The sequence below is a fragment of the Oncorhynchus gorbuscha genome, linkage group LG12, assembly GCF_021184085.1.
Source record: "Oncorhynchus gorbuscha isolate QuinsamMale2020 ecotype Even-year linkage group LG12, OgorEven_v1.0, whole genome shotgun sequence".
NCBI lineage: Eukaryota > Metazoa > Chordata > Actinopteri > Salmoniformes > Salmonidae > Oncorhynchus > Oncorhynchus gorbuscha.
The window spans coordinates 84,569,070-84,641,158 of record NC_060184.1 but is presented as its reverse complement, the minus strand read 5'-3'; the positions used below and the strand labels follow the sequence as shown (position 1 = coordinate 84,641,158).

The 72,089-nt window shown below is 43.6% G+C and overlaps 1 protein-coding gene across 1 annotated transcript; it reads left to right on the top strand.

Moving 5' to 3' along the window:
- The first annotated feature begins 23,871 nt into the window (after positions 1-23,871).
- On the top strand, positions 23,872-24,463 carry LOC123990314 (tyrosine-protein kinase RYK). Its single transcript, XM_046290907.1, has one exon. It carries the CDS (start codon positions 23,897-23,899, stop codon positions 24,386-24,388), a length of 492 nt encoding a protein of 163 aa, XP_046146863.1. The 5' UTR covers positions 23,872-23,896; the 3' UTR covers positions 24,389-24,463.
- Positions 24,464-72,089: the final 47,626 nt, after the last annotated feature.

Here is a 72,089-nt window from a genome sequence, read left to right as displayed (position 1 = left end):
GGCCAGTTGAGAACACCTTTATTTAACCAGGTAGGCTAGTTGAGAACACCTTTATTTAACCAGGTAGGCTAGTTGAGAACACCTTTATTTAACCAGGTAGGCTAGTTGAGAACACATTTATTTAACCAGGTAGGCTAGTTGAGAACACCTTTATTTAACCAGGGAGGCTAGTTGAGAACACCTTTATTTAACCAGGTAGGCTAGTTGAGAACACCTTTATTTAACCAGGTAGGCTAGTTGAGAACACCTTTATTTAACCAGGGAGGCTAGTTGAGAACACCTTTATTTAACCAGGTAGGCTAGTTGAGAACACCTTTATTTAACCAGGGAGGCTAGTTGAGAACACCTTTATTTAACCAGGGAGGCTAGTTGAGAACACCTTTATTTAACCAGGTAGGCTAGTTGAGAACACCTTTATTTAACCAGGTAGGCTAGTTGAGAACACCTTTATTTAACCAGGTAGGCTAGTTGAGAACACCTTTATTTAACCAGGTAGGCCAGTTGAGAACACCTTTATTTAACCAGGTAGGCTAGTTGAGAACACCTTTATTTAACCAGGTAGGCTAGTTGAGAACACCTTTATTTAACCAGGTAGGCTAGTTGAGAACACCTTTATTTAACCAGGTAGGCTAGTTGAGAACACCTTTATTTAACCAGGTAGGCTAGTTGAGAACACCTTTATTTAACCAGGTAGGCTAGTTGAGAACACCTTTATTTAACCAGGTAGGCTAGTTGAGAACACCTTTATTTAACCAGGTAGGCTAGTTGAGAACACCTTTATTTAACCAGGTAGGCTAGTTGAGAACACCTTTATTTAACCAGGTAGGCTAGTTGAGAACACCTTTACTTAACCAGGTAGGCTAGTTGAGAACACCTTTATTTAACCAGGTAGGCTAGTTGAGAACACCTTTATTTAACCAGGGAGGCTAGTTGAGAACACCTTTATTTAACCAGGGAGGCTAGTTGAGAACACCTTTATTTAACCAGGTAGGCTAGTTGAGAACACCTTTATTTAACCAGGTAGGCTAGTTGAGAACACCTTTATTTAACCAGGTAGGCTAGTTGAGAACACCTTTATTTAACCAGGTAGGCTAGTTGAGAACACCTTTATTTAACCAGGTAGGCTAGTTGAGAACACCTTTATTTAACCAGGTAGGCTAGTTGAGAACACCTTTACTTAACCAGGGAGGCTAGTTGAGAACACCTTTATTTAACCAGGTAGGCTAGTTGAGAACACCTTTATTTAACCAGGGAGGCTAGTTGAGAACACCTTTATTTAACCAGGGAGGCTAGTTGAGAACACCTTTATTTAACCAGGTAGGCTAGTTGAGAACACCTTTATTTAACCAGGTAGGCTAGTTGAGAACACCTTTATTTAACCAGGTAGGCTAGTGGAGAACACCTTTATTTAACCAGGTAGGCTAGTTGAAAACACCTTTATTTAATCAGGTAGGCTAGTTGAGAACACCTTCATTGAACCAGGTAGGCTAGTTGAGAACAAGTTCTCATTTACAACTGCGACCTGGCCAAGATAAAGCATAGCAGTGTGACACAGACAACAACAGAGAGTTACACATGGAGTAAACAATAATCAAGCCAATAACACAAACAAGTAAATGACACAGTAGAAAAAATAAAGTCTATATACGGTGTGTGCAAAAGGCATGAGGAGGTGGATAATAAATATGCCATAGGAGCGAATAATTACAATTTACCAGATTAACACTGGAGTGATAAATGATCATTTTACATTTACATTTAAGTCATTTAGTAGACGCTCTTATCCAGAGTGACTTGAACATGTGCAGGTAGAGATACTGGTGTGCAAAAGAGCAGAAAAGTTAATAAAATAAAAACAATACAGGGATGAGATGGGATTGGATATTTACAGATGAACTATGTACAGCTGCAGCAATCGGTTAGCTGCTCAGATAGTTGATTTTTGTGACTAGGGGCCAGTATTTACATTTTTGGAAAAATAACTTTCCCGTAGTAAACGGGATATTTAGTCAGGATAAGATGCTAGAATATGCATATAATTGACAACTTAGGATAGAAAACACTCTAAAGTTTCCAAAACTGTAAAGATATTGTCTGTGAGTATAACAGAACTGATATTGCAGGCGAAAGCCTGAGAAAAATCCAATCCGGAAGTGACTCATCTTTTGAAAGCTCTGCGTTCCAATGCTTCCCTATTGAGCAGTGAAAAGGACTATCAACCAGATTACTGGTTTCTCCGTATTCCCCAAGGTGTCTACAGCATTGTGACCTGGTTTTACGCGTTTATGTTGAAGAATAGCCATAGGCGGCTACATTGCGTAAGTGGTCACCCAGGGTGACTCTCGCGTAAAATACAGAGGGAGCCATTACTCCAATCGGTCCTACTGAAAAACAAATTGTTCCGACGGATATATTATCGAATAGATATTTGAAAAACATCTTGAGGATTGATTATAAACAACGTTTGCCATGTTTCTGTCAATATTATGGAGCTAATTAGGAATATTTTTCGATGTTTTCGTGACTGCAATTTCCGGGCGATTTCTCAGCCAAACGTGAAGAACAAACGGAGCTATTTCGCCTACAAAATTTTTTTGGGGGAAAAAAGTAACATTGGCTATCTTGCTGGGAGTCTCGTGAGTGAAAACATCTGAAGCTCATCAAAGGTAGACAATTTAATTTGATTGCTTTTCTGATTCCCGTGACCAAGTTACCTGCTGCTAGCTGGACAAAATGCTATGCTAGGCTATCGATAAACTTACACAAATGTTTGTCTAGCTTTGGCTGTAAAGCATATTTTGAAAATCTGAGATGACAGGGTGATTAACAAAAGGATAAGCTGTGTCTCAATATATTTCTCTTGTGATTTTCATGAATAGGAATATTTTCGAGGAATATTTATGTCCGTTGCGTTATGCTAATTAGTGTCAGTCGATGATTACGCTCCCGGACCCGGGATGGGGAGTCACTAGAGGTTAAAGTTGGTGAGGGAAATAAAAGTCTCCAACTTCAGCGATTTTTGCAATTCGTTCCAGTCACTGGCAGCAGAGAACTGGAAGGAAAGGCAGCCAAATGAGGTGTTGGCTTTGGGGACGATCAGTGAAATATATATATCCTAAACAGTGTTGTTGACTAAAACAACACACCACTAATAAAGAGACTGGTGAAGACAAGATGTCCTCAGCTCTACCTCCCTGGAGGCTGGCCTCACACCATAGCACCAATAACATCACAACTCAACTACCACAGCACCAATAACACCACAACTAAACTCCCACAGCACCAATAACACCACAACTCAACTCCCACAGCACCAATAACACCACAACTCAACTCCCACAGCACCAATAACAACACAACTCACCACAGGACATCGAACCCAGGTCTGTGGGGACTCCGTTGCACCACTTGGGAGGCCAGAAGGACGAATTAAGTTTCTCTGCGTTCTACGTGTTTGGTTCTACAGTATGTTCATTGGATGGTGGTTCAAGCTGGTGGAGAATCCAACTGATTAAATTGATTTGAACCCTACACTCTTAGAAGAATGGGTTCTTTGGCTGTCTCCATAGGATAACCCTTTTCATTCACAGGTAGAACCCCTTTGGGTTCTGTGTAGAACCCTCTATGGAAAGGGTTCTACCTGGAATCAAAAGGGTTCTACATGGAATCAAAAGGGTTCTACATGGAATCAAAAGGGTTCTACCCGGAACCAAAATGGTTCTACCCGGAACCAAAAGGGTTCTTCAAAGGGTTCTGCTATGGGCACACTCGATGAGGCGTGTTACATGTACGATGGATAACCGTGTTTAGTTGAGAGTTTAATCACCATTCTGTCTATGTAACATATATGTAACACGCGTGTTTACCATCATGGAGAGAGAGATTATTCCATGGTGTGCTGGAGCTCGGGGATGTTACCTGGCCTGTCATCGCTCCAGTCTGTCTGAGGCAGGGATTATGCCAAGCAGTTCCACCTCAGCCTGCCCAACTACTGGGAAACATTGCTCATACGTCTGTGAATACATTGGAATGCCCCTCACAGGAAATCACTGATCAAGCACGCTCACGCTCATGTCACTCCTAGCTAGTCAGGAACACACCTGATTGGCTAGTTGACCTAAATGGGCTTACAGCCTCCAAGCGTGCAACATAGTGATGTCAGATTTATAATTGCAGAAAACCCCCTAGGAAAAAAAAGTGTTTCCTACGAAGAAGATACTATCGATCAGCTGTCGTCAAACCCAAGAGTCTTTAAATCAGGAAGAAAAGCGTGTGTAGTGTCGACTACATCCTTTAAAGAACATCCTATATTGATCTATCAGCAACCAGACCATCTTCAAACAGGTTTTTAACTACATACCTTGGAAAATACGTTATATTTTCAAAACCCTTTGTTCAAGACTCTTTGAGTCAGGAAATGGTAGAAGATCCAGGCTTGAGTGTGTAGATGGTTCAGAGAGCTAATGAGGAATTCAGGATGCTGAGAATGTTTCATTGACAACAGATACGCCCCATGATGAACCCCACTATGGTCCCAAGAGGAACACACAGGCCTGCATTGTTTTATTTAGAAGAAGTGTGTGTGTGTGTTTAATCATTTTTTTTTCATTGAAGCTTCGGACAGTTTTATTGAACAGCAACTATTCCTGTAGCATGTTGAGGAAATATTTCCCAGATTCACTTGCTAAAAACAGATTGTGTGTAACAGAATGTTAATGAGTTCAACCATCAACCGTCTCCCCGCTGTCATAGCAACACTTGAATAACATGACTTTTCTTTCATATTCAGTCCCATAGAAACGCCACACTAGATACAGAGTCCCCAATGAAACCCTTTTCCCAATCTAATACTTTGGATCACAGCCTTACGTCTTCTCTACGGAGCCAGTGCACTGTATAGGAAACGGTACTATATAGGGTTGCCGTTTCCGACTAACATTCTGGGACTGTAGTAGAGTTAACATAGGCCTTATTCCCCAGCCAGCTGACAACACAGCTTGGCCAGTAGAGGCCTCCAATGCCTTGTGCAACTTCTTCTACAGAGTCCCTTGATACATGTTGTAGACACGCATGGACAGAGCCTAAACAGACGTTTACATGGGAGCGTTGTATATCACCAACCGCTTCCACATGGGGTTTGCTTTTATGAACACTAATGTCATTTCAGGCTCACAACACGTCTCATATTACCTGACCACCTCTCCATTTCCATCTTATGTAAACCCTACCGCGAGTACGGAGGAAAATGTGTTGTATATTTAGTGGCAACAGATTCTAATAGAGTTGAGAAAGACATCAGGACAGAGGAAAGAAAGAGAGGAAGAGATGAGGACAGAGAGGAGAGAAAGAGATGAGGACAGAGGGGAGAGAAAGAGATGAGGACAGAGGAGAGAGAAAGAGATGAGGACAGAGGGGAGAGAAAGAGATGAGGACAGGAGAGAAAGAGATGAGGACAGGGGGGAGAGAAAGAGATGAGGACAGAGGGGAGAGAAAGAGATGAGGACAGAGGGGAGAGAAAGAGATGAGGACAGAGGGGAGAGAAAGAGATGAGGACAGAGAGGAGAGAAAGAGATGAGGACAGAGGGGAGAGGAGAGAAAGAGATGAGGACAGAGGGGAGAGGAGAGAAAGAGATGAGGAAGAGAGATGAGGAGAGAAGAGATGAGGACAGAGGGAGAGAAAGAGATGAGGAGATGAGGACAGAGGGGAGAGAAAGAGATGAGGACAGAGGGGAGAGACAGAGATGAGGACAGAGGGGAGCGAAAGAGAGGAGGGATAGAAGAGGAAGAGAGGAGGATATGGGGAGGAAAAGGGCTCTACTCTACGAATGGAGGTATATCACTGCTCTTTGACCAAGGCATTTTCTCTTTCGTCTCCCCTCTTTTTTTTCTCTCCCATCTATCCTTCTCTCTTTTGTCCTCTCTGTCCTCCCCTCTTTTTCTCTCTTCTCCCCTCTCTGTCCTCCCCTTTCTCTCTCCTCTCCCCTCTCTGTCCTCCCCTCTTTCTCTCTCTTCTCCCCTCTCTGTCCTCCCCTTTCTCTCTCTTCTCCCCTCTCTGTCCTCCCCTTTCTCTCTCTTCTCCCCTCTCTGTCCTCCCCTCTTTCTCTCTCTTCTCCCCTCTCTGTCCTCCCCTTTCTCTCTCCTCTCCCCTCTCTGTCCTCCCCTCTTTCTCTCTCTTCTCCCCTCTCTGCCCTCCCCTTTCTCTCTCCTCTCCCCTCTCTGCCCTCCCCTTTCTCTCTCCTCTCCCCTCTCTGTCCTCATCTCCCCTCTCTCCTATGTCCTCCCTTCATTCTCTCCCCTCTGTCCTCCCCTCTCTTCTCCCCTCCCCTCTCCTCTTCCCTCCCCTCTCTTCTCCCCTTCCCTCTCCTCTTCCCTCTCCCCTCTCCCCTCTTCCCTCTCCTCTCCTCTTCCCTCCCCTCTGTCCTCCCCTCTCCTCTCCTCTTCCCTCCCCTCTCCCCTCTGTCCTCCCCTCTCCTCTTACCTCCCCTCTCCCCTCTCCCCTCTCCTCTCCTCTTCCCTCCCCTCTTCCCTCTGTCCATCCCCTCTCCTCTCCTCTTCCCTCCCCTCTCCCCTCTGTCCTCCCCTCTCTCCTCTCCTCTTCCCTCCCCTCTTCCCTCTGTCCTCCCCTCTCCCCTCTGTCCTCCCCTCTCCTCTTCCCTCCCCTCTCCTTTTCCCTCCCCTCTCCTCTCTGTCACCCCCTCTCCTCTTCTCTCCCCTCTGTCCTCTCCTCTTCCCTCTCCTCTCCCCTCTGTCACTCCCTCTCCTCTTCTCTTCCCTCCCCTCTCCCCTCTGTCCTCCCCTCTCCTCTCCTCTTCCCTCCCCTCTCCCCTCTGTCCTCCCCTCTCCCCTCTGTCCTCCCCTCTCCTCTCCTCTCCTCTTCCCTCCCCTCTCCCCTCTGTCCTCCCCTCTCCTCTCCTCTTCCCTCCTCTCTCCCCTCTGTCCTCCCCTCTCCTCTTCCCTCCCCTCTCCCCTCTGTCCTCCCCTCTCCTCTCCTCTTCCCTCCCCTCTCCCCTCTGTCCTCCCCTCTCCTCTCTTCTTCCCTCCCCTCTCCCCTCTGTCCTCTCCTCTCCCCTCCCCTCTCCTTTTCCCTCTCCTCTCCCCTCTGTCACTTCCTCTCCTCTTCCCTCCCCTCTCCCCTCTGTCCTCCCCTCTCCTCTTCCCTCCCCTCTCCCCTCTGTCACCCTCTCTCCTCTTCCCTCCCCTCTCCCCTCTGTCCTCCCCTCTCCTCTCCTCTTCCCTCCCCTCTCCCCTCTGTCCTCCCCTCTCCTCTCCTCTTCCCTCCCCTCTCCCCTCTGTCCTCTCCTCTCCCCTCCCCTCTCCTTTTCCCTCTCCTCTCCCCTCTGTCACTTCCTCTCCTCTTCCCTCCCCTCTCCCCTCTGTCCTCCCCTCTCCTCTTCCCTCCCCTCTCCCCTCTGTCCTCCCCTCTCCTCTCTTCTCTCCTTTTCCCTCTCCTCTTCCCTCTGTCACCCCCTCTCCTCTTCCCTCCCCTCTCTCCTCTGTCACCCCCTCTCCTCTTCCCTCCCCTCTGTCCTCCCCTCTCCTCTCTTCTCTCCTTTTCCCTCTCCTCTTCCCTCTGTCACCCCCTCTCCTCTTCCCTCCCCTCTCTCCTCTGTCACCCCCTCTCCTCTTCCCTCCCCTCTGTCCTTCCCTCTCCTCCCCTCTCACTTCTGTCCCCCTGCCCTATTCTTTCCCTTCCGTGTGTTGAATACACCTCCTTGACCGTCTGGGCTCTTTAATGAACCCTGTCGACTTCATGCAACACAAAGTGTCACTGTGTGTCACCAGGTTCTTTCTTCCCAAGAATCACTGTGATTTCTATATATGTTGTCATGGGGACGGGGTGACTCGTGGGGAAAATGGAGGAGCAACCTCTGGCTCTAATTGACTCTCTGCCTCCAAGGCCCGGCAGAGGGTACCTCCCAGGTCCGGCAGAGGGAACCTCCCAGGCCCGGCAGAGGGAACCTCCCAGGCCAGGCAGAGGGAACCTCCCAGGCCAGGCAGAGTGAACCTCCCAGGCCAGACAGAGTGAACCTCCCAGGCCAGACAGAGTGAACCTCCCAGGCCCGGCAGAGTGAACCTCCCAGGCCCGGCAGAGTGAACCTCCCAGGCCAGGCAGAGTGAACCTCCCAGGCCAGACATATAATGTAGTAATTTGTGTCTTTACGTTAGTCTGTTGATTCTAAACTATTCATCTCCAAATGGAGTAACGAGTTCATCATCATATCACCAGTCAAGTACAGTGTTGGGGACATTATTGTAGGGGCTCCATCTAGCTAGACAAAAGCCTTCTGTGAAAACAACTACTATTGATAACGACACACAGATAATGCCCCTATACCACAACAAGGACAGTGCTCCAGTCCAACATTCCTGCATTACAATATATTGGAAGCTGACAAACCTTCATACAGAGATGTTTTACTAACAACCCTTCATACAGAGATGTTTTACTAACAACCCTTCATACAGAGATGTTTTACTGACAACCCTTCATACAGAGATGTTTTACTGACAACCTTTCAGACAGAGATGTTTTACTGACAACCCTTCAGACAGAGAGATGTTTTACTGACAACCCTTCAGACAGAGATGTTTTACTGACAACCCTTCAAACAGAGATGTTTTACTGACAACCCTTCAGACAGAGATGTTTTACTGACAACCCTTCATACAGAGAGATGTTTTACTGACAACCTTTCATACAGAGAGATGTTTTACTGACAACCCTTCAGACAGAGATGTTTTACTGACAACCCTTCAGACAGAGATGTTTTACTGACAACCCTTCAGACAGAGATGTTTTACTGACAACCCTTCATACAGAGAGATGTTTTACTGACAATCCTTCATACAGAGATGTTTTACTGACAACCCTTCATACAGAGAGATGTTTTACTGATGGTCCCTCACTGGTAGAGGAGCTAGATTAACCTGTTACTCCTACCCCCTACTTTTTCGAACATTCTGTTAAAAATCGCGCAACATTTCAGCGCCCTGCTGCTCATGCCAGGAATATAGTATATACATATGATTAGTATGTGTGGATAGAAAACACTCAGACGTTTATAAAACTGGTTAAATCACGGCTGTGACTATAACAGAACGTGCGTTTCATCGAAAAGCGCAGGAAAATCTGATCACTGAAAATCGGAAAATATATCAATGCACCTCTTGCATGTATTGTCTATGGGAAAGCAAATTACCTGGAGCCGAGATTGCAATTCCTACAGCTTCCACACGATGTCAACAGTCTTGTCATTTGCCTAGGCTTTGTTTCTTGGTCAAACAAAGAAGAGACAGCCGATTTCTTCAGGTCTCCGACCGGATATTTTGGTTGAGATTTACCCGGACATTATTTCCAGACGTACCCCTATAGAATACACATAGCCTCGTGATAAATTAGATCGCTTATTAACGTTTACTAATACCTAAAGTTGCATTACAAAAGTATTTCGAAGTGTTTTGTGAAAGTTTATCGGCAACTTTTTTAATAAAAAAAAATGACTTACGTTATAAGACGCTATTTTTTGTTTGTTTATCACACAGTCTTCATAGATCGATATCTAGGCTATATATGGACCGATTTAATCGAAAAAAAGACCCAATAGTGATTATGGGACATCTAGGAGTGCCAACAAAGAAGATGGTCAAAGGTAATGAATGTTTTATATTTTATTTGTGCGGTTTGTGTAGCACCGACTATGCTAATTATTTTGTTTACGTCCCCTGCGGGTCTTTTGGTGTGTTACATGCTATCAGATAATAGCTTCTCATGCTTTCGCCGAAAAGCATTTTAAAAATCTGACTTGTTGCCTGGTTTCACAACGAGTGTAGCTTTAATTCAATACCCTGCATGTGTATTTTAACGTTTGCGTTTTAACTAGTACTATTAGCATTTAGCGTAGCGCATTTGCATTTCCAGATGTCTAGATGGGACGCCTGCGTTTCAGGTAGGAGCAAGAGGTTAACCCCTGAGCTGCCATACGACGGAAGGACGAAGCAGCAAGACGAGGGGTGATTATGATGAACATGTATACAGTAATATCATTATTCAAATCCAGTGCTGTAATTTCTCTTTAAGTTTAGTCAGGTGATTCTCAACTATTCTTCTCCAAATGGAGTAACGATGTCATCGTCTCCTCTCTCCTCCTCACTACTGGTTCATGTAGTTAAGAAAAAGTAGGTTTCTGTCAAATTTGGTCCGACTAACAACAATTGATGAAGAATTTTAATTATCCAGTTCTCTAATTCCTGCAATGGTCACCAACACCAAAAACACATGCAAGGAGGCGCTAAGCTGTTTTGGATAAAAGCTTCTGCTAAATTGCATATGTTATCATTTTTCCTCATTAACCCTGACGTTTTCGTCTTTTGAGCTTCTAGTCATGAAATCTATGCAGCCTACTCAATCACTTTTTATAGCTACTGTTTACAGTCCTCCTGGGCCATATACAGCGTTCCACATTGAGTTCTCTGAATTCCTATCGGACCTTGTAGTCATAGCAGATAATATTCTAATCTATGGTGACTTTAATATTCACGTGGAAAAGTCCACAGACCCACTCCAAAAGGCTTTCAGAGCCATCATCGACTCAGTGGGTTTTGTCCAACATGTCTCTGGACCCACTCACTGTCACAGTCATACTCTGGACCTAGTTTTGTCCCATGGAATAAATGTTGTGGATCTTAATGTTTTTCCTCATAATCCTGGACGATCGGACCACCATTTTATTACGTTTGCAATTGCAACAAATAATCTGCTCAGACCCCAACCAAGGAACATCAAAAGTCGTGCTATAAATTCACAGACAACACAAAGATTCCTTGATGTCCTTCCAGATTCCCTCTGTCTACCCAAGGACGCCAGAGGACAAAAATCAGTTAACCACCTAACTGAGGAACTCAATTTAACCTTGCGCAATACCCTAGATGCAGTTGCACCCCTAAAAACTAAAAACATTTCTCATAAGAAACTAGCTCCCTGGTACACAGAAAATACCCGAGCTCTTGCACTTTAGCAGTGATAAATTCATGAACTTCTTTGAGGAAAAGATAATGATTATTAGAAAGCAAATTACTCCTCTTTAAATCTGTGTATTCCTTCAAAGCTCAGTTGTCCTGAGTCTGCACAACTCTGCCAGGACCTAGGATCAAGAGAGATGCTCAAGTGTTTTAGTACTATATCTCTTGACACAATTGAAAATAATCATGGCCTCTAAACCTTCAAGCTGCATACTGGACCCTATTCCAACTAAACTACTGAAAGAGCTGCTTCCTGTGCTTGGCCCTCCTATGTTGAACATAATAAACGGCTCTCTATCCACAAAACTCACTAAAAGTGGCAGTAATAAAGCCTCTCTTGAAAAAGCCAAACCTTGACACAGAAAATATTTTAAAAACTATCGGCCTATATCGAATCTTCCATTCCTCTCAAAAATGTTAGAAAAGGCTGTTGCGCAGCAACTCACTGCCTTCCTGAAGACAAACAATGTATACGAAATGCTTCAGTCTGGTTTCAGACCCCATCATAGCATTGAGACGGCACTTGTGAAAGTGGTAAATGACCTTTTAATGGCATCAGACCGAGGCTCTGCATCTGTCCTCGTGCTCCTAGACCTTAGTGCTGCTTTTGATACCATCGATCACCACATTCTTTTGGAGAGATTGAAAACCCAAATTAGTCTACACGGACAAGTTCTGGCCTGGTTTAGGTCTTATCTGTCAGAAAGATATCGGTTTGTCTCTGTGAATGGTTTGTCCTCTGACAATTCAACTGTAAATTTCGGTGTTCCTCAAGGTTCGTTTTAGGACCACTATTGTTTTCACTATATATTTTACCTCTTGGGGATATTATTTGAAAACATAATGTTAACTTTCACTGCTATGCGGATGACACACAGCTGTACATTTCAATGAAACATGGTGAAGCCCCAAAATTGCCCTTGCTAGAAGCCTGAGTTTCAGACATAAGGAAGTGGATGGCTGCAAACTTTCTACTTTTAAACTCAGAGATGAAACTTTTAAAAACAGAGATGCTTGTTCTAGGTCCCAAGAAACAAAGAGATCTTTAGGCTGGGTTTCTATACAGCACTTTGAGATATCAGCTGATGTACGAAGGGCTATATAAATACATTTGATTTGATTTGACTTCATCTGTCACAGTGGTTGAATCTTTATTCATTTAACCAATCAGACCGGATATGTGATGTACTCTCTCTGTGTATAAGAAGCCACAATACAGTGGGGAGAACAAGTATTTGATACACTGCCGATATTGCAGGCTTTCCTACTTACAAAGCATGTAGAGGTCTGTAATTGTTATCATCGGGTGTCTGATCACCTACCAACCAGTAAGAATTCCAGCTCTCACAGAACTGTTAGTTTTTCTTTAAGAAGCCCTCCTGTTCTCCACTCATTACCTGTATTAATTGCACCTGTTTGAACTTGTTACCTGTATAAAAGACACCTGTCCACACACTCAATCAAACAGACTCCAACCTCTCCACAATGGCCAAGACCAGAGGGCTGTGTAAGCACATCAGGGATAAAATTATAGACCTGCACAAGGCTGGGATGGGCTACAGGACAATAGGCAAGCAGCTTGGTGAGAAGGCAACAACTGTTGGCGCAATTCTTAGAAAATGGAAGAAGTTCAAGATGACGGTCAATCACCCTCGGTCTGGGGCTCCATGCAAGATCTCATCTTGTGGGGCATCAATGATCATGAGGAAGGTGAGGGATCAGCCCCGAACTACATGGCATTACCTGGTCAATGACCTGAAGAGAGCTGGGACCACAGTCTCAAAGAAAACCATTAGTAAAACAATACGCCGTCATGGATTAAAATCCTGCAGCGCACACAAGGTCCCCCTGCTCAAGCCAGTGCATGTCCAGGCCCGTCCGAAGTTTGCCAATGACCATCTGGATGATCCAGAGGAGGAATGGGAGAAGGTCATATGGTTTGATGAGACAAAAATAGAGCTTTTTGATCTAAACTCCACTCGCCGTGATTGGAGGATGAAAAAAGATGAGTACAACCCCGAGTACAACCCCAAGAACACCATCCCAACCGTGAAGCATGGAGGTGGAAACATCATTCTTTGGGGATGCTTTTCTGCAAAGGGGACAGGACGACTGCACCGTATTGAGGGGTGGATGGATGGGGCCATGTACCGCGAGATCTTGGCCAACAACCTCCTTCCCTCAGTAAGAGCATTGAATATGGGTCATGGCTGGGTCTTCCAGAATGACAACGACCCGAAACACACAGCCAGGGCAACTAAGGAGTGGCTCCGTAAGAAGCATCTCAAGGTCCTGGAGTGGCCTAGCCAGTCTCCAGACCTGAACCCAATAGAAAATCTTTGGAGAGAGCTGAAAGTCCGTATTGCCCAGCGACAGCCCCGAATCCTGAAGGATCTGGAGAAGGTCTGTATGGAGGAGTGGGCCAAAATCCCTGCTGCAATGTGTGCAAACCTGGTCAAGAACTACAGGAAACGTATGATCTCTGTAATTGAAAATAAAGGTTTCTGTACCAAATATTAAGTTCTGCTTTCTGATGTATCAAATACTTGTGTCATGCAATAAAATGCAAATGAATTACTTAAAAATCATACAATGTGATATTCTGGAGTTGTTTTATTTTTAGATTCCGTTCCTCACAGTTGAAGTGTATCTATGATAAAAATTACAGACCTCTACATGCTTTTAAGTAGGAAAACCTGCACAATCGGCAGTGTATCAAATACTTGTTCTCCCCACTGTATCTGTTCTTCTCTCTCAAACAAACCATCATGTGGACGCGATGTATTTCCACTGTCTTCTGTTTGGCTAAGAGAGAACGGTCTTCTGTTTGGCTAGGAGAGAACTGTCTTCTGTTTGGCTAGGAGAGAACTGTCTTCTGTTTGGCTAGGAGAGAACGGTCTTCTGTTTGGCTAGGAGAGAACGGTCTTCTGTTTGGCAATGAGAGAGAACGGTCTTCTGTTTGGCTAGGAGAGAACGGTCTTCTGTTTGGCTAGGAGAGAACTGTCTTCTGTTTGGCTAGGAGAGAACTGTCTTCTGTTTGGCTAGGAGAGAACTGTCTTCTGTTTCGCTAAGAGAGAACGGTCTTCTGTTTGGCTAGGAGAGAACGGTCTTCTGTTTGGCTAGGAGAGAACTGTCTTCTGTTTCGCTAAGAGAGAAGTGTCTTCTGTTTGGCTAGGAGAGAACTGTCTTCTGTTTGGCTAGGAGAGAACTGTCTTCTGTTTGGCTAGGAGAGAACTGTCTTCTGTTTGGCTAGGAGAGAACGGTCTTCTGTTTGGCTAGGAGAGAACGGTCTTCTGTTTGGCTAGGAGAGAACGGTCTTCTGTTTGGCAATGAGAGAGAACTGTCTTCTGTTTGGCTTGGAGAGAACGGTCTTCTGTTTGGCAATGAGAGAGAACTGTCTTCTGTTTGGCTAGGAGATAACGGTCTTCTGTTTGGCTAGGAGAGAACTGTCTTCTGTTTGGCTAGGAGAGAACTGTCTTCTGTTTGGCTAGGAGAGAACTGTCTTCTGTTTGGCTAGGAGAGAACTGTCTTCTGTTTGGCTAGGAGAGAACGGTCTTCTGTTTGGCAATGAGAGAGAACTGTCTTATGTTTGGCTAAGAGAGAACTGTCTTATGTTTGGCTAAGAGAGAACTGCCTTCTTTTTGGCTTGGAGAGAAATGTCTTCTGTTTGGCTTGGAGAGAACTGTCATCTGTTTGGCTAGGAGAGAAGTGTCTTCTGTTTTGCTAAGAGGGAGAACTGTCTTCTGTTTGGATAGGAGAGAGGAATGTCTTCGAAACAGATGTACAGCTTTTCAGTATCACCCTTAAGGCAACATTTTCTTCCCAGCGAGAAGTGGGGATACGTTTCTTTGTGCATCTTCTCATTGCTATTTTTACACAGAGAAAGAGCTTTCCCTGTCTGTTCAGAGATCTCCAGATGTTTAATGTGTTATATTGTCTTTTGGAGATAGACTGTGGATGTTTCTCAAAACGCAAATGGCAGCCGGGAAGAGTTTGAGCATAAGTCCAAATGGCAGCAGGGAAGAGTTTGAGCATAAGTCCAAATGCCAGCAGGGAAGAGTTTGAGCATGAGTCTAAATCATTGGGTTTGAGCATAAGTCCAAATCAAAGGGCTTTTGAGCATGAGTCCACATCAAAGAGTTTGAGTCCAAACCAAAGTATGGAGGGCACTTCTCTAATCTGTACTGCATTTGTACATATTTTGAAGAATCGATGCAACTATGTAAAGAAATATGATGCAACCACATCTCACACTCCAGTCCAAAACCAGAACAAAGCCAGAACCAATCCAGAACAAAGCCAGAACCAATCCAGAACAAAGCCAGAACCAAACCAGAACAAAGCCAGAACCAAACCAGAACCAATCCATAACCAATCCAGAACCAATCCAGAACCAAACCAGAACCAATCCATAACCAAACCAAAACCAATCCAGAACCAATCCAGAACCAAACCAGAACCAAACCATAACCAATCCAGTATCAATCCAGAATCAATCCAGAACCAATCCATAACCAATCCAGAACCAAACCACATAGAGCAGAGGAACAGCAGCAGAACAAGAAAGAAGGATCACAGATTTTTGCTGACTTCACTTGAGGTGACAATTTGTCAGCAACATGTATGGGTGGGGCTGGACATGGGGCAGGATGTGGGGCTGGACATGAGGCTGGACGTGGGGCTGGACGTGGGGCAGGATGTGAGGCTGGATGTGGGGCTGGACGTGGGGCTGGACATGGGGCTGGACATGGGGATGGACATGGGGTAGGATGTGGGGATGGACATGGGGTAGGATGTGGGGCTGGACGTGGGGCAGGATGGACATGGGGCTGGATGTGGGGCAGGATGGGGCTGGACATGGGGCTGGATGTGGGGCAGGATAAGGGCTGTACATGGGGGTTGATGTGGGGCTGGACGTGGGGAGGGCTGGACATGGGGCTGGATGGGGGCAGGATGTGGGTCTGGATGTGGGGTCGTGGATGTGGGGGTTGATGTGGGGCGGACGTGGGGGTTGATGTGGGGCTGGATGTGGGTGTTGATGTGGGTGTTGATGGGGGGTGGATGGGGGTGGGGGGCTGGATGGATGTGGGGCTGGATGTGGGATCTGGACGTGGGGGTTGATGTGGGGCTGGATGTGGGTGTTGATGTGGGGTTGATGATTGATGGGGGTTGATGTGGGTGTTGATGTGGGGCTGGATGTGGGTGTTGATGTGGGGCTGGATGTGGGTGTTGATGTGGGGGTTGATGTGGGGGTTGATGTGGGGCTGGACATGGGGGTTGATGTGGGGCTGGACGTGGGGGTTGATATGGGTGTTGATGTGGGGCTGGACGTGGGGGTTGATGTGGGGGTTGATGGATGTCTCCATTAGAAACCTAAACACACACACACACACACACACACACACACACACACACACACACACACACACACACACACACACACACACACACACACACACACACACACACACACACCAATCCAAGGAGGAGGAAGAGAGGACATAAAGAAAAGATTCAGCCAAGCATCACCTTCTGTAGAGTGCTTGACTACCCCAGTACAACACAGTGCTGATCCTCTCCTCTGTTCTGCCTGGCTGGTGGTTTGGTCCTGGACCACCATGAAACACACAGACTAGCCGCTGAAACACTCACCCCAACCGCTCAACACAATCAGCTCTGGGGGGGGGATACAATTCATATATGCTCTGATTTTGGGAAAGCAACTACTGGTGCAGGAAATGACATTGAATGTTTTAATCTTCAAACGAACGACAAGGTCCTGTATTTAGTCTTCCAGGCTAGATGGAGCTGGGCTCCACAGCCCTGTGTATGGTCCTCCAGGCTAGATGGAGCTGGGCACCACAGCCCTGTGTATGGTCCTCCAGGCTAGATGGAGCTGGGCACCACAGCCCTCTGTATGGTCCTCCAGGCTAGATGGAGCTGGGCACCACAGCCCTGTGTATGGTCCTCCAGGCTAGATGGAGCTGGGCACCACAGACCTGTGTATGGCCCTCCAGGCTAGATGGAGCTGGGCACCACAGCCCTCTGTATGGCCCTCCAGGCTAGATGGAGCTGGGCACCACAGACCTGTGTATGGCCCTCCAGGCTAGATGGAGCTGGGCACCACAGACCTGTGTATGGCCCTCCAGGCTAGATGGAGCTGGGCTCCACAGCCCTGTGTATGGTCCTCCAGGCTAGATGGAGCTGGGCACCACAGACCTGTGTATGGCCCTCCAGGCTGGGCACCACAGATGGAGATGGAGCTGGGCACCACAGCCCTGTGTATGGCCCTCCAGGCTAGATGGAGCTGGGCACCACAGCCCTGTGTATGGCCCTCCAGGCTAGATGGAGCTGGGCACCACAGCCCTGTGTATGGTCCTCCAGGCTAGATGGAGCTGGGCACCACAGCCCTGTGTATGGTCCTCCAGGCTAGATGGAGCTGGGCACCACAGCCCTGTGTATGGTCCTCCAGGCTAGATGGAGCTGGGCACCACAGCCCTGTGTATGGTCCTCCAGACTAGATGGAGCTGGGCACCACAGCCCTGTGTATGGTCCTCCAGGCTAGATGGAGCTGGGCACCACAGCCCTGTGTATGGTCCTCCAGGCTAGATGGAGCTGGGCACCACAGCCCTGTGTATGGCCTTCCAGGCTAGATGGAGCTGGGCACCACAGCCCTGTGTATGGTCCTCCAGGCTAGATGGAGCTGGGCACCACAGCCCTGTGTATGGCCCTCCAGGCTAGATGGAGCTGGGCACCACAGCCCTGTGTATGGTCCTCCAGGCTAGATGGAGCTGGGCACCACAGCCCTGTGTATGGTCTTCCAGGCTAGATGGAGCTGGGCACCACAGCTAGCATTCCACTTCCATCTTCCTGAATCCTCATCTGTCTGAATGGAATGTCTCCTCTGTTCCATCATCAAATGTCTGTTGAGTGTTCCTGTATCCTAACACTACTCTACAACCTCCCTAGGTGTTGAGTGTTCCTGTATCCTAACACTACTCTACAACCTCCCTAGGTGTTGAGTGTTCCTGTATCCTAACACTACTCTACAACCTCCCTAGGTGTTGAGTGTTCTTGTATCCTAACACTACTCTACAACCTCCCTAGGTGTTGAGTGTTCCTGTATCCTAACACTACTCTACAACCTCCCTAGGTGTTGTGGAGGTTTTGTATGTATTGAGGAGAATCTGAGCTGAGATCATATGATGTTGACCTGCGGGGCCTGTTGTCTGGGGTGGAGCAGGGGTTTATGGGTAGAGAGACAGATGGCTGCGGTGAACCTGAAGATCCAGGATGGATTGGAGCTTCCTGATTGCTAGAGAATGTAAACATCTACTCCCCTGGCACCTGTCATCGTGTGCTGTCTGTCTTCTCTAACAGGACTACCTCTCCTCTGTCTGTCTTCTCTAACAGGACTTCCTCTCTCTGTCTGTCTTCTCAAACAGGACTACATCTCTCTGTTGTCTTCTCAAACAGGACTACCTCTCTCTGTCTGTCTTCTCAAACAGGACTTCCTCTCTCTGTCTGTCTTCTCAAACAGGACTTCCTCTCTCTGTCTGTCTTCTCAAACAGGACTACCTCTCTCTGTCTGTCTTCTCAAACAGGACTACATCTCTCTGTCTGTCTTCTCAAACAGGACTACCTCTCTCTGTCTGTCTTCTCAAACAGGACTTCCTCTCTCTGTCTGTCTTCTCAAACAGGACTTCCTCTCTCTGTCTGTCTTCTCAAACAGGACTTCCTCTCTCTGTCTGTCTTCTCAAACAGGACTTCCTCTCTCTGTCTGTCTTCTCAAACAGGACTTCCTCTCTCTGTCTGTCTTCTCAAACAGGACTACATCTCTCTGTCTGTCTTCTCTAACAGGACTTCCTCTCTCTGTCTGTCTTCTCAAACAGGACTTCCTCTCTCTGTCTGTCTTCTCAAACAGGACTTCCTCTCTCTGTCTGTCTTCTCAAACAGGACTTCCTCTCTCTGTCTGTCTTCTCAAACCTCAAACAGGACTTCCTCTCTCTGTCTGTCTTCTCAAACAGGACTTCCTCTCTCTGTCTGTCTTCTCAAACAGGACTTCCTCTCCCTGTCTGTCTTCTCTAACAAGACTTCCTCTCTCTGTCTGTCTTCTCAAACAGGACTACCTCTCTCTGTCTGTCTTCTCAAACAGGACTACCTCTCTCTGTCTGTCTTCTCTAACAAGACTTCCTCTCTCTGTCTGTCTTCTCTAACAGGACTTCCTCTCTCTGTCTGTCTTCTCAACAGGACTTCCTCTCTCTGTCTGTCTTCTCAAACAGGACTTCCTCTCTCTGTCTGTCTTCTCTAACAGGACTTCCTCTCTCTGTCTGTCTTCTCTAACAGGACTACCTCTCCCTGTCTGTCTTCTCTAACAAGACTTCCTATCTCTGTCTGTCTTCTCAAACAGGACTTCCTCTCTCTGTCTGTCTTCTCAAACAGGACTTCCTCTCTCTGTCTGTCTTCTCAAACAGGACTTCCTCTCTCTGTCTGTCTTCTCAAACAAGGACTTCCTCTCTCTGTCTGTCTTCTCAAACCTCAAACAGGACTTCCTCTCTCTGTCTGTCTTCTCAAACAGGACTTCCTCTCTCTGTCTGTCTTCTCAAACAGGACTTCCTCTCTCTGTCTGTCTTCTCAAACAACAGGACTTCCTCTCTCTGTCTGTCTTCTCAAACAGGACTTCCTCTCTCTGTCTGTCTTCTCAAACCTCAAACAGGACTTCCTCTCTCTGTCTGTCTTCTCAAACAGGACTACCTCTCCCTGTCTGTCTTCTCTAACAGGACTACCTCTCTCTCAATTATAAAGGTATTGTGAGATATTATTCATCCTAATCAGACAGGTTTTTTACATGGACGATACATTGAGATTATATAAGACAAGTCCTGTAAAAAATTGCAATTTCAGTTTAATCACTTAAAAAGAGAACAAAGAATACAACAAATATTGTGGTTAAACTCAAATATACAAATTGATTTAAAAAAAATGTATTGTTCTATAAAATGTTTAAAAAAGCTATCATTTTTTAAAATGATATCATAAATAGGACAGACATATGGAAATGTCTGCTCTACCCAAAATGACATCCAACTAATTGCAGCATTACCACAGAAATGGAAGAGGCAAGTAGAAGATGAAAAGTAAGGAACTTGTATGTCGGCCCTGTATTAAAGAACATAAATGGTTGAAGAAAAGTGTGGTAAATAAAAACATATACCAATTTCATTTAAGGACCAAAAAACTGACAGCTGTGCCATTTAAATTGCAAAACAGTTGGAAAGAGATTTCCGATGTACCCATTCCATGGCACATGGTTTATGAATTGATACGCAAAACAACGCCGGATTCAAAACTTCAAATTTTTCAATTTAAATTATTATGCAAAATTCTTGCAACTAATAGAAGGTTATATATATATGGGGGATACAATCTTCCCAGCTCTGTAGATTTCGCTGTGAGGAGGCAGAGTCATTAGATCATTTATTTTGGTATTGTCCACATGAAGCTCGTTTTTGGTCACAGGTCCAGGAATGGCTGAAGAACTGCGATAATTGCCTAGAACTAACGCTGCAGACAGCAATACTGGGTGATTTTAAAAGTCATAGTCAATCAATCAATAATGTAATCATTATTTTAGCAAAATTTTTATTTTTAATTCACAATCTGTAGAAGCTATGCGAATAGAAAGTTCCAGTATTTTTGTGAAGCATCACAGCACAGTAGAAACATTTATGGCAAATAGAAATCCAAAATGGATGGTGTTGAGAGATAGATGGGGGGGGGTTGACTGGAGCTGAAGGGTGGGACTAATAACAACAAGATAACCAATGTAAAACATACGGGGTCTGTAAAATGTATATAGGTTCAGAAATGTTGTGAAATAGCACAGTTACAAATCGAACACATCAGAGAGGACATCAGAAATAGAGGAAGGACTAAAAACAAACAAAATATAACTTTTGTAAAATATATTGTAATAGATTCTGTAAAATGTGTATAATATGTATAAACTGAAGGTAGAAGCCTAAGTGTTTATTAGTTTACTCCAATTGGGGGGGGGTAGGGTTTGTGGGGAATAATAAAGGTATATTCTTTAAAAAAGTATGTATGTGTATTTATATATATGTATATATGTATGTATGTGTATATATATATTTATATATCTATGTGTATATGTGTATGTGTGTATATATATATATATGTATTTAAAAACATGATATTCTATAAAATAATTTCTCCGTAATTAATATCACCTGATTGAGCTAATCATGTAAATGTAATTAACTAGAGTCGGGCACCACAAAATAATATTTACAGAGCTGTTATCTTCTAAATAAACTCTTAAAGAACTAGTAATATTTTACATCCATAGCAGTCAACATTAATCATCATCTTAATTCAGTCTCATCTGAAAGTTGTAAATTCTTGCTTATCTGCAAGAACCCTGGCTAACAATTTGAAACAGCAATACAAAATTGGGTTTAATCATTTATTTACTAAATACCTAACTAATCACACATCCACATAATTAAATCATAACTTGATTACAAATTACGCTATAAAGGAAAACATCCCTAGCGGGCAGAACAGATATGACAGCTTGTTACACAAAGGAAAATGGGCTGGGTTTGAGTGAAAGAGTGGGAAGACTGCGGAAAAAAGGTGACGCTGTGCTATCGTAAATACAGTATCTTATGCATTCTAAATTACCGTCCATTTAGAAAAGGAAAATGCAATAAATATTTACTCTGAGCTGCGCTTCAGTAGGTTGGTGGTAGATGGAATGCCGTATTGCCAAACTGAGTCCTCTGTCCTTTGAAGAATGTCTCTGGTTGTAAATTGTATACATTGAAGTAACGTCGTTGTGTGATAGACGGGATACTCTGTCTGTTCCTTCCTAACCTGTGTTTGCAGCTGAGGTCGCTAACTCAACAGCTAGGAGATATCACTTCTGTAGTGAATAAGAGTTCAAAGTTCATACCATTCGCAACCAAAGCTCATGCTGAAGTTGGCTTCGTTCTGAACCATTCTGACATAGGACTGTCGCCCTCATATCCTCGGAACAGCTAGTTATGTTGTTGTCAAGGGCTTATATAGGAAGGGAGAGGAGGGTGTGTTTGAACAGTTTTATAGCCCTTTTCCCTTCACGTGGGCGGGCCACTGAGTGAGCAGCCCTAACCTTATGAAAACCCTAAATCTCACATTTTAGAAGCTACAATCACATTTCATCCGGTCACAAATAATTTCATATTCAAACACTTAAATTGAACAACAATACTATGTGAATCCGATAACTCTGATGTGTAGACTTTCCACTGTAGAGTTCATGTAATCTTGTCATTGATGAGTATGTCTCAGATGACAACCGAACTGACATCATATTCATGAAGTACCACTGCATATATTAAATTGTTCGGATTACCAGAATATAGTTCATTTCCCCCCACATTCTGACGTTTCCAGAATCTCTATGTTAACCAAGTTTTTTTTAAATGTAACCTCAGTCGGGTAGAGAGAGGAAAAAGGGGGGAAGAGGTATTTATGACTGTCATAAACCTACCCCCAGGCCAACATCATGACAGTATGAATGTATATATACTGTCATGACGTTGGCCTGGGGGATAGGTTTATGACACATACATATATGTGTGTATATATATATATGTGTGTATATATATATATATATGTATGTATGTGTGTATCTGTATGTGTATACATGTATATATGTATGTGTATATATGTATTTACGTATGTATGTATGTAGGTAGGTAGGTATGTGTGTGTGTGTGTGTTTATATATATATATATTACGTGTATGTATAGGTGTGTGCATGTATGTATGTTTATGTATACATATGTATATATACATTTATATTGGTATGTATGTATATGATATATATATTTACCCCCAAAAAGATATGTGGGAGATTGGAAATGATGCAGACAATTACATTGATGGAAACAACAATCTTTCCACAATATTAAGCTGATCCATCCCTTAAAAAACTAAATATATCCAGCACAGCATTGATCCTCTGCATGTCACCCTAAAGACGACACTGCCGGGGCCGGGGGGTAGAAGTTACAGATAATACACTAGCAGGAAGAGAAACGTAATAGGAAGAAGAAGAGGTGGAAGGAGAGAAAAAAAAAGAAACAGGGAGACAACTGGCAAAGAAAATGCCTTGTCTGGGGGACAAATCCTGCCCAAGATGAGATCAGTTAATCAATGTCAATAAGGGCCTCAGAGCTAGTGCAGGGAGACATGCAAATCAATTGAAAATATTCAGATTAAATCACTACAGTTTGACATTTTAAGAGATGGGCACTTTGTCTTGTGGAAGATGGAGACCTTACATAGCTTATGTACATTGGTAGATAGCACTAGTCTGAGGACATATCTAAATTGCATGTTATCACCTTCTGATTGCCTTAGCATTATATTAAATACTATGGTAATTACTACACAGGTTCAGGGATAAATAGCCTGAGGCTAAGACTCCCAGAGGAAAGGAGGGGAGTGAAAGAGAGAGGAGGACAGTGGAGGAGATGTGAGAGGAGAGAGAAGTGGGGATGAGGAGAGAGGAGGAGAGGAGATAGGAGTGCATAGGAGAGAGGAGAGAAGGAGATGAGACAACAGGAGAGGAGAAGGGAGGAGAGAAGAAGAGATGAGAGAGGAGGGGATGAGAGAGGAGGATAATGGAGGAGAGGAGGACAGAGGAGAGGACGGGAGGAGAAGAGAGTAGATGAAATAGGAGGAGAGATGAGGAGAGAGGGGAGGTGGAGAGAGTAAGAGATGAGAGTGGTGGAGAGTGGAGTAGGAGAGAGGAGAAGAGAGGACGGTGGAGGAGAGGCAGTCTCTCAGCAGGACTTGGTCCACATGGCGATCCAGATCGCATGTGGGATGAGCTACCTGGCCAGGAGAGAGGTCATCCACAAAGACCTGGCCGCCAGGAACTGTGTTATTGACGACAGCATGCAGGTGAAGATCTGTGACAACGCCCTGTCCAGAGACCTGTTCCCTATGGACTACCACTGTCTGGGAGACAACGAGAACAGGCCGGTCCGCTGGATGGCCCTGGAGAGCCTGCTCAACCATGACTTCTCTAGTGCTAGTGATGTGTGGGCGTTTGGCGTGACCCTGTGGGAGTTGATGACCTTGGGACAGACGCCCTACGTGGACATCGACCCCTTCGAGATGGCAGCCTATCTGAAGGACGGATATAGAATAGCACAGCCAATCAACTGTCCTGATGAACTGTTTGCAGTGATGGCCTGTTGCTGGGCCCTGGATCCAGAGGAGAGGCCTAAGTTCCAGCAGCTGGTCCAGTGTCTGACTGAGTTTCATGCAGCGTTGGGGGCCTACGTGTAAAATCTAGCCCCAGGCTTCTGTACGGACCAGGCCCGAAGGACCAGCAGGCCCAGGAGTTACTGGACAGCACTAATCACAACGGCAGAAAAGAAAGAAGACTTTCATTATTATGAGAATTTATTTTCAGAGTGAGGTTTCTATAACTTGTGCTTCAAATGGATACTCCGAGGTCGTTGTAAGTCGCTCTGGATAAGAGCGTCTGCTAAATGACTTAAATGTAATGTAAATGTAAATGTAGATAAGATGAGGAGGATAGGAGAGAGGATAAGGAGAAAGGAGGACACTCTAAAGTTTCCAAAACTGTTAAAATAATGTCCGTGAGTATAACAGAACTGATATGGCAGGTGAAAACCTGACTAAAATCCATTCAGGAAGTGTTATTTTTTTTATGTGGGTAGTTATCAATTGAATGCCTATAGAGTACCTAATGGGTTAGGACCCAGATTGCAGTTCCTATGGCTTCCACTAGATGTCAACAGTCTTTAGACATTGTTTCAGGCTTGTTTTCTGAAAAATGAAGAAGAATGAGACCTTTCTGTCTGTAGAATCATGCAGTGCTGGTTTTGTGTGTGACTGACTGCGCACCCTTCGTTGTTTTTCCTTTCTATTGAATATGCTATTGTTGAAATATTATTGATTATTTAGACAATTGACAACCTGAGGATGAATTATAAACATCGTTTGACATGTTTCAATGAACTTTACCGGTACTAGTAGGATGTATTAGTCTGCATGTTTTGACCGCCATTGAGCCAGTGGATTACTGAACAAAACGTGCCAACAAAACAGAGTTTTTGGGACTTTATCGAACAAAACAAAAAACAATTGTGTAGCTTGGACTCTTGTGACCATAGGAAGATCTTCAAAGGTAAGTGAATCATTTTATCGCTACTTTTGTAACTCCTTTACTTGTTTGTTTTTGTAAGCGGGGCACTGTCCTCACATAATGGCAGGGTATGCTTTCGCCGTAAAGCCTTTTTGAAATCTGACAAAGCGATTAACAAGAAGTTCATCTTTAAGCCGATGTATAACACTTGTACTTTTTATGAATGTTTATTATGACTATTTCTCTGTTTTTAAATTTGGCGCTCTGCAATTTCACCAGGTGTTGTTGAGGTGGGTCGCTAGCGGAATGCCTGCACCAGAGAGGTTATCGTCTTGAAGCTAGGGGGCAGTGTTTTTATTTTTGGAAAAATAACGTATAATAATAATGCATATAATTGATCGCTTAGGATAGAAAACACTCTAAAGTTTCCAAAACTGTACAAATATTGTCTGAGTATAACATAACTGATATTGCAGGCGAAAGCCTGAGAAAAATCCAAACAGGAAGTGACTCTTATTTTGAAACCCTTGTCTTTCTATGCATCCCTATTGCCCATTGAAAGGGATATCAACCACATTCCTTTGTCTGTGGCTTCCCTAAGGTGTCTACAGCCTTTAGACGTAGTTTCAGGCCTTTATTTTGAAGAATGAGCGTAAACGTCCACATTGCGTAAGTGGTCAGTTGTTGGCTCTCAGTGTGATTTTTGCGCTAAACAGAGAGGTAGCCATTTTTCTGCCCGGTCCTAGTGAAAAGCCAACTGTCCCAGTTGATATATTATCGAATAGATATTTGAAAAACACCTTGAGGATTGATTATAAAAACGTTTCCATGTTTCTATCGACATTATGGATATAATTTGGAATTTTTGTCTGCGTTGTCGTGACCGCTATTTCCGGTGGATTCCTGGGCATCAAACTAACGGAGGTATTTGGATATAAAAAATAATAAATAAATGATAATAAATGAGCTAGAATTTGTCATTTTTCTGGCTCCCATTTTGGCTGCAATATTTTGGCATGTATGGATGAGGGCGCGCACTTCGTCATTTCTCTTAGGTAATGAACTATTCTCTTCCTTAAATTGTATAGTTTATTTACATATTAAGGTTTATTGGTAACTTTTGGGATTCATTTGCATTTTGAACAAGGGAAACCGGTGGATTACTGAGTCAAGCTGATGGCGGCAACTAAACTGACTTTTTTTGGGATAGGAAGGACTTTAGAAGGACTTTATCGAACAAAAGAACCATTTGTTATGCAGCTGGGACCCTTGGGATTGCAACCAGATGAAGATCTTCAAAGTTAAGTGATTTATTTCATCTCTATTTCTGACTTTCGTGATGCCTCTGCTTGTTTGGAAAATGTTTGTATGCTTTTGTACGCAGGGCGCTGTCCTCAGATAATCGCATGGTATGCTTTCGCCGTAAAGCCTTTTTGAAATTTGACAACGCGGCTGGATTAACAAGACATTAAGCTTTCAAACTATGTAAGACACTTGCATTTTCATAAATGTTTAATATTACAAATGTTGTATTTTGCAATTTCACCGGATGTTGGCGAGGTGGGACGTCCCACAGATCCGCAAGAAGTGAAAGTCTGTCTGTAACCTGTTAGTGTCTTAATTATCAACCATTGCATGTTCATTAATTGTTTATGGTTCATTGAACAAGCATGGGGAAACAGTGTTTAAACCCTTTACAATGAAGATCTGTGAAGTTATTTGCATTTTTACTAAATGTCTTTGAAAGACAGGGTCCTGCTAAAGGGACATGTATTCTTTAGCTGAGGTAAGTACTTTTGGGTGTCAGGGAAAATGTATGGAATAAAAAGTAAATAATTTTCTTTGGGAATGTATTGAAGTAAAATGTAAAAGTTGTCAAAAATATTAATAGTAAAGTACAAATACCACAACAAACTACTTAAATAGTACTTTTTAAAGTGTTTTTACTTAAGTACTTTCCACCACTGGTTGTCTAACATCTGAACATGCTACCGAGGTGACATCGTCTGCTGAAACCCATTTCTGCCTCAAAACTGAATTAATCGAAGATCAATAAATGTAAATAATGTTGATATTTGTAAGTTTTTGACATCTAGTTAAGGATTTCGTGCTTCAATGAGCAGTATTTATGCATTTTGATTATGGGTAATAAATACGTCTAACATTAGTATGCCAGCTAAGCCAGTCACTGAAACAATGCTGCTAACCAGCTAGCTACCTACTTCGTGCTGCACACACAATGTTGAATGCTGTCTAACAAAAGCTAGTAAGGTACTGTAGTAATACTAATGCTAAAATTACCTAATCATTATCTTCAGTTTAATTTGATTAATCATCTGTGTTTGCTAGGGATGGGGGGGGGAGTGTGACAACAATCAGGCAGTCAAGGACTGGAGTGTTCCCACCCCTCTGGTCTAGCTGGAGGTCCTGTTAGCGTAGGCCACCGATCCCTCCGAGAGAAACACTGATCCGAACCCTCAGTGCCTATGTCCATAAGATGCTTCCAATGTTTATACTGATAAATGAAATGAACGAGGCGGCGGGCAGAGGGAGGGAGGAGGGAGGCTCTACTCTCTGTGATCGCTAGGTAATAACTGACTAATAGAGCAATAACACTAGTGCCTCGGGCAAACCGTTCTGTTCTGTACACAGAGAGCAAGATTTCATACCAGAGATTTATGATCAGGGGGAAATGAATGTCTCAGTCTGTTCGCATTGAAGCTGGGAGAATACCAAACTCAGAGAGGATGAGAGAGAGATATCTTCTATATAGCACACAGTATATAGTGCATATTCCACATAGGGCTGTGGTCAGAAGTAGTGCCCCCCCCCCAGATCTTCTACTGCAAGGGGTGAGAAACTAAACGAGTGTCTCCTTTTCATTGTTATACTGTGTTTCTTACTTAGAGTCAACGACGTCTGAGGCTGCAGCAGTCAGAGGATCATTCTGCTTTAAGTCGTTGCCGCGGAATGATTAGAATATGACTTAGTCCCGTCTGTAAGCATCAGATAATAACAATGTCACAGCGCTGAATGGAATCTGTGACCTGTAAAAAGCCCATTCACAATCTCCAGTCTGCCATGGCTGCAGACACAGGACTTGTTCACACTCTCTCTAAATGTCCACATTGTCCTTTTGAGAGGCATTGGAGTAAAAAAACACGTTTTTATAGGACTGTTAACATTCGCAGTTTTTTCTGAAAGGGCCAATTTTAGATACTTCACTTGTGAAGTTTTCTATCAAGAGGTCAGATTAAACATATATGAACCCTGGACTAATTAAGGGGCTTTCTTACATGGAATAGTTTGTGTACGTCGGTAGGAAAGTAATCTAATTTAATCCCTTTTTAGAAGTAATTTTAAGGCATGAAAATGTGAAGAAAGTGCAAGGGGGTGTTTGGACTTTCACTAATGACTGTATTTTAGAGGCTATTTATTCAGACATTTTGTATAATACCCCGTATAAACTGTTTTTATAATTATATTACAATTACTGATATATCAGATGCCTTACTTTTATTTTCCTACCTCAGTAAAAATAGGAAATGCATCACCTCCACTGTCCACTGTCATTCATTCTGAATAGACTGGTTTGGATTTCTCTCTGACCACAATCGCAAATCTACCATTCCAGTGTTTTACTTGCTATATTGTATTTACTTTGCCACCATGGCCTTTTTTTGCCTTTACCTCCCTTATCTCACCTCATTTGCTCACATCGTATATAGACTTGTTTATACTGTATTATTGACTGTATGTTTGTTTTACTCCATGTGTAACTCTGTATCGTTGTATCTGTCGAACTGCTTTGCTTTATCTTGGCCAGGTCGCAATTGTAAATGAGAACTTGTTCTCAACTTGCCTACCTGGTTAAATAAAGGTGTTCTCAACTAGCCTACCTGGTTAAATAAAGGTGTTCTCAACTTGCCTACCTGGTTAAATAAAGGTGTTTTCAACTAGCCTACCTGGTTAAATAAAGGTGTTCTCAACTAGCCTCCCTGGTTAAATAAAGGTGTTCTCAACTAGCCTACCTGGTTAAATAAAGGTGTTTTCAACTAGCCTACCTGGTTCAATGAAGGTGTTCTCAACTTGCCTACCTGGTTAAATAAAGGTGTTCTCAACTTGCCTACCTGGTTAAATAAAGGTGAAATAAAAAAATAAAAAAATAGACAATGGCTATCATGTTCAGATCATTCTGTAACTTTGAGTGTTGATGACATATCCCCTCGATTAGTTTAATAGGATCTCAATGGAGAATAGTTTAGGAGATCTCAATAGAGAATAGTTTAATAGGATCTCAATGGAGAATAGTTTAATAGGATCTCAATGGAGAATAGTTTAATAGGATCTCAATAGAGAATAGTTTAATAGGATCTCAATGGAGAATAGTTTAATAGGATCTCAATGGAGAATATTTTAATAGGATCTCAATGGAGAATAGTTTAATAGGATCTCAATGGAGAATAGTTTAATAGGATCTCAATGGAGAATAGTTTAGGAGATCTCAATGGAGAATAGTTTAATAGGATCTCAATGGAGAATAGTTTAGGAGATCTCAATGGAGAATAGTTTAATAGGATCTCAATGGATAATAGTTTAATAGGATCTCAATGGAGAATAGTTTAATAGGATCTCAATGGAGAATAGTTTAATAGGATCTCAATGGAGAATAGTTTAGGAGATCTCAATGGAGAATAGTTTAGGAGAACTCAATGGAGAATAGTTTAATAGGATCTCAATGGAGAATAGTTTAATAGGATCTCAATGGAGAATAGTTTAATAGGATCTCAATGTAGAATAGTTTAATAGGATCTCGATGGAGAATAGTTTAATAGGATCTCAATGGAGAATAGTTTAATAGGATCTCAATGGAGAATAGTTTAATAGGATCTCAATGGAGAATAGTTTAGGAGATCTCAATGGAGAATAGTTTAGGAGATCTCAATGGAGAATAGTTTAATAGGATCTCAATGGAGAATAGTTTAGGAGATCTCAATGGAGAATAGTTTAATAGGATCTCAATGGAGAATAGTTTAATAGGAGCTCAATGGAGAATAGTTTAAAACCTGTTAAGACTCTAGGGGCAGTATTTCATTTTTGGATAAAAAGACATGCCCGTTTTAAGCGCAATATTTTGTCACGAAAAGATGCTCGACTATGCTTGGAATTGATAGTTTTGGAAAGAAGACACTCTGACGTTTCCAGAACTGTAAAGATTTTCACTGTGAGTGCCATAGAACAAAATCTACAGGCAAAACCAAGATGTTTGAGTGACCAGGAAATCAACAGGATTTCTGGAGGCACGTTTTCCATGATCTCCTTATATGGCTGTGAATGCGACAGGAATGAACGGACACTTCCTATCGTTTCCCCCAGGTGTCTGCAGCATTGTGACGTATTTGTAGGCATATCATTGGAAGATTGACCATAAGAGCCTACAATTACCAAGTGTCCCGCACGGTGTCTGCGTGGAAATTGGTGCGCAAAAGTCAGGTACCAGTATTTTTCCATCCGAATCAGAGAAGAATGCACGCTTCCAGGGAAGGGATTTCAATGAAGAGATATATGACAAAACACCTTGAGGATTGATTCAAACAACGTTTTCCATGTTTCAGTCGATATTATGGAGTTAATTCGGAAAAAAGTTTGACGTTTAGGTGACTGAATTTTCGGTTAGTTTCGGTAGCCAAATGCATAGTAACAAAACGGAACGTTGTGTCCTACACAAGCATCTTTCAGGAAAAACTGGACATCTGCTATGTAACTGAGAGTCTCCTCATTGAAACATCTGAAGTTCTTCAAAGGTAAATTATTTTATTTGATCCCTTTGCTGGTTTTTGTGAATATGTTGCGTGCTAAATGCTAACGCTAAATGCTAAGCTAGCTATCACCACTCTTACACAAATTATTGATTTTCTCTGGTTCTAAAGCATATTTTGAAAATCTGAGACGACAGGATTGTTAAGAAAAGGATAAGCTTGAGGATAGGCATATTTATTTCATTTAATTTGCAATTTTCAGAAATCGCTAATTTGCGTTATGGTAATGAGCTTGAGGCTGTAGTCACGATCCCGGATCCGGGATGGGGCGGACTAAGAATAGGATCTCAATGGAGAATAGTTTAATAGGATCTCAATGGAGAATAGTTTAATAGGATCTCAATGGAGAATAGTTTAATAGGATCTCAATGGAGAATAGTTTAATAGGATCTCAATGGAGAATAGTTTAATAGGATCTCAATGGAGAATAGTTTAATAGGATCTCAATGGAGAATAGTTTAGGAGAGCTCAATGGAGAATAGTTTAATAGGATCTCAATGGAGAATAGTTTAATAGGATCTCAATGGAGAATAGTTTAATAGGATCTCAATGGAGAATAGTTTAATAGGATCTCAATGGAGAATAGTTTAGGAGAGCTCAATGGAGAATAGTTTAATAGGATCTCAATGGAGAATAGTTTAATAGGATCTCAATGGAGAATAGTTTAGGAGATCTCAATGGAGAATAGTTTAATAGGATCTCAATGGAGAATAGTTTAGGAGATCTCAATGGACATCCTATTATTGTGACAGGGTAGGAAACAAAGTGTTTCCCAAGGGAGTGGGACCCTATAATATTTGGCTACATTAAATGTTGTCTCTTACTTCAAGTAGCTATCATATCTATTTACTGTTGGACAAACAACATGCAGATCTAGGCCTACACCATCATTGGTATCAGGCTGTATATAATTATCTACGTTTGCTTTGACTCAGTTCATTTATTAGCTAGCTACCTAGCCAGCTAACTATCAATTAGCATTAGCAGCTAACACTATTTGTTTTAGCCACACCTTGCTAAGAAAAGACAAACTAGCTGTTTGCAGACAGTAAGAAACACAATCCAATAGTGTAATTATAGAACTCTAGTGGATTTATATTGAGACACAAAGTGGAAAGCAGCATCATTGTCAACAACATATCGTTGCATTGACCATGCAAACTGTAGAGTGAATGATTGGCAAGTGATCTTGTGGCAAATAAAGGTGATTCTTATTCTAGACCTTACAGACTTACAGAAACTCAGACACTTAAGAAACACAGTCTGTAAATACATGACAAGGAACATCCTTATACCGAATCAAAAAGGATTTTGAGGGTCAGTTGGCTCATCGTTGTTCAGAGTCTAATCAGGCTGGATTAGCCCTTCGATTAGCCCTTCCCTTGTCCGTGTCTCCTGAATAGAGGGTGAGAGACCAGGGCCTTGCCCTGCTACCCTGTCTCAGTGTCTCTGAAAAGAGAAGGAGACATCTTGTTGTTCCACAGACAATAGTCCACTTCTGCTAAATCTGTTTGTCAATAATGTACTTTTTTTAAAATAATGTTGTACAGTACTCAACATACCGTTAAGTATTTTCTTAAACAAGGGAGATTGTTGGAGGGCCCCAAACATGCATCAGTTAGAGTGGAAACCGTGTTTGAGTAGGAGGCCTTGAAACAGGAAGTGAGAAAATTACACGTATTATTTTTATTTTTTTGCCAAGGAGTGCAACACCTACATATTCCCAAACGGAACGCACCCCTGCTGTTTTCAAAGTACTTTCCATTCTCTTCAGATAAACAGCAGTGGTCCCCCTGAGCTCACAGCTACAAACGTGTCCTCTCTATCCCTCTGCATTAACATCTGATTCCTCTATGGAGTCTCTGAGCATCTTAAAGCTTCCTCCCACACCCTCTCTCTAAATACCGCCTCAAACACATCTCTCCATCCACATAGATAAAGAAACACAACTAAACGTACCAAAGAAAGACATACATCTCTCTCTCTCTGTATTTCTGTCTTAAAAAACACACAAAAGAACATATTTAATATTCTACTTTAACTTAGCAACAAAAGAAGAATTTAAACAAAGCTTTAACCTACATTTCAACCTTGGGATTATCCCAGTGGGGAGTGGATGAGAGTAAATTGTTTTAGCATCATCCTGAATGCAGTAGAAGAGACACTTTGTGTTGACAGCCCATAAACACTTCGGTTCACCAGGACAACAGACGAGTACTTGGTAGCGGGGGGTTGTTACTGACACCATTAATCCCAAATGGCACCCAATTCAGGAGAGGAGAGAGGTCCTGAGAGGAGAGAGGTCCTGAGAGGTCCTGAGAGGAGAGGAGAGAGGTCCTGAGAGGAGAGGAGAGAGGTCCTGAGAGGAGAGGAGAGAGGTCCGGAGAGGAGAGGAGAGAGGTCCGGAGAGGAGAGAGGTCCTGAGAGGAGAGGAGAGAGGTCCTGAGAGGAGAGGAGAGAGGTCCTGAGAGGAGAGAGGTCCTGAGAGGAGAGAGGTCCTGAGAGGAGAGAGGTCCTGAGAGGAGAGAGGTCCTGAGAGGAGAGAGGTCCTGAGAGGAGAGAGATCCTGAGAGGAGAGAGGTCCTGAGAGGAGAGGAGAGAGGTCCTGAGAGGAGAGAGGTCCTGAGAGGAGAGAGGTCCTGAGAGGAGAGGAGAGAGGTCCTGAGAGGAGAGAGGTCCTGAGAGGAGAGAGGTCACACACACACACACACACACACACACACACACACACACACACACACACACACACACACACACACACACACACACACACACACACACACACACACACACACACACACACACACACACACACACACACACACACACACACACACACACACACACACAGAGAGAGACAGAGACGGAGAGGAGGGAGGAGGTGTGGGGGGTTAGAGGGATGAGGAGATATTGATTACTGCAATGTTGGGTAGAGCTTGGGAAACAATTGTATAGTGAAACAAATTCCAAAATATTGTCTTTCTTTCACTGTACAATAGAACTTGAAACTATATTGTCACCAGAGCCTTTTCTGGGCAGCAGTTAGCCCAGCTAGCATGGACACTGACAGTTGTGAATCTGATGCAGATGAAGAGCTACTGTCCCCTTACCAGGAAAGCACCAAGCTACTGACCCCTTACCAGGGAAAGCACCAAGCTACTGGCCCCTTACCTGGGAAAGCACCAAGCTACTGGCCCCTTACCTGGGAAAGCACCAAGCTACTGGCCCCTTACCTGGGAAAGCACCAAGCTACTGGCCCTTTACCTGGGAAAGCACCAAGCTACTGGCCCTTTACCTGGGAAAGCACCAAGCTACTGGCGCCTTACCTGGGAAAGCACCAAGCTACTGGCCCCTTACCAGGAAAGCACCAAGCTACTGTCCCCTTACCAGGGAAAGCACCAAGCTACTGTACACTTACCTGGGAAAGCACCAAGCTACTGGCCCCTTACCTGGGAAATCACCAAGCTACTGTCCCCTTACCAGGGAAAGCACCAAGCTACTGCCCCCTTACCAGGGAAAGCACCAAGCTACTGACCCCTTACCCAGGAAAGTACCAAGCTACTGTCCCCTTACCCAGGAAAGCACCAAGCTACTGCCCCTTACCCAGGAAAACACCAAGCTACTGCCCCTTACTCAGGAAAACACCAAGCTACTGCCCCCTTACCTGGGAAAGCACCAAGCTACTGCCCCTTACCTGGGAAAGTACCAAGCTACTGCCCCCTTACCTGGGAAAGTACCAAGCTACTGTCCCCTTACCTGGGAAAGCAACAGACAGGGACGAACAACAGACAGGGACGAACAACAGACAGGGACGTTGGACCATCAAAGAGGCGCAAATATGATGAGAACTACATTGATTTGGGGTTCACTTATATTGGGAGTAGTGTCTTTCCTCAGCCACAGTGTGTTATATGTGCAAAAGTATTATCTCACAAATCAATGAAACCTTCGATCTTGCGCAGACATTTAGAAACAAAACATGCCAATTTGAAAAATAAGCCACAGGAGTTTTTTGAGTGAGAATGAAGACGACTTTCGAGTAGTAAGACATCACCTACACCATCTCAATCTACCACTCCTCCTATCTAAATGTACCACTTGTAACGGCGTTCTTCGTTTGTTGAAAGAGAGTCAGAACGAAATGCAGCGTGGTGGTTACTCATGTCTTTAATGAAGGAAGAGCGATACATGAAATAACTGAATAAATACAAAACAACAAACGGAACGTGAAACCTATTACAGCCTATCTGGTGAACACTACACAGAGACAGGAACAAACACCCACAAAATACACAGTGAAACCCAGGCTACCTAAATACGGTTCCCCATCAGAGACAACAAGAATCACCTGACTCTGATTGAGAACCGCCTCAGGCAGCCAAGCCTATACTAGACACACCCCTAATCAACCACAATCCCAATGCCTACAAAAAAACCAATACGACAATACAATAACCCCATGTCACACCCTGGCCTGAACAAATCATTAAAGAAAACACAAAATACTAAGACCAAGGCGTGACACCACTCCTCCCATCTCAATCTACCACTCCTCCCATCTCAATCTACCACTCCTCCCATCTCAATCTACCACTCCTCCCATCTCAATCTACCACTCCTCCCATCTCAATCTACCACTCCTCCTATCTCAATCTACCACTCCTCCCATCTCAATCTACCACTCCTCCTATCTCAATCTATCACCATTCCCTATCTCAATCTACCACTCCTCCTATCTCAATCTATCACCATTCCCTATCTCAATCTACCACTCCTCCTATCTCAATCTACCACTCCTCCTATCTCAATCTACCACTCCTCCTATCTCAATCTACCACTCCTCCTATCTCAATCTACCACTCCTCCTATCTCAATCTATCACCATTCCCTATCCCAATCTACCACTCCTCCTATCTCAATCTACCACTCCTCCTATCTCAATCTACCACTCCTCCTATCTCAATCTACCACTCCTCCTATCTCAATCTACCACTCCTCCTATCTCAATCTATCACCATTCCCCATCTCAATCTACCACTCCTCCTATCTCAATCTATCACCATTCCCTATCTCAATCTACCACTCCTCCTATCTCAATCTACCACTCCTCCTATCTCAATCTACCACTCCTCCTATCTCAATCTACCACTCCTCCTATCTCAATCTATCACCACTCCTCCTATCTCAATCTACCACTCCTCCTATCTCAATCTACCACTCCTCCTATCTCAATCTACCACTCCTCCCATCTCAATCTACCACATCTCCTCCTATCTCAATCTACCACTCCTCCCATCTCAATCTACCACTCCTCCTATCTCAATCTACCACTCCTCCTATCTCAATCTACCACTCCTCCCATCTCAATCTACCACTCCTCCTATCTCAATCTACCACTCCTCCCATCTCAATCTACCACTCCTCCCATCTAAATCTACCACTCCTCCTATCTCAATCTATCACCATTCCCTATCTCAATCTACCACTCCTCCTATCTCAATCTACCACTCCTCCTATCTCAATCTACCACTCCTCCTATCTCAATCTATCACCATTCCCTATCTCAATCTACCACTCCTCCTATCTCAATCTACCACTCCTCCCATCTAAATCTACCACTCCTCCTATCTCAATCTATCACCATTCCCTATCTCAATCTACCACTCCTCCTATCTAAATCTACCACTCCTCCTATCTCAATCTACCACTCCTCCTATCTAAATCTACCACTCCTCCTATCTCAATCTACCACTCCTCCTATCTCAATCTATCACCATTCCCTATCTCAATCTACCACTACTCCTATCTCAATCTACCACTCCTCCTATCTCAATCTACCACTCCTCCTATCTCAATCTACCACTCCTCCTATCTCAATCTATCACCATTCCCTATCTCAATCTACCACTCCTCCTATCTCAATCTACCACTCCTCCTATCTCAATCTACCACTCCTCCTATCTCAATCTACCACTCCTCCTATCTCAATCTACCACTCCTCCTATCTCAATCTAATTCCCCATCTCAATCTACCACTCCTCCTATCTCAATCTATCACCATTCCCTATCTCAATCTACCTCACTACCATCCTCCTATCTCAATCTACCACTCCTCCTATCTCAATCTACCAATCTCACCTACCACTCCTCCTATCTCAATCTATCACCATTCCCTATCTCAATCTACCACTCCTCCTCAATCTACCAATCTCAATCTACCACTCCTCCTATCTCAATCTACCACTCCTCCTCATCTAAATCTACCACTCCTCCTATCTCAATCTACCCTCCTCCTATCTCAATCTATCACCATTCCCTATCTCAATCTACCACTCCTCCTATCTCACTACCTCCTATCTCTACCACTCCTCCTAAATCTACCACTACCACTCCTATCTCAATCTACCACTCCTCCTATCTCAATCTACCACTCCTCCTATCTCAATCTATCACCATCCCCATCTCAATCTACCACTCCTCCTATCTCAATCTACCATTCCCTATCTCTCTACCACTCCTCTCAATCTACCACTCCTCCTATCTCAATCTACCACTCCTCCTATCTCAATCTACCACTCCTCCTATCTCAATCTATCCCATTCCCCATCTCAATCTACCACTCCTCCTATCTCAATCTACCACCATTCCCCTATCTCAATCTACCACTCCTCCCATCTCAATCTACCACTCCTCCTATCTCAATCTACCACTCCTCCTATCTCAATCTACCACTCCTCCTATCTCAATCTACCACTCCTCCTATCTCAATCTACCACTCACTCAATCTACCACTCCTCCTATCTCAATCTACCACTCCTCCAATCTATCTCAATCTACCACTCCTCCTATCTCAATCTACCACCCTCCTCCTATCTCAATCTACCACTCCTCCTATCTCAATCTCCTATCTCAATCTACCACTCCCTATCTCATCTCAATCTCCCATCTCAATCTACCACTCCTCCTATCTCAATCTATCCACTCCTCCCATCTCAATCTACCACTCCTCCCATCTAAATCTACCACTCCTCCTATCTCATATCACCATCATCTCATCTACCACTCCTCCTATCTCAATCTACCACTCCTCCTCTCAATCTCACTCTATCCACTCCTCCTATCTCAATCTACCACTCCTCCTATCTCAATCTACCCTCCTCTATCTATCTCAATCTATCTCAATCACTCCTCCTATCTATCAATCTACCAATCTCCTCCTCCTATCTCAATCTACCACCATCCCTATCTCAATCTATCCTCAATCTACCACTCCTCCTATCTCTCAATCTATCACTATCACCATCCTCCTATTCCTACCATCTCATCTCAATCTACCACTCCTCCTCTCAATCTACCACTCTCAATCTCAATCTACCACTCCTCCTATCTCAATCTACCACTCCTCCCATCTCAATCTACCACTCCTCCTATCTCAATCTACCACTCTCCCATCTCAATCTACCACTCCTCCTATCTCAATCTATCACCATATCTCAATCTCCTCCAATCTCCAATCTAATCCACTCCTCCCATCTCAATCTACCACTCCTCCCATCTCAATCTCAATCTAATCTACCACTCCTCCTATCTCAATCTATCACCATTCCCTATCTCAATCTACCACTCTCCCAAATCTACCACTCCTCCCATCTCAATCTACCACTCCTCCTATCTCAATCTACCACTCCTCCTATCTCAATCTAAATCTACCACTCCTCCCATCTCAATCTACCACTCCTCCCATCTCAATCTACACTCCTCCCATCTCAATCTACCACTCCTCCCATCTCAATCTACCAATCTCCTCCCATCTCCTCCCATCTAAATCTACACTCTCCTATCTAAATCTACCTACTCTAAATCTCCTCCTCCCATCTCAATCTACCACTCCTCCCATCTCAATCTATCACCATCCCTATCTCAATCTACCTCCTCCTATCTATCTCAATCTACCACTCCTAAATCTACCACTCTCCCATCTCCATCTAAATCCCACTCCTCCCATCTACCACTCCTCATCTCAATCTATCACCATTCCCTATCTCAATCTACCACTCCTCCCATCTCAATCTACCACCATCTCTAATCTCTACCACCATCTCAATCTCCTCCTCCCATCTCAATCTACCACTCCTCCCATCTAAATCTACAATCTAAATCCACTCCTCCTATCTCAATCTACCACTCCTCCCTCATCTACAATCTACTACATCTCCTCCCATCTCAATCTACAATCCTCCCATCTCAATCTACCACTCCTCCCATCTCAATCTACCACTCCTCCTATCTCAATCTACCACTCCTCCTATCTCAATCTACCACTCCTCCCATCTCAATCTACCACTCCTCCTATCTAAATCTATCTCCCCTATCTCAATCTACCACTCCTCCCATCTCAATCTACCACTCCTCCCATCTCAATCTACCACTCCTCCTATCTAATCTACCACTCCTCCCATCTCAATCTCCTCCCTATCTCAATCTACCACTCCTCCCATCTCAATCTACCACTCCTCCTATCTCAATCTACCACTCCTCCTATCTCAATCTACCACTCCTCCCATCTCAATCTACCACTCCTCCTATCTCAATCTACCACTCCTCCCATCTCATCCCATCAATCTACCACTCCTCCCATCTCAATCTACCACTCCTCCCATCTCAATCTAATCTCTAAATCCCATCCTCCCATCTATCTCAATCTCAATCTACCACTCCTCCCATCTCAATCTACCACTCCTCCCATCTAAATCTACCACTCCCATCTCAATCTACCACTCCTCCTATCTCAATCTATCACCATTCCCTATCTCAATCTACCACTCCTCCTATCTCAATCTACCACTCCTCCCATCTCAATCTATCTTCCCTAAATCTACCACTCCTCGCATCTAAATCTACCACTCCTCCCATCTAAATCTACCACTCCTCCCATCTAAATCTACCACTCTCCCATCTAAATCTACCACTCCTCCCATCTAAATCTACCACTCCTCCCATCTAAATCTACCACTCCTCCCATCTAAATCTCAATCTAAATCTACACTCCTCCTATCTCTAACTCTCCCATCTAAATCTACCACTCCTCCCATCTCAATCTACCCATTCCCTATCTAAATCTCCTATCTCAACTCCTCCCATCTAAATCTACCACTCCTCCCATCTAAATCTACCACTATCTCAATCTATCACCATTCCCTATCTCAATCTACCACTCCTCCCATCTCAATCTACCACTCCTCCCATCTCAATCTACCACTCCTCCCATCTATCTCAATCTAATCTACCACTCCTCCCATCTCAATCTACCACTCCTCCCATCTAAATCTACCACTCCTCCCATCTAAATCTACCACTCCTCCTATCTCAATCTACCACTCCTCCTATCTCAATCTACCACTCCTCCCATCTCAATCTACCACTCCTCCTATCTAAATCTATCACCATTCCCTATCTCAATCTACCACTCCTCCCATCTCAATCTACCACTCCTCAATCTCCTCCTATCTCAATCTACCACTCCTCCTATCTCAATCTATCTCCCATCTCAATCTACCACTCCTCCTATCTAAATCTATCAATCTATCTCACTACCTCCTCCCATCTCAATCTACCACTCCTCCCATCTCAATCTACCACTCCTCCTATCTCAATCTACCAATCTATCTCAATCTACCACTCCTCCCATCTCAATCTACCACTCCTCCTATCTCAATCTACCACTCCTCCTATCTCAATCTACCACTCCTCCCATCTCAATCTACCACTCCTCCTATCTCAATCTACCACTCCTCCCATCTCAATCTACCACTCCTCCCATCTAAATCTACCACTCCTCCCATCTCAATCTACCACTCCTCCCATCTCAATCTACCACTCCTCCCATCTAAATCTACCAATCTAAATCTACCACTCCTCCTATCTCAATCTACCACTCTCCTATCTCACTACCACTCCTCCCATCTCAATCTACCACTCCTCCTATCTAAATCTATCACCATTCCTCCCATCTAAATCAATCCTATCTCAATCTACCACTCCTCCTCATCTACAATCTACCACTCCTCCCTCCCATCTCAATCTACCACTCCTCCCATCTCAATCTACCACTCCTCCCATCTCAATCTACCACTCCTCCCATCTCAATCTATCACCATCCCATCTAAATCTACCACTCCTCCCATCTCAATCTATCACCATTCCCTATCTAAATCTACCACTCCTCCCATCTAAATCTACCACTCCTCCCATCTAAATCTAATCTAAATCTACACTCCTCCCATCTCAATCTATCACCATTCCCTATCTCAATCTACCATTCCTCCCATCTCAATCTACCACTCCTCCCATCTCAATCTACCACTCCTCCCATCTAAATCTACCACTCCTCCCATCTCAAATCTACCACTCCTCCTCCCATCTAAATCTACCACTCCTCCCATCTAAATCTACCACTCCTCCTATCTCAATCTATCTCCTAAATCTACCACTCCTCCCATCTCAATCTACCACTCCTCCCATCTAAATCTATCACCATTCCCTATCTCAATCTACCATCTCCCATCTCAATCTACCACTCCTCCCATCTCAATCTACCACTCCTCCTATCTCAATCTACCACTCCTCCCATCTCAATCTATCACCATTCCCTATCTCAATCTACCATTCCTCCCATCTCAATCTACCACTCCTCCCATCTCAATCTACCACTCCTCCCATCTAAATCTACCACTCCTCCCATCTCAATCTACCACTCCTCCCATCTCAATCTACCACTCCTCCCATCTAAATCTAATCTAAATCTACCACTCCTCCTCATCTACCAATCTCAATCTACCACTCCTCCCATCTCAATCTACCACTCCTCCTATCTAAATCTATCACCATTCCCTATCTCATCTAAATCTCAATCTACCACTCCTCCCATCTCAATCTACCACTCCTCCTATCTCAATCTACCACTCCTCCCATCTCAATCTATCACCATTCCCTATCTCAATCTACCACTCCTCCCATCTCAATCTACCACTCCTCCTATCTCAATCTACCACTCCTCCTATCTCAATCTACCACTCCTCCCATCTCAATCTACCACTCCTCCCATCTCAATCTACCACTCCTCCTATCTCAATCTACCACTCCTCCTATCTCAATCTACCACTCCTCCCATCTAAATCTACCACTCCTCCTATCTCAATCTACCACTCCTCCTATCTAAATCTACCATCCTCCTATCTCAATCTACCACTCCTCCTATCTCAATCTACCACTCCTCCCATCTCAATCTATCTCCTATCTCAATCTACCACTCCTCCTATCTTCCCTAAATCTACCACTCCTCCCATCTCAATCTACCACTCCTCCCATCTCAATCTATCTCAATCTATCACCATTCCCTATCTCAATCTACCACTCCTCCTATCTCAATCTACCACTCCTCCCATCTAAATCAAATCTACCACTCCTCCCATCTCAATCTACCACTCCTCCTATCTCAATCTATCACCATTCCCCATCTCAATCTATCACCATTCCCTATCTCAATCTACCACTCCTCCTATCTCAATCTACCGCTCCTCCCATCTCAATCTACCACTCCTCCCATCTCAATCTACCACTCCTCCCATCTCAATCTACCACTCCTCCTATCTCAATCTATCACCATTCCCTATCTCAATCTACCACTCCTCCTATCTCAATCTACCACTCCTCCCATCTCAATCTACCACTCCTCCTATCTCAATCTAATCTATCTCACTACCTCCTCCCATCTCAATCTACCACTCCTCCCATCTCAATCTACCACTCCTCCCATCTCAATCTACCACTCCTCCCATCTAAATCTACCAATCTAAATCTACCACTCCTCCCATCTAAATCTACCACTCCTCCTATCTCAATCTACCCTCCTCCCATCTCAATCTGCCACCCTCCCATCTCAATCTACCACTCTCCCATCTAAATCTACACTCCTCCTATCTAAATCTATCACTCCTCCTATCTAAATCTACCACTCCTCCTATCTCAATCTACCACTCCTCCCATCTCAATCTATCACCATTCCCTATCTCAATCTACCACTCCTCCCATCTCAATCTACCACTCCTCCCATCTAAATCTACCACTCCTCCCATCTCAATCTACCACTCCTCCTATCTCAATCTATCACCATTCCCTATCTCAATCTACCACTCCTCCTATCTCAATCTACCACTCCTCCCATCTCAATCTATCACCATTCCCTATCTCAATCTACCACTCCTCGCATCTAAATCTACCACTCCTCCCATCTAAATCTACCACTCCTCCCATCTAAATCTACCACTCCTCCCATCTAAATCTACCACTCCTCCCATCTAAATCTACCACTCCTCCCATCTAAATCTACCACTCCTCCCATCTAAATCTACCACTCCTCCCATCTAAATCTACCACTCCTCCTATCTAAATCTACCACTCCTCCCATCTAAATCTACCACTCCTCCCATCTCAATCTATCACCATTCCCTATCTAAATCTACCACTCCTCCCATCTAAAGCTACCACTCCTCCCATCTAAATCTACCACTCCTCCCATCTAAATCTACCACTCCTCCCATCTCAATCTATCACCATTCCCTATCTCAATCTACCACTCCTCCCATCTCAATCTACCACTCCTCCCATCTCAATCTACCCTCCTCCCATCTAAATCTACCACTCCTCCCATCTCAATCTACCACTCCTCCCATCTCAATCTACCTCCCCCATCTAAATCTACCACTCCTCCCTAAATCTACCACTCCTCCTATCTCAATCTACCACTCCTCCTATCTCAATCTACCACTCCTCCCATCTCAATCTACCACTCCTCCTATCTAAATCTATCACCATTCCCTATCTCAATCTACCACTCCTCCCATCTCAATCTACCACTCCTCCCATCTCAATCTACCACTCCTCCTATCTCAATCTACCACTCCTCCTATCTAATCTACCACTCCTCCCATCTCAATCTACCACTCCTCCTATCTAAATCTATCACCATTCCCTATCTCAATCTACCACTCCTCCCATCTCAATCTACCACTCCTCCCATCTCAATCTACCACTCCTCCTATCTCAATCTACCATCTCAATCTATCCCATCTATCTCAATCTACCACTCCTCCCATCTCAAACCACTATCTCAATCTACCTCCCATCTAAATCTCAATCTACCACTCCTCCTATCTCAATCTACCACTCCTCCCATCTCAATCTACCACTCCTCCCATCTAAATCTACCATCTCAATCTCCCATCTCAATCTACCACTCCTCCCATCTAAATCTACCAATCTAAATCTACCACTCCTCCTATCTCAATCTACCACTCCTCTCAATCTATCCCATCTAAATCTACCACTCCTCCCATCTCAATCTACCACTCCTCCTATCTCAATCTATCACCATTCCCTATCTCAATCTACCACTCCTCCTATCTCAATCTACCACTCCTCCCATCTCAATCTATCACCATTCCCTATCTCAATCTACCACTCCTCGCATCTAAATCTACCACTCCTCGCATCTAAATCTACCACTCCTCCCATCTAAATCTACCACTCCTCCCATCTAAATCTACCACTCCTCCCATCTAAATCTACCACTCCTCCCATCTAAATCTACCAATCTAAATCTACCACTCCTCCCATCTAAATCTACCACTCCTCCTATCTAAATCTACCACTCCTCCCATCTAAATCTACCACTCCTCCCATCTCAATCTATCAATTCTATCTAAATCTACCACTCCTCCCATCTAAAGCTACCACTCCTCCCATCTAAATCTACCACTCCTCCCATCTAAATCTACCACTCCTCCCATCTCAATCTATCACCATTCCCTATCTCAATCTACCACTCCTCCCATCTCAATCTACCACTCCTCCCATCTCAATCTACCACTCCTCCCATCTAAATCTACCACTCCTCCCATCTCAATCTACCACTCCTCCCATCTCAATCTACCACTCCTCCCATCTAAATCTACCACTCCTCCCATCTAAATCTACCACTCCTCCTATCTCAATCTACCACTCCTCCTATCTCAATCTACCATCTCCCATCTCAATCTACCACTCCTCCTATCTAAATCTATCACCATTCCCTATCTCAATCTACAATCTCCCATCTCAATCTACCACTCCTCCCATCTCAATCTACCACTCCTCCTATCTCAATCTACCACTCTCCTATCTCAATCTACCATCTCAATCTACCACTCCTCCTATCTAAATCTATCACCATTCCCTATCTCAATCTACCTCCTCCCATCTCAATCTACCACTCCTCCCATCTCAATCTACCACTCCCACTCCTCCCATCTCAATCTATCACCATTCCCTATCTCAATCTACCACTCCTCCCATCTCAATCTACCACTCCTCCTATCTCAATCTACCACTCCTCCTATCTCAATCTACCACTCCTCCCATCTCAATCTACCACTCCTCCTATCTCAATCTACCACTCCTCCCATCTCAATCTACCACTCCTCCCATCTAAATCTACCACTCCTCCCATCTCAATCTACCACTCCTCCCATCTCAATCTACCACTCCTCCCATCTAAATCTACCACTCCTCCCATCTAAATCTACCACTCCTCCTATCTCAATCTACCACTCCTCCTATCTCAATCTACCACTCCTCCCATCTCAATCTACCACTCCTCCTATCTAAATCTATCACCATTCCCTATCTCAATCTACCACTCCTCCCATCTAAATCTACCACTCCTCCTATCTCAATCTACCACTCCTCCTATCTCAATCTACCACTCCTCCCATCTCAATCTACCACTCCTCCTATCTAAATCTATCAATTCCCTATCTCAATCTACCACTCCTCCCATCTCAATCTACCACTCCTCCTATCTCAATCTACCACTCCTCCCATCTCAATCTATCACCATTCCCTATCTAAATCTACCACTCCTCCCATCTCAATCTATCACCATTCCCTATCTAAATCTACCATCTCCCATCTAAATCTACCACTCCTCCCATCTAAATCTAATCCTCCCATCTAAATCTACCACTCCTCCCATCTCAATCTATCACCATTCCCTATCTCAATCTACCATCCTCCCATCTCAATCTACCACTCCTCCCATCTCAATCTACCACTCCTCCCATCTAAATCTACCACTCCTCCCATCTCAATCTACCACTCCTCCCATCTCAATCTACCACTCCTCCCATCTAAATCTACCACTCCTCCCATCTAAATCTACCACTCCTCCTATCTCAATCTACCACTCCTCCTATCTCAATCTACCACTCCTCCCATCTCAATCTACCACTCCTCCTATCTAAATCTATCAATTCCCTATCTCAATCTACCACTCCTCCCATCTCAATCTACCACTCCTCCCATCTCAATCTACCACTCCTCCTATCTCAATCTACCACTCCTCCCATCTCAATCTATCACCATTCCCTATCTCAATCTACCATTCCTCCCATCTCAATCTACCACTCCTCCCATCTCAATCTATCTCTAAATCTACCACTCCTCCCATCTCAATCTACCATCCTCCCATCTCAATCTACCACTCCTCCCATCTAAATCTACCACTCCTCCCATCTAAATCTACCACTCCTCCTATCTCAATCTACCACTCCTCCTATCTCAATCTACCACTCCTCCCATCTCAATCTACCACTCCTCCTATCTAAATCTATCACCATTCCCTATCTCAATCTACCACTCCTCCCATCTCAATCTACCACTCCTCCCATCTCAATCTACCACTCCTCCTATCTCAATCTACCATTCCTCCTATCTCAATCTACCACTCCTCCCATCTCAATCTACCACTCCTCCTATCTAAATCTATCACCATTCCCTATCTCAATCTACCACTCCTCCCATCTCAATCTACCACTCCTCCCATCTCAATCTACCACTCCTCCTATCTCAATCTACCACTCCTCCCATCTCAATCTATCACCATTCCCTATCTCAATCTACCACTCCTCCCATCTCAATCTACCACTCCTCCTATCTCAATCTACCACTCCTCCTATCTCAATCTACCACTCCTCCCATCTCAATCTACCACTCCTCCCATCTCAATCTACCAATCTCAATCTACCACTCCTCCCATCTCAATCTACCACTCCTCCCATCTAAATCTACCACTCCTCCCATCTCAATACTCCCATCTCAATCTACCATCCTCCCATCTAAATCTACCAATCTAAATCTACCACTCCTCCTATCTCAATCTACCACTCCTCCTATCTCAATCTACCACTCCTCCCATCTCAATCTACCACTCCTCCTATCTAAATCTATCACCATTCCCTATCTCAATCTACCACTCCTCCCATCTCAATCTACCACTCCTCCCATCTCAATCTACCACTCCTCCTATCTCAAATCTCCCATCTCAATCTATCACCATTCCCTATCTCAATCTACCACTCCTCCCATCTAAATCTACCACTCCTCCTATCTCAATCTACCACTCCTCCTATCTCAATCTACCACTCCTCCCATCTCAATCTACCACTCCTCCTATCTAAATCTATCACCATTCCCTATCTCAATCTATCTCAATCTACCATCCTCCCATCTCAATCTACCACTCCTCCTATCTAAATCTATCAATTCCCTATCTCAATCTACCACTCCTCCCATCTCAATCTACCACTCCTCCTATCTAAATCTATCACCATTCCCTATCTCAATCTACCACTCCTCCCATCTCAATCTACCACTCATCTTACCCTATCTAAATCTATCACCATTCCCTATCTCAATCTACCACTCCTCCCATCTCAATCTACCACTCCTCCCATCTCAATCTACCACTCCTCCTATCTAAATCTATCACTCCTCCCATCTCAATCTACCATTCCCATCTCAATCTACCACTATCTAAATCTATCTCACTATCATTCCCATCTCAATCTAAATTCTTTATCTAAATCTATCACCATTCCCTATCTAAATCTATCACCATTCACTATCTAAATCTATCACCATTCCCTATCTAAATTTATCACCATTCCCTATCTGAATCTATCACCATTCCCTATCTAAATCTATCACCATTCCCTATCTAAATCTATCACCATTCCCTATCTAAATCTATCACCATTCCCTATCTAAGTATATCACCATTCTTTATCTAAGTATATCACCATTCCCTATCTAAATTTATCACCATTCCCTATCTAAATTTATCACCATTCCCTATCTAAATTTATCACCATTCCCTATCTAAATCTATCACCATTCCCTATCTAAATCTATCACCATTCCCTATCTAAATTTATCACCATTCCCTATCTAAATCTATCACCATTCCCTATCTAAATTTATCACCATTCCCTATCTAAATTTATCACCATTCCCTATCTAAATTTATCACCATTCCCTATCTAAATCTATCACCATTCCCTATCTAAATGTATCACCATTCTTTATCTAAATATATCACCCTTCACCATCTCAATCTATAACCATTCAAATTCTCAATCTATAACAATTCAAATTCTCAATCTATCACTATTCACTATCTCAGTCTTTCAGTCTTAGGTTTTGTATTGAAGTCAATGTAGCCAGAGTACGGCCTCACTTTCTTATGGCTACATCATGGTAACGTCTTGAGAGTGCTGTTGAGGCAACTGTAAATCAGTGGGTTTAAATCAGTTATTTGGTTACATGTGAATATATGCAGTGTAGTTTAATTTAAAAATTACAAGTTTTTAATGTTTCTTAAAAATAAAAAAAATATCTTAATATTGTCTGAGTAGGATGGTCCTCCCCTTCCTCCTTTGAGGAGCCTCACACACACACACACACACACACACACACACACACACACACACACACACACACACACACACACACACACACACACACACACACACACACACACACACACACACACACACACACACACACACACACACACACACACACACACACACTGTTTCAGAGAAGGTTCCAGTCACACAGACTAAACAACGTTATAGTTACCAGGAGACAATCTGACATTAGGATCAGTCACCGCTAAAATTACAAGTCAGATCTATAAAAGCAGAACTGTAAAACGTTTGTCTGTACGCCCACAGCGAGGCCACTAGTGACCAAAACAGAAATAGCATTTGATTGTTTAATCTTATGTCCATACTATTCTTTATTTGGGGTCTAGAAATGAAACAGTTTGAATATTGCAAAGCTGAAGACGTGTCCTAATTACAGTTTTTAACAATCACTTTGGCACTAATTTCAGAACCTTGTGGTCCTTTTTCAAAACTCTAGACACAAAACCATAACGGTCATCAGTTGTAACACAGGCTGTCCAATGTTCAAAACATTGCATGGTGCGTTCATATCTTTAAAGAAACCTTGCACTTGCAGAATCATTGGGTCAAATAACTGATTTATCATGAAATACCATAGGAACATTCATTTAGATCACCCACACACAAGATACCGATAGTTTTACTGTGTAGTTGTTCCTACAATCATTAAATATTGTAGTACAAAATATGTGATACGTGTTTCATTATGGTACTACACGTAAATACATTACTGTAAAAGGACTAGTAGAGAGAATACTACAGACACAGTGGAACCATTGAACAAAACATTACATTTATTGATGAAATACAATAAAATCACAACATTCACAAGGTTTCTTTGAATCAAAGCAAAAATAATTAGCTACAAAAAAAAAAATTGTTAAACATCACTGCAGTGTTCCTCACCTGGCTTACTGTAAAACATCACTGCAGTGTTCCTCAGCTGGCTTACTGTAAAACATCACTGCAGTGTTCCTCACCTGGCTTACTGTAAAACACCACTGCAGTGTTCCTCACCTTACTGTAAAACACCACTGCAGTGTTCCTCACCTTACTGTAAAACACCACTGCAGTGTTCCTCACCTGGCTTACTGTAAAACATCACTGCAGTGTTCCTCACCTGGCTTACTGTAAAACATCACTGCAGTGTTCCTCACCTGGCTTAATGTAAAACATCACTGCAGTGTTCCTCACCTGGCTTACTGTAAAACATCACTGCAGTGTTCCTCACCTGGCTTACTGTAAAACACCACTGCAGTGTTCCTCACCTGGCTTACTGTAAAACATCACTGCAGTGTTCCTCACCTGGCTTACTGTAAAACATCACTGCAGTGTTCCTCACCTGGCTTACTGTAAAACATCACTGCAGTGTTCCTCACCTGGCTTACTGTAAAACATCACTGCAGTGTTCCTCACCTGTCTTACTGTAAAACATCACTGCAGTGTTCCTCACCTGGCTTACTGTAAAACATCACTGCAGTGTTCCTCACCTGGCTTACTGTAAAACATCACTGCAGTGTTCCTCACCTGGCTTACTGTAAAACATCACTGCAGTGTTCCTCACTTGGCTTACTGTAAAACATCACTGCAGTGTTCCTCACATGGCTTACTGTAAAACATCACTGCAGTGTTCCTCACCTGGCTTACTGTAAAACATCACTGCAGTGTTCCTCACCTGGCTTACTGTAAAGCATCACTGCAGTGTTCCTCACCTGGCTTACTGTAAAACATCACTGCAGTGTTCCTCACCTGGCTTACTGTAAAACATCAGCTGCAGTGTTCCTCACCTGGCTTACTGTAAAACATCACTGCAGTGTTCCTCACCTGGCTTACTGTAAAACATCACTGCAGTGTTCCTCACCTGGCTTAATGTAAAAAGCAAAACAACGGATTGATTACTGTACTTCTATATTTCCATCAACCCTGTCTTGTGGATTTGGCCACAGGTTCTCATTCACATCACAATGGATGTTTTCATTCGCTAAACATCTTGGGAAGAATCGGGTGAATCCAGGCCTGACACTGGTCTGCCATGATGTCATTGCAAGCGTCATCCATGGCCTGGAGAAGGGCTGCTTGTTCGTGAGGGCGTCTACCTTCCACCTCCATGTGGAGAAAAATTCCTCCATCGGGTTAAGGAAAGGAGAGTATGGGGGTAAGCACAGGATAGTAAATTGTGGATGGGCCTGAAACCATGCTTGCACCATTTGAGCATGGTGGAACCTGACATTATCTCACACAATGACATAGGTCATGCTATCAGCTCTACAGACCTGATTTAGCTCATCAAAGACAGTTACATTCGAACAGCGAATCATGTGGCTGCCTGCAACTCATTATATAGAGTATATAGAGTAGAGAGCTTTAGTTGTTGTTCGACCAAACATTAGAACAGGCAAGATGAGTAATCTCAGCGACTTTGAACGTGGTATGATTGGTGATGCCACACATGGTGATTCTAGCATCTCAGAAACAGCTGCCCTCCTGGGTTTGTTATGCACTACAGTCTCTAGAGTTGACAGAAAACGGTGCAATAAACAAAACACATTCAGTGAGCGGCAGTTCTGTGGGCAGAAACACCTTGTTAATGAGAGAGGTCAGAGGAGAATGTCCAGACTCATTCAAGCTAACAGAAAGTCCACAAAAACTCAAATAACAGCTGTTTAAACAGTGGTAGCAGAAGGGCATCTCTTAACTTCTTCGAGATAGGGGGCGCTCTTTTAATTTTTGGATAATAAAACGTTCTCGTTTTAAACAAGATATTTTGTCATGAAAAGATGCTCGACTATGCATATAATTGACAGCTTTGGAAAGAAAAAACTCTGACGTTTCCAAAACTGCAAAGATATTATCTGTGAGTGCCCCAGAACTAATGCTACAGGTCGAAACCAAGATGAAATTTCATTCAGGAAATGCCCCAGATTCTGAAGGCGCTGTGTTCCAATGTCTCCTTATATGGCTGTGAATGCGCCAGGAATGAGCCTACACTTTCTGTCGTTTCCCCAAGGTTTCTGCAGCATTGTGACGTATTTGTAGGCATATCATTGGAAGATTGACCATAAGAGACTACATTTACCAGGTGTCTGCTCGGTGTCATCCATCAAAACTATTGCGTAATCTCCAGGTCCATGCGCGTTCCATTTCTTCAGAGGAGAAACCAAACTGCCACGAATGATTTATCATCGATAGATATGTGAAAAACACCTTGAGGATTGATTCTAAACAACGTTTGCCATGTTTCTGTCGATATTATGGAGTTAATTTTGTTGTAATGACTTAATTTTCATTTTTTTTCTTACCCAAACGTGATGAACAAAACGGAGCGATTTGTCCTTCACAAATAATATTTTTGGAAAAACTGAACATTTGTTATCTAACTGAGAGTTTCCTCATTGAAAACATCTGAAGTTCTTCAAAGGTAAATTATTTTATTTGAATGCTTTTCTTGTTTTTGTGAAAATGTTGCATGCTGAATGCCAGGCTTAATGCTATGCTAGGCTATCAATACTCTTACACAAATGCTTGTTTAGCTATGGTTATAATTATAATAATAATAATTTTGCACGCCCAATTTTTCAGTTTTTGATTTGTTAAAAAAGTTTGAAATATCCAATAAATGTCGTTCCACTTCATGATTGTGTCCCACTTGTTGTTGATTCTTCACAAAAAATACAGTTTTATATCTTTATGTTTGAAGCCTGAAATGTGGCAAAAGGTCGCAAAGTTAAGGTGGCATTGTTTAAAGTGGCTAGTGATATATTTTACATAATTTCCCATCAATTCCCATTATTAAAGTGGCTGGAGTTGAGTCAGTGTCAGTGTGTTGGCAGCAGCTGCTCAATGTTAGTGGTGGCTGTTTAACAGTCTGATGGCCTTGAGATAGAAGTGATTAGAGAGTAACGCAACAGTTACTTATCATTTTGATCGGTTGTATCAATTGATAGTTAGATCATTGTAATGAAATGAATAGACAGTCATCTCAGATGTAATGTGTGAATTGCATTTTGAAATGGTAATAATTTGATGTTAAATTGTGTCATTTTGAATAGGTTATTTTAGTTCAATGAACAAATGATCTTAGTTTTATGTGTATTGTATCCAAGCAATTGGAAAAAATTGTTAGTGTTTTGAAAAATGTGCATTTTGATCATTGGTTGTGAGTTTTGTGTCTATAGTTTTTTAAAATGACATGAATGTTCCCTAAATTAGTGTCAAAGTGATTGTTAAAAACTGTAACTGGACCAATATGGAAGGAAACTGGGCGATATCTAAAGGATTTAATAATGGAACAACCCCACTTTTTCATATATCAATATCACTTATGGCAAAAAGCATTATGAGACCAGGCAAGGACCATGGCTTTGATATTCTCTGCCATTAAAAAAAATCCAAGCTGCCATTTTAACCCTCCCTCTCTAATCACTTCAAAGAGCTGCAGATTAACGAATCATATTCTTCATGAACCCATATGGATTTAATAAGTCACACGTCTCCCGGTCACTAAACATTTAATATAATACCCCTTTTTTTTTACAAATCAAGAAAGCTAAACGGCAACACAGTTCAAAGAAGCAGATTGTAATGCATGTTATGGTAATAAACCCTGAGAGTATTATCCTTTAAATCTCCCATGTAGCTACCCCGTTCCCTCCCAACCCCCTCCTAAAATGGCCTTCATGTAGCTACCCCGTTCCCTCCCAACCCCCTCCTAAAATGGATGTCATGTAGCTACCCCATTCCCGCCCAACCCCCTCCTAAAATGGCCTTCATGTAGCTACCCCGTTCCATCACAACCCCCTCCTAAAATGACTTTCATGTAGCTACCCCGTTCCATCCCAACCCCCTCCTAAAATGGCCTTTATGTAGTTACCCTGTCCCATCCCAAGCCCCTCCTAAAATGGCTGTCATGTAGCTACCCCGTTCCATCCCAACCCCCTCCTAAAATGGCTGTCATGTAGCTACCCTGTCCCATCCCAACCCCCTCCTAAAATGGCTGTCATGTAGCTACCCAGTTCCCTCCCAACCCCTCCTAAAATGGCCTTCATGTACCTACCCTGTCTCATCCAACCCCCTCCTAAAATGGCTGTCATGTAGCTACCCTGTCCCATCCCAACCCCTCCTAAAATGGCTGTCATGTAGCTACCCTGTCCCATCCCAACCCCCTCCTAAAATGGCTGTCATGTAGCTACCCTGTCCCATCCCAACCCCTCCTAAAATGGCTGTCATGTAGTTACCCTGTCCCATCCCAACCCCCTCCTAAAATGGCTGTCATGTAGCTACCCTGTCCCATCCCAACCCCTCCTAAAATGGCTGTCATGTAGCTAGCCCGTCTCAGCACAACCCCCTCCTAAAATGGCCTTCATGTAGCTACCCCGTTCCCTCCCAACCCCCTCCTAAAATGGCCTTTATGTAGTTACCCTGTCCCATCCCAAGCCCCTCCTAAAATGGCTGTCATGTAGCTACCCCGTTCCATCCCAACCCCCTCCTAAAATGGCTGTCATGTAGCTACCCTGTCCCATCCCAACCCCCTCCTAAAATGGCTGTCATGTAGCTACCCAGTTCCCTCCCAACCCCCTCCTAAAATGGCCTTCATGTACCTACCCTGTCTCATCCAACCCCCTCCTAAAATGGCTGTCATGTAGCTACCCTGTCCCATCCCAACCCCCTCCTAAAATGGCTGTCATGTAGCTACCCTGTCCCATCCCAACCCCCTCCTAAAATGGCTGTCATGTAGTTACCCTGTCCCATCCCAAACCCCTCCTAAAATGGCTGTCATGTAGCTACCCTGTCCCATCCCAACCCCCTCCTAAAATGGCTGTCATGTAGCTAGCCCGTCTCATCACAACCCCCTCCTAAAATGGCCTTCATGTAGCTACCCCGTTCCCTCCCAACCCCCTCCTAAAATGGCCTTCATGTAGCTACCCCGTCTCATTCCAACCCCCTCCTAAAATGGCCTTCAAGTAGCTAGCCCGTCCCATCCCAACCCCCTCCTAAAATGGCTGTCATGTAGCTATCCCGTTCCCTCCCAACCCCCTCCTAAAATGGCTGTCATGTAGCTACCCCGTCCCATCCCAACCCCCTCCTAAAATGGCTTTCATGTAGCTACCCCGTTCCCTCCCAACCCCCTCCTAAAATGGCTGTCATGTACCTACCCTGTCTCATCCAACCCCCTCCTAAAATGGCTGTCATGTAGCTACCCTGTCCCATCCCAACCCCCTCCTAAAATGGCTGTCATGTAGCTACCCTGTCCCATCCCAACCCCCTCCTAAAATGGCTGTCATGTAGTTACCCTGTCCCATCCCAACCCCCTCCTAAAATGGCTGTCATGTAGCTACCCTGTCCCATCCCAACCCCCTCCTAAAATGGCTGTCATGTAGCTAGCCCGTCTCATCACAACCCCCTCCTAAAATGGCCTTCATGTAGCTACCCCGTTCCCTCCCAACCCCCTCCTAAAATGGCCTTCATGTAGCTACCCCGTCTCATTCCAACCCCTCCTAAAATGGCCTTCAAGTAGCTAGCCCGTCCCATCCCAACCCCCTCCTAAAATGGCTGTCATGTAGCTACCCCGTTCCCTCCCAACCCCCTCCTAAAATGGCTGTCATGTAGCTACCCCGTCCCATCCCAACCCCATCCTAAAATGGCTTTCATGTAGCTACCCCGTTCCCTCCCAACCCCCTCCTAAAATGGCTGTCATGTAGCTACCCTGTCCCATCCCAACCCCCTCCTAAAATGGCTGTCATGTAGCTACCCCGTTCCCTCCCAACCCCCTCCTAAAATGGCTGTCATGTAGCTACCCCGTCCCATCCCAACCCCATCCTAAAATGGCTTTCATGTAGCTACCCCGTTCCCTCCCAACCCCCTCCTAAAATGGCTGTCATGTAGCTACCCTGTCCCATCCCAACCCCTCCTAAAATGGCTGTCATGTAGCTACCCTGTCCCATCCCAACCCCTCCTAAAATGGCCTTCATGTAGCTACCCCGTTCCCTCCCAACCCCCTCCTAAAATGGCCTTCATGTAGCAACCCCGTCTCATTCCAACCCCCTCCTAAAATGGCCTTCATGTAGCTACCCCGTTCCCTCCCAACACCCTCCTAAAATGGCCTTCATGTAGCTACCCCGTTCCCTCCCAACCCCCTCCTAAAATGGCCTTCATGTAGCTACCCCGTCTCATTCCAACCCCTCCTAAAATGGCCTTCAAGTAGCTAGCCCGTCCCATCCCAACCCCCTCCTAAAATGGCTGTCATGTAGCTACCCCGTTCCCTCCCAACCCCCTCCTAAAATGGCTGTCATGTAGCTACCCCGTCCCATCCCAACCCCTCCTAAAATGGCTTTCATGTAGCTACCCCGTTCCCTCCCAACCCCCTCCTAAAATGGCTGTCATGTAGCTACCCTGTCCCATCCCAACCCCCTCCTAAAATGGCCTTCATGTAGCTACCCCGTTCCCTCCCAACCCCCTCCTAAAATGGCCTTCATGTAGCAACCCCGTCTCATTCCAACCCCCTCCTAAAATGGCTGTCATGTAGCTACCCCGTTCCCTCCCAACACCCTCCTAAAATGGCCTTCATGTAGCTACCCCGTTCCCTCCCAACCCCCTCCTAAAATGGCCTTCATGTAGCTACCCCGTTTCATTCCAACCCCCTCCTAAAATGGCCTTCATGTAGCTACCTCATTCCAACCCCCTCCTAAAATGGCCTTTATGTAGCTACCCCGTTCCCTCCCAACACCCTCCTAAAATGGCCTTCATGTAGCAAACCCGTCTCATTCCAACCCCCTCCTGAAATGGCCTTTATGTAGCTACCCCGTTCCATCCCAACCCCCTTAAAATGGCTGTCAGGCTGAAGTGACTGTCCTTCATTACATTCTCCTTCTAATCCTCCCCAGTTCATTAGAGAGGAGGGCCTCAGAACAGCCACAACAAAAAAACTAGGAAGGATTAGAAGGAGAATGTAATAAAGTACAGGGCTGTATTGTACATAACCTCTGGTTTATATTTAGGGGAGCTGGAGGAATAAGGAGAGGAGGGAGAGGAGGAAGTGGCAGTAGGGCACTGGCCAACCTCTCCTCCCTCTGTCTCTATTCAGCCCCATCAGTTTGTCCAGTCGAACCATCCTTCAGGACCGTTGTTAAAGCTATATCACAATGAGGATCAGAGAACGGTAAGGTAAAGCCACTTCAGCATTACGTTTTCCTTGAAACTAACCTTATATTTTACTGGAAACGAACCTTATATGACATTTTACTGGAAACTAACCTTATAGTACATTTTACTGGAAACTAACATTACATTTTACTGGAAACTAACCTTACATTTTCTTGGAAACTAACCTTATATTATTTTTGTCACAAATATTACCGAAGGTGACTCCCCTTCTTGTTCGGGTGGCGCTCGGCGATCGTCGTTACCGGTCTACTAGCTATCACCGATCCGTTGTTCTGTGTTCCTTTGGTTTTGTCTGATTGGTATCACCTGTTTCTTGTTTGGTTGTTAGGGTAGGGTTATATAAGTTTGTTCAGCCCGCTTCTTTTTCGTGCGGGCTTGTTCGTCTGTTTTGTGTTAGTGATTTTTGTTTGCATTTTGGGTTTCGCGCTGTCCGTTTTTATTTCTGTTCATTTGTGTTTCCACTTTTGTACATGTTATGTTTCCAGGACATTAAAGTGTGTTTTTCCCACTCAATAATCGTAACAATTTTCCTGGAAACTAACCTTATATTATATTTTCCTGGACAATAACCTTATATTTTACTGGAAACTAACCTTACATTTTACTGGAAACTCACTGTAACTGTTTTCTTCTGGTGAAAGAGAGGCGGACCAAAATGCAGCGTGGTGGTTATTCATGTTTTTAATAAAGACGACTATACATGAACAGACTAAACAAAACAAGAAAAGTGAAAACCTAAACAGTCCTATCTGGTGCAAACACAGAGACAGGAACAATCACCCACAAAACCCAACACAAAACAGGCTACCTAAATATGGTTCCCAATCAGAGACAATGACTAACACCTGCCTCTGATTGATAACCATATCAGGCCTAACATAGAAATAGACAAACAAGACACACAACATAGAATGCCCACCCAGCTCACGTCCTGACCAACACTAAAACAAGGAAAACACATACGAACGATGGACAGAACGTGACACTCACCTTATATTACATTTTCCTGGAAACTAACCTTACATTGTACTGGAAACTAACCTTATATTACATTGTACTGGAAACTAACCTTATATTGTACTGGAAACAACCTTATATTTTACTGGAAACTAACCTTATATTTGACTGGAAACTAACCTTATATTACATTTTCCTTGAAACTAACCTTATATTACATTTTCCTGGAAACTAACCTTACATTACATTTGACTGGAAACTAACCTTACATTGTACTGGAAACGAACCTTACATTGTACTGGAAACTAACCTTACATTGTACTGGAAACTAACCTTACATTGTACTGGAAACTAACCTTACATTGTACTGGAAACTAACCTTACATTGTACTGGAAACTAACCTTACATTGTACTGGAAACTAACCTTATATTGTACTGGAAACTAACCTTATATTGTACTGGAAACTAACCTTATATTGTACTGGAAACTAACCTTACATTTTACTGGAAACTAACATTACATTTTACTGGAAGCTAACCTAACATTGCGATTTCCTGGAAACTAACATTAAATTTTACTGGAAGCTAACCTAACATTGCGATTTCCTGGAAACTAACCTAACATTGCGATTTCCTGGAAACTAACCTAACATTGCGATTTGCTGGAAACTAACCTAACATTGCGATTTCCTGGAAACTAACCTAACATTGCGATTTGCTGGAAACTAACCTAACATTGCGATTTGCTGTATACAAATAACAATTCATATGTTAAGAGTTAGAAATCATGGTGAAAATGACAAGACAATGGTGTTATTGTTATACAAAATAATATCACTATGTCAAACATGCTGTTGGGGTAAAATACAACACACACATTTCTCTCTGTAATTATGCTCTTCACAACATCTGAGGTGAGAAACCATAGAAAGGGACAAGGTGTTAAAGCATCAAATCCCGAATGAGAGGAAATTACTCATCAAGTGATTATGAAGCTGTTGGTATTATGAAAATCAGAGGGTGAGGAGAGGAGGAGGGAGGAGGATGGAGAAGGGAGGAGGAGCCCCTGTTAACACCCCATAACCCCCATCTCTATAAACCAGCCCTGTTAACATCCATAACCCCCATCTCCATAAACAAGCCCCTGTTAACACACCATAACCCCCATCTCCATAAACAAGCCCTGTTAACACCCCATAACCCCCATCTCCATAAACCAGCCCCTGTTAACACCCATAACCCCCATCTCTATAAACAAGCCCCTGTTAACACACCATAACCCCCATCTGTCAGGACCTGGGTCTCCGGAGTGAGAAACAGTCACTAAACCAACTGAGCCACGAATAGTTGGCAGAACCCAGAAGATGAGGCAGACACAGCAGTACTTGAGACGGTGTATTTAATGAAGTAAAAAGTGAAGTTCTTCAGGAAAACATGTAACTCCACAACCTCAAAAGGAATTCCACAAGAACAAAGGTAATCCTCCAAGACAAAAAGGTAAATCCACAAGGTGGAAGGTATAGCACAAAAAGCCTCAAAAGATACTCAAAAACAAACAAACAAGAACAAAAAACAGAATTCCACAAGAGAGTCCACCGGGATCAACAAGAGTTCACAGAGTACTAGGGCTGGGTGCTAACATACAAACACAGAGCAAAGAACTGAGTAAAACAAAGGGTTTAAATACAATCAGGGGAAACGAGGCACAGGTGCGAATAATAATGGGGATCAAGGGAAAACAAAAGGTCAAAAGGCACAATGGGGGCATCTAGTGACCAAAAACCGGAACAACCCTGGCCAAATCCTGACACCATCTCCATAAACCAGCCCTGTTAACACACCATAACCCACATCTCCATAAACAAGCCCGTGTTAACACCCCATAATCCCCATCTCCATAAACAAGCCCCTGTTAACACACCAAAACCCCCATCTCCATAAACAAGCCCCTGTTAACACACCGTAACCCCCATCTCCATAAACAAGCCCCTGTTAACACACCGTAACCCCCATCTCCATAAACAAGCCCTGTTAACACCCCATAACCCCCAGCTCCACCGGGCCTCACCTGACCAGCCTGACTGCTTACAGGTAATCACACTGACAAGAAAGGGGCAATCTGCAGTTCAAATAACAACAAAGTGGTTACCCAACCACTGATCTGGTAAACAGCTGAGCGATGGGGCCGGAGAAATCTTAAATCTTAAGTTTCAGATTTCCCCTTTAATGCACCACACTTCATAAATCACATCTCGTAATCGGGAATTTTCCTTATTGGCAACGAGGCAGGCAGGCATCCAGGAGGCCTCGCCTCTGACTGTGTGGCCCTGGGGCCCACACGTCTATTAACCTTATTGATTTTGGAGCCCCGCTGGGCCCCACATAGCCCCCGTCCCCCCTCTGCTGCCCAGCTGAAGTGGATCAATCCTCTGCCGGGGGCCACAACTCCATAACAACCCTCCTCACAGAGACCTCTGTTTACTGATCTGAAACTAATACCCACACACTGTAGACTGGATACTGATGTAGACTGGATACTGATGTAGACTGGATACTGATGTAGACTGTAGACTGGAAACTGATGTAGACTGGATACTGATGTAGACTGGATACTGATATAGACTGGATAATGATGTAGACTGTAGACTGGAAACTGATGTAGACTGGATACTGATGTAGACTGGTTTCTGATGTAGACTGGTTTCTGATGCAGACTGGTTTCTGATGTAGACTGTAGACTGGATACTGATGTAGACTGTAGACTGGATACTGATATAGACTGGTTTCTGATGTAGACTGTAGACTGGATACTGATGTAGACTGGTTTCTGATGTAGACTGTAGACTGAATACTGATGTAGACTGGTTTCTGATGTAGACTGGATACTGATGTAGACTGGATACTGATGTAGACTGGTTTCTGATGTAGAATTGATTCTGATGTAGACTGTAGACTGGATACTGATGTAGACTGGTTTCTGATGTAGAATTGATTCTGATGTAGACTGTAGACTGGATACTGATGTAGACTGGATACTGATGTAGACTGGTTTCTGATGTAGAATTTATTCTGTAGACTGGATACTGATGTAGACTGGATACTGATGTAGACTGGATACTGATGCAGACTGGATACTGATGTAGACTGTAGACTGGATACTTATGTAGACTGGTTACTGATGTAGAATTGATTCTGATGTAGACTGGTTTCTGATGTAGAATTGATTCTGATGTAGACTGTAGACTGGTTTCTGATGTAGAATTGATTCTGATGTAGACTGGATACTGATGTAGACTGGTTACTGATGTAGACTGTAGAATGGTTACAAATGTAGATTGTAGAATGGATACTGAAGTAGACTAGTTACTGATGTAGACTGTAGACTGGATACTGATGTAGACTGTAGACTGGATACTGATGTATACTGGTTACTGATGTAGACTGTAGACTGGATACTGAAGTAGACTAGTTACTGATGTAGACTGTAGACTGGTTACTGATGTAGACTGGTTACTGATGCAGACTGGATACTGATGTAGACTGGTTACTGATGCAGACTGGATACTGATGTAGACTGTAGACTGGTTACAAATGTAGATTGTAGAATGGATACTGAAGTAGACTAGTTACTGATGTAGACTGTAGACTGGATACTGATGCAGGCTGGATACTGATGTCGACTGTGGACTGGATACTGATATAGACAGGATACTGATGTAGACTGGATACTGATGTAGACTGGTTACTGAAGTAGACTGGATACTGATGTAGACTGTAGACTGGATACTGGTGTAGACTGTAGACTGGATACGGATGTAGACTGTAGACTGGATACTGGTGTAGACTGGATACTGGTGTAGACTGTAGACTGGATACGGATGTAGACTGTAGACTGGTTACTGATGCAGCCTGGATACTGATGTAGACTGGTTACTGATGTAGATTGTAGAATGGATACTGATGTAGACTGTAGACTGGATACTGGTGTTAGACTGTAGACTGGATACTGGTGTAGATTGTAGACTGGATACGGATGTAGACTTGTTGCTGATGTAGACTGTTGACTGGATACTGATGTAGATTGTAGAATGGATACTGAAGTAGACTAGTTACTGATGTAGACTGTAGACTGATGTAGACTGTAGACTGGTTACTGATGTAGACTGTAGACTGATGTAGACTGTAGACTGGTTACTGATGTAGATTGTAGACTGGCTACTGATGTAGACTGGTTACTGATGCAGGCTGGATACTGAAGTAGACTAGTTACTGATGTAGACTGTAGACTGATGAAGACTGTAGACTGTTTACTGATGTAGATTGTAGAATGGATACTGAAGTAGACTAGTTACTGATGTAGACTGGATACTGATGTAGACTGGATACTGATGCAGACTGGATACTGATGTAGACTGGATACTGATGTAGACTGGTTTCTGATGTAGATTGGTTTCTGATGCAGACTGGTTTCTGATGTAGACTGTAGACTGGATACTGATGTAGACTGGATACTGATGTAGACTGGTTTCTGATGTAGACTGTAGACTGGATACTGATGTAGACTGGTTTCTGATGTAGACTGCAGACTGGATACTGATGTAGACTGGTTTCTGATGTAGACTGTAGACTGGATACTGATGTAGACTGGATACTGATGTAGACTGGTTTCTGATGTAGAATTGATTCTGATGTAGACTGTAGACTGGATACTGATGTAGACTGGTTTCTGATGTAGAATTGATTCTGATGTAGACTGTAGACTGGATACTGATGTAGACTGGATACTGATGTAGACTGGATACTGATGTAGACTGTAGACTGGAAACTGATGTAGACTGGATACTGATGTAGACTGTAGACTGGATACTGATGTAGACTGGTTTCTGATGTAGAATTGATTCTGATGTAGACTGTAGACTGGATACTGATGTAGACTGGATACTGATGTAGACTGGATACTGATGTAGACTGTAGACTGGAAACTGATGTAGACTGGATACTGATGTAGACTGGATACTGATGTAGACTGGATACTGATGTAGACTGGATAATGATGTAGACTGTAGACTGGAAACTGATGTAGACTGGATACTGATGTAGACTGGTTTCTGATGTAGACTGGTTTCTGATGCAGACTGGTTTCTGATGTAGACTGTAGACTGGATACTGATGTAGACTGTAGACTGGATACTGATATAGACTGGTTACTGATGTAGACTGTAGACTGGATACTGATGTAGACTGGTTTCTGATGTAGACTGTAGACTGAATACTGATGTAGACTGGTTTCTGATGTAGACTGGATACTGATGTAGACTGGATACTGATGTAGACTGGTTTCTGATGTAGAATTGATTCTGATGTAGACTGTAGACTGGATACTGATGTAGACTGGTTTCTGATGTAGAATTGATTCTGATGTAGACTGTAGACTGGATACTGATGTAGACTGGATACTGATGTAGACTGGTTTCTGATGTAGAATTTATTCTGATGTAGACTGTAGACTGGATACTGATGTAGACTGGATACTGATGTAGACTGGATACTGATGCAGACTGGATACTGATGTAGACTGTAGACTGGATACTTATGTAGACTGGTTACTGATGTAGAATTGATTCTGATGTAGACTGGTTTCTGATGTAGAATTGATTCTGATGTAGACTGTAGACTGGTTTCTGATGTAGAATTGATTCTGATGTAGACTGTAGACTGGATACTGATGTAGACTGGTTACTGATGTAGACTGTAGAATGGTTACAAATGTAGATTGTAGAATGGATACTGAAGTAGACTAGTTACTGATGTAGACTGTAGACTGGATACTGATGTAGACTGTAGACTGGATACTGATGTATACTGGTTACTGATGTAGACTGTAGACTGGATACTGAAGTAGACTAGTTACTGATGTAGACTGTAGACTGGTTACTGATGTAGACTGGTTACTGATGCAGACTGGATACTGATGTAGACTGGTTACTGATGCAGACTGGATACTGATGTAGACTGTAGACTGGTTACAAATGTAGATTGTAGAATGGATACTGAAGTAGACTAGTTACTGATGTAGACTGTAGACTGGATACTGATGTAGACTGGTTACTGATGCAGGCTGGATACTGATGTCGACTGTGGACTGGATACTGATATAGACAGGATACTGATGTAGACTGGATACTGATGTAGACTGGTTACTGAAGTAGACTGGATATTGATGTAGACTGTAGACTGGATACTGGTGTAGACTGTAGACTGGATACGGATGTAGACTGTAGACTGGATACTGGTGTAGACTGGATACTGGTGTAGACTGTAGACTGGATATGGATGTAGACTGTAGACTGGTTACTGATGCAGCCTGGATACTGATGTAGACTGGTTACTGATGTAGATTGTAGAATGGATACTGATGTAGACTGGATACTGGTGTTAGACTGTAGACTGGATACTGGTGTAGATTGTAGACTGGATACAGATGTAGATTGTAGAATGGATACTGAAGTAGACTAGTTACTGATGTAGACTGTAGACTGATGTAGACTGTAGACTGGTTACTGATGTAGACTGTAGACTGATGTAGACTGTAGACTGGTTACTGATGTAGATTGTAGACTGGCTACTGATGTAGACTGGTTACTGATGCAGGCTGGATACTGAAGTAGACTAGTTACTGATGTAGACTGTAGACTGATGAAGACTGTAGACTGTTTACTGATGTAGATTGTAGAATGGATACTGAAGTAGACTAGTTACTGATGTAGACTGGATACTGATGTAGACTGGATACTGATGCAGACTGTAGACTGGAAACTGATGTAGACTGGATACTGATGTAGACTGGATACTGATATAGACTGGATACTGATGTAGACTGTAGACTGGAAACTGATGTAGACTGGATACTGATGTAGACTGGTTTCTGATGTAGACTGGTTTCTGATGCAGACTGGTTTCTGATGTAGACTGTAGACTGGATACTGATGTAGACTGTAGACTGGATACTGATATAGACTGGTTGCTGATGTAGACTGTAGAATGGAAAACAGCCCAAATATTTAATTTGATGTTGCAAGGGAATCTACAGATAATTGATGGAATTTAACAGTGGATTTAAACAAGCAAACTGACTCTCTCTCTCTCTCATCCATCCATCCATCCATCCATCCATCCATCAATCAGAAAAAAAGACATCTGTTCAAACAGTGTGATTTTAAACTTTGAAAACATTTTTCTAATGCCCAGCTGTAAAAACCCTCTGTTGTACACTTAAACCCAATAACAATGTAGTGAGATGTACTGTAGTAAACCTAGCAACATCCTCTTGTACTGTAGTAGACCTAGCAACAGCCTCTTGTACCGTAGTAGACCTAGCAACATCCTCTTGTACTGTAGTAGACCTAGCAACAGCCTCTTGTACCGTAGTAGACCTAGCAACAGCCTCTTGTACTGTAGTAGACCTAGCAACAGCCTCTTGTACTGTAGTAGACCTAGCAACAGCCTCTTGTACTGTAGTAGACCTAGCAACAGCCTCTTGTACCGTAGTCGACCTAGCAACAGCCTCTTGTACCGTGGTAGACCTAGCAACAGCCTCTTGTACCGTAATAGACCTAACAACAGCCTCTTGTACCGTAGTAGACCTAGCAACAGCCTCTTGTACCGTAGTAGACCTAGCAACAGCCTCTTGTACCGTAGTAGACCTAGCAACAGCCTCTTGTCCCGTAGTAGACCTAGCAACAGCCTCTTGTACCGTAGTAGACCTAGCAACAGCCTCTTGTACCGTAGTAGACCTAGCAACAGCCTCTTGTACCGTAGTAGACCTAGCAACAGCCTGTTGTACTGTAATAGACCTAACAACAGCCTGTTGTACCGTAATAGACCTAGCAACAGCCTCTTGTACCGTAGTAGACCTAGCAACAGCCTGTTGTACTGTAATAGACCTAGCAACAGCCTCTTGTACCGTAGTAGACCTAACAACAGCCTGTTGTACTGTAATAGACCCAGCAAAGCAACATTGCTGTAAAATAATTTACAGCAGCACTCCACCATTGTCTGTAATGCTGACTGTTCAGAATGATGTGTAAACCAGTACAGGCTGTATGTGATGGCATCCTAAGCATCAGTGTCTGCAGCATCAGTGTCTGCAGCATCAGTGTCTGCAGCATCAGTGTCTGCAGCATCAGTGTCTGCAGCATCAGTGTCGGCAACATCAGTGTCTGCAGCATCAGTGTCTGCAGCATCAGTGTCTGCAGCATCAGTGTCTGCAACATCAGTGTCTGCAGCATCAGTGTCGGGAGCATCCTTCTCCACAGCGTCCATGTCTGCAGCATCAGTGTCGGCAGCATCAGTGTCATGCTACAGCTGGTCTGGTCTCATGTCGTCTTCGACTCCCGTTCTCGTCTCTGACTTGTCATCATCAGCCGGTGTCACAGGAGCGCAGCATGCTCCCCGGGCAAATCTGTAAACTCCATTTTAATCTGCATGGAGAAAGTGACTGTCATCATCTGTGAACACCAATTTAATCTGCATGGAGAAAGTTACTGTCATCAGCTGTGACAGTAAAATCCTCTGGGCCAGGCCCTTACTCAGAGCCACTTCACTTCCCCCTCCATATCACTGTCAAACCCAGACATTAAACTATTATGGACGTCATAAATCTGGAGAACTTCTCTTCTTTCTCTGCCACTCAAATACGCAGAATGGGTTTCTACAGGGCCATGGCGCTGATACATCAGGTTAGGGACACACACACTCACGCACGCACGCACGCACACACACACACACACACACACACACACACACACACACACACACACACACACACACACACACACACACACACACACACACACACACACACACACACACACACACACACACACACACACACACACACACACACACACACACACACACACACACACACACACACACACACACACACACACACACACGGCAGGTGTGTATGGGATGAAAATAAACCGGGCGGTTGATTTCTGACCAATTGTCCAAGTCAACACCAGGAACGACGAACGTTTAACAATAATGAGGATGACTATTGGTCCTCCACTGTTTTAGGGTAGGTGAGACGCTAACGTCCCACCAGGCCAACATCCGGTGAAACTGCAGAGCGCTAACAGTCTAAATACACCATTCGTTATAGTAAACATTCTAGAACACAGTTCTAACAGTCTAAATACACCATTTGTTATAGTAAACATTCTAGAACACAGTTCTAACAGTCTAAATATACCATTCGTTATAGTAAACATTCTAGAACACAGTTCTAACAGTCTAAATACACCATTTGTTATAGTAAACATTCTAGAACACAGTTCTAACAGTCTAAATACACCATTCGTTATAGTAAACATTCTAGAACACAGTTCTAACAGTCGAAATACACCATTTGTTATAGTAAACATTCTAGAACACAGTTCTAACAGTCTAAATACACCATTCGTTATAGTAAACATTCTAGAACACAGTTCTAACAGTCTAAATACACCATTTGTTATAGTAAACATTCTAGAACACAGTTCTAACAGTCTAAATACACCATTCGTTATAGTAAACATTCTAGAACACAGTTCTAACAGTCTAAATACACCATTCGTTATAGTAAACATTCTAGAACACAGTTCTAACAGTCTAAATACACCATTCGTTATAGTAAACATTCTTGTAAATACATGTATCTTACATCATTTAAAAGATGAACGTCTTATTAATCCAGCCGCTGTTTCAGATTTCAAAAAGGCTTTACTGCGAAAGCAAACCATGAGATTTTCTGAGGACGGCTCCACGCACACACAAGTATTACAAGCATTTTCCAACCAAGAATTAGAATTAGCGTCACAAAAGTCAGAAATAACAATAAAATGAATCGCTTACCATTGAAGATCTTCCTCTGGTGGCAATGCCAAGTGTCCTAACTATGAGCCTCAGGACAAAAAGGGCACAGTAGGGACATGTCATTGTGCGCTGTCACAGGAAATGCCCCATCACCTGCACCACCTGTTCGGTAACCCTCTGCTTTACAACAGAAAGAGACTAAATAGTAAATTGTTTTATTTGTTTATGTTTAATTATTATTATTTTATTTTTTATAGATATATATTTTGTTTTGGGGGGGGGTGTTAAATTCTATTCTATGTATTTCGTATATAGTTCTTTCCTTCAAAATGTATCACTGTACCAATTCAGCCACTTGGGTACATTTGTGTGGGACACCTGGGTGACTTCATGCTCAATGTCATGTAGCTCGCTCATTTTTGAAGTTATCTGTCCAAATCTTTGCTCAGCTATTGTTGCCATCTTATGTTCTTCATTCAAACCATCCACAGCATCCTATCAGTATGTTTGGCTGTTCTTCATTCAAACCATCCACAGCATCCTATCAGTATGTTTGGCTGTTCTTCATTCAAACCATCCACAGCATCCTATCAGTATGTTTGGCTGTTCTTCATTCAAACCATCCACAGCATCCTATCTGTATGTCTGGCCGTTCTTCATTCAAACCATCCACAGCATCCTATCAGTATGTTTGGCTGTTCTTCATTCAAACCATCCACAGCATCCTATCAGTATGTGTCATGTTTTGTCATTGATTATCAAGTCTTGTCCCTGTGCTTCCCTTCTATTCGTTTCCCTCTGCTGGTCTTATTAGGTTATTTCCCTCTTTCTATCCCTCTCTCTCCCCCTCCCTCTCTCCCTCTCTCGCTCTCTCTCTCTATCATTCCGTTCCTGCTCCCTCTCTCTATCGTTCCGTTCCTGCTCCCAGCTGTTCCTCATTCTCCTAACTACCTCATTTACTCTTTCACACCTGTCCCCTATTTTGCCCTCTGATTAGAGTCCCTATTTCTCCCTCTGTTTTCCGCTTCTGTCCTTGTCGGATCCTTGTTTGATGTTTGCTGTTCTGTGTCCTTGTTCCGCCCTGTCGTGTTTTTGCCTTCTTCAGATGCTGCGTGTGAGCAGGTGTCTATGTCAGCTACGGCCGGTGCCTTCCCGAAGCGACCTGCAGTCTGTGGTCGCGTCTCCAGTCGTTCCTCTCTACTGACGAGAGGATTTCAGTTTTCCTGTTTTGTATTTACCTAAGAGAATTCCAGGATTATCGTTTTTGTTTAAGACTGGAATAAAGACTCTGTTTCTGTTAAGTCGCTTTTGGGTCCTCATTCACCAGCATAACAGTATGTTTGGCTGTTCGTCATTCAAACCATCCACAGCATTCTATCTGTATGTTTGGATGTTCTTGGTCATTTGAAAGATGATGCAGCAACAATAAAAACAGAAAATGTATGTTTATTTCCTTGTACCTTCTTCTACCAGATCTATTGTGTTATATTCTCCTAATTCAATTCACATTTCCACAAAATTCAGACTGTTTTCTTTCAAACGATTCCACGAAAATGCATATCCTTGCTTCTGGTTGTTAGATTAGGGTATGTTTTCAGGCGGAAATTGAGAAGAAGGGGGGTACCCCAAAGAAGTTTTAAACCCTCACATCTTGATTTCATGGGTGACACTTAGGGACCCCCTAAGCATTCTAATGGGCTCTCTTGGGCCTTAAGCGCAGGGGGATCTCTGGGGAATTCAGCTCAGGGGGCGCTCTGGGGCCTTCAGCTCACGCAGCTCTGGGGCCTTCAGCCCACGCAGCTCTGTGGCCTTCAGCCCACGCAGCTCTGGGGCCTTCAGCCCACGCAGCTCTAGGGCGTTCAGCTGAGGTAGCTAATGATTTCAGCCAGGTCACCCGTGACAATAGTCAGTATTCCATCCAGGTCTGAGTACCTCGGGAGATTATGTGGAAGCCTGCCGCTTGAGGCAACGGTGAGCAATGTTGCCTTCAAGTAGGTTTTGGTTTAGCTTGGACACTGTGGATGGGGAATCAAATGGGTATAAGCATTTGCATCTGCTTTTAAATGTTGCATGTTCAAATCCAGCAGTAGATAGTTGTTTTTGATAGTTTTGTTTTAAGCTTAGCCCAATCGTAAACATTTGCAGTTTTTTGCCTAACCTTAAGAATTTGAATTTAATGCCTAAGCTCAACCTTAAACACTTCGAAATTGGACGTTTGGAACATCTAATTCTGACATGAGACTCAGCTGGTAGACTGATCTCCAGGAAGAGGAAACACCAACAAAGTGTGTTAACAGGGCGTTGGGCCTCCACCACACCAATATAAAGTGTGTTAACAGGGCGTTGGGCCTCCACCACACCAATATAAAGTGTGTTAACAGGGCGTTGGGCCTCCAGCACACCAATATAAAGTGTGTTAACAGGGCGTTGGGCCTCCACGACACCAATATAAAGTGTGTTAACAGGGTGTTGGGCCTCCACCACACCAATATAAAGTGTGTTAACAGGGTGTTGGGCCTCCACCACACCAATATAAAGTGTGTTAACAGGGTGTTGGGCCTCCACCACACAAATATAAAGTGTGTTAACAGGGTGTTGGGCCTCCACCACACCAATATAAAGTGTGTTAACAGGGTGTTGGGCCTCCACCACACCAATATAAAGTGTGCTAACAGGGTGTTGGGCCTCCACGACACCAATATAAAGTGTGTTAACAGGGTGTTGGGCCTCCACCACACCAATATAAAGTTTTAACAGGGTGTTGGGCCTCCACCACACCAATATAAAGTGTGTTAACAGGGTGTTGGGCCTCCACCACACCAATATAAAGTGTGTTAACAGGGTGTTGGGCCTCCACCACACCAATATAAAGTGTGTTAACAGGGTGTTGGGCCTCCACGACACCAATATAAAGTGTGTTAACAGGGCGTTGGGCCTCCACCACACCAATATAAAGTGTGTTAACAGGGTGTTGGGCCTCCACCACACCAATATAAAGTGTGTTAACAGGGTGTTGGGCCTCCACCACACCAATATAAAGTGTGTTAACAGGGCGTTGGGCCTCCACCACACCAATATAAAGTGTGTTAACAGGGCGTTGGGCCTCCACCACACCAATATAATGTGTGTTAACAGGGCGTTGGGCCTCCACCACACCAATATAAAGTGTGTTACCAGGGCGTTGGGCCTCCACCACACCAATATAAAGTGTGTTAACAGGGCGTTGGGCCTCCACCACACCAATATAATGTGTGTTAACAGGGCGTTGGGCCTCCAGCACACCAATATAAAGTGTGTTAACAGGGCGTTGGGCCTCCACGACACCAATATAAAGTGTGTTAACAGGGTGTTGGGCCTCCACCACACCAATATAAAGTGTGTTAACAGGGTGTTGGGCCTCCACCACACCAATATAAAGTGTGTTAACAGGGTGTTGGGCCTCCACCACACCAATATAAAGTGTGCTAACAGGGTGTTGGGCCTCCACGACACCAATATAAAGTGTGTTAACAGGGTGTTGGGCCTCCACCACACCAATATAAAGTGTGTTAACAGGGTGTTGGGCCTCCACCACACCAATATAAAGTGTTAACAGGGTGTTGGGCCTCCACCACACCAATATAAAGTGTGTTAACAGGGTGTTGGGCCTCCACCACACCAATATAAAGTGTGTTAACAGGGTGTTGGGCCTCCACCACACCAATATAAAGTGTGTTAACAGGGTGTTGGGCCTCCACGACACCAATATAAAGTGTGTTAACAGGGCGTTGGGCCTCCACCACACCAATATAAAGTGTGTTAACAGGGTGTTGGGCCTCCACCACACCAATATAAAGTGTGTTAACAGGGTGTTGGGCCTCCACCACACCAATATAAAGTGTGTTAACAGGGTGTTGGGCCTCCACCACACCAATATAAAGTGTGTTAACAGGGTGTTGGGCCTCCACGACACCAATATAAAGTGTGTTAACAGGGCGTTGGGCTTCCACCACACCAATATAAAGTGTGTTAACAGGGCGTTGGGCCTCCACCACACCAATATAAAGTGTGTTAACAGGGCTTTGGGCCTCCACGACACCAATATAAAGTGTGTTAACAGGGTGTTGGGCCTCCACCACACCAATATAAAGTGTGTTAACAGGGTGTTGGGCCTCCACCACACCAATATAAAGTGTGTTAACAGGGCATTGGGCCTCCACCACACCAATATAAAGTGTGTTAACAGGGTGTTGGGCCT

Bases quoted from the DNA above. Each gene is read 5' to 3' on its own strand.
- LOC123990314 (XM_046290907.1), top strand. From the start codon at position 23,897: ATGGCGATCCAGATCGCATGTGGGATGAGCTACCTGGCCAGGAGAGAG.